The sequence below is a fragment of the Ambystoma mexicanum genome, chromosome 5p (assembly GCF_040938575.1).
Source record: "Ambystoma mexicanum isolate Mex_15411 chromosome 5p, UKY_AmexF1_1, whole genome shotgun sequence".
Classification (NCBI taxonomy): domain Eukaryota; kingdom Metazoa; phylum Chordata; class Amphibia; order Caudata; family Ambystomatidae; genus Ambystoma; species Ambystoma mexicanum.
Genome location: NC_090930.1, coordinates 592,494,738 through 592,566,826, shown reverse-complemented (window position 1 = coordinate 592,566,826; position 72,089 = coordinate 592,494,738).

The window sequence follows — 72,089 nt, the reverse complement described above, 5'->3', positions numbered from 1 at the left end:
CCGCCATTGCAAGCCCCTGTGGGGGCTCACCCGGCCCTTCTGCTACAGCTGTTGTGGCAGACGCGGCACCAGTCCCCTCAAAACCGGATGATGGCAATTCTTGGGAGGGTGACTGGGCCCTGCATTGCCGCCCGGTGGAGGCATCCCCGCCACTTAGCTCCACAGCGCCGTCTCCACCCTCTTCTTCACTCGACACAGCGTAGAAGGAGACATAGAACACAAGCATCAGGGTACTGTACAATAGTCCCCTAGACAGGAAGCAATAACACATGAGTGGCACTGTCAAACGTCACTTCCATCCTGTCCCTCCACAACACATGGGTCAATATAGGCAACACACAGGCAGAAACAGGCACGGCGCATGCAAACAACATCAGCGTCCATGTACACGGGCCTCTAGTGACATAAATGTTGCCTTAAAACTCACATGCATCATGGCTCATACTGATCCCATGCACACACATGACCAGAGGGTCATGCATCATGGCTCGTACACCACAAACACAGTGGATTCAAGGGTTACTAGACTGCATAAGTGAATCTACACATTGTCACAGACATGTGTCATGCATCCATGTCATTTCAAAGTCACAGACACACAGACATGTACACCATACATGTACATGAGAGCAGCACCCATCTCTCACCCCCCATCCATGTCCAAGAACAGGGACAGGCATGCATTCATGTGTGAATTCTGCATGCTGCTCCCCATGTTGCATTGGAACACATGCACCATCCATGTGGTTCACGCATTACTGGTCTCACATGCATTACCATGATGTCCCTGCACACACACATCCATACATGGCCTATGTTACACATACAGGCAAGTAGCTGACTACCAGCACACTGCAACATGCCCTGTTTCACACAGCAATGCATGGCCACTTACCGCTCGACTCCAGACGGGTCTCCCTCCGAAGGATCTGGGCGTGGAGCGCTGGATTTATGCGTTCCAGGACCCTCATCTGGATTTTGGTCAGGCTGACCCGGCACCCCTCTCCATCCTCTGCCTTCATGAGGCACCGGGCCTTCTTGAGGGTCCTGGACCTGAAGTCCTCCCAGCACTTCCAGACGTGCTTAATGTCGCGGGTTGCCACCCCCTCTACGTTGATGGCAACCACTACATCCTCCCAGATCCTCTCCCGTCCTTCCTTGTCGGCGCGCGATGGTGTCAAGAGGGCATCATAATGCCCCAAAACTTGCTCCACCAGGACACCAACTTACTTCTCACTGAAGCTGGTGGCCCTCTGCCTCTCTGGCTGGGGGGTCGCCAGTGGTCCCGGATGGTGTTTGCCCCGACAGGGTACCCCCGAGGCAGGTGTGGGTGGGCAACTGGGTCCTGGGGCTGGACTGTGGAGTGATGGTATCCCAGTCGGGAGTCTTCTGTTCCAGCAGGGGTGGACACAGCAACTGGACCCCTGCAGATGGCTGATGTGCAGGCACCAAATAGCAGGGCACGTGGGCAGAAGGCAGGCAGGCAGCAGCAGATGGCAGGTCGGAGCATGCTCGGGGCACTTGGGGGCAGGAAAATGGCCTTTTGGGCAGGAGCGTGGTCTTCCGTGTGTTGTTGTGTGCCCAGCTTGATACAGAGTGATTTGGCACGTAAAAAAAGTGCATGTCAGCGTGTAATTCGAGGAAAGGCCCTTAGCGCGTAAGTGCATCTGTGACGTAACGTGCACGGGTGTTTCCCTCAACACGGTGCATAGTGGATCAGCACATGAAAAAACCACACGTCCGTGTGTGAATGCGTGTAATTCGAGGAAAGGGCCTAAGCGCGTAAGTGACGTGATGCGCGCAGGTCTTTCCATCAGTACGGGTTAAAGGTGAGTGGGCCAGCAGTTTGCTGTACGTGCCTTTCATGGAGACTGACGTGTGTGTTGCTACTTCGTGTTGTTTTGCGCGCCATCACTACTTCACGGCCGATCAAGGACGTATCTCTTCTTTTGGTGGGGGTATTGGCTATGTGTGTTTTTCATCATCATGCTGGTCAGACGTGCATGCTATTTTTCCCACTGCGGGTGCCCCTGTGTATCGCGTACCCATTTTCGAGGTCATAGTAGCCTGCGCGTCCCACGCGTACGCATTTTTCGAGTTCCTGGGTGCCACTGCGTACTGCGGGAGGTTAATTCCACGCACATAGGCTGCAGGGGTTGCGTGCACGGTTTTACTGCAGGTATGGGGTGCCTGAGCGTTGTGTGACCCGTCACTTAATCACCGGGGTCACATACAGCCTTGCAGGTGCAGGGGTGCTGTTAACATCTTGCATCCCACACCCTTCACCCCAATTACCCAGGACAATTGTCGTGTACACCTCCCATTGGCACTTCTCCCTCTGTGCCGGCACTACTCCATCTGTGCCATGGTTGGGAGGCCACCGAAGGTGAGGGGCGCCTCAGCTGGACATACTCCTCATGGTGGGCGTGGTCAGGGACGTGGCCGGGGTGACCAGGGAGTAGGGGGACTCCAGGGTGTCCAGGGTGGCCGCAGAGGGGGAAGAGGCAGGGGTGCGCCACTTCGGCACAATGTTGTGCCATGTGTTGGTGCAGTCATGCCACTGAAGAGGGAAAATCGAGACCAAACCCATGCCCCCTCACCCCAAGCGCATATATAGAAGAACAGCAGGAAGAACAAGGAGCGCACTTATCATTTGAACCAGGCCCCAGCGCACCCATGGGTGACAAATATGCTGAAACACACCCACTTCACCAACAGTGCAACTTCCATGCTACATTAGAATCAATGCTGCAATATCAGAATCTACAAACACAAAAATCCCTGTTTAAAGGCTTGCAAATGCCTATATGAATTAACATGGTCTAAATGCACAGTGTAAAGCCATGTTTCAGGAAAATTACAGCCAAGTTCATTTCACTCACTGAACACTGGCTGCGGGAGCCTCATCAATGTTCCTCGCAAAACATCCGACCTGCCAAGGCCGCAAATTCAAGATAAAATTGCTTTCTGCAGACAAACATTCCTCGCAAAACCCCCAACTGCCAAAGCCGCACATTCAAGATAAGACTGCCACAAATGCGAATAAATCACGGCAACCCAGTGTGCTTTTTTTTCTTTCCGGGAAAGAAAGACATTTTCTCAAGGACTCGCACAACATGTGAAACATAAATTGTAACAAGAATGGCGCAGCCCAGCCAATCTGCGCCCAGAGCCCAGGTGCGAACTGCTTGTTCAGCTAAAAAGTTATGGGAACAAAGTCATAATGTAACAGGATAGAATTAGGTAATGGGGGCTGGCACAGCTAAATCAACCCACTGACGCAGAAAGGCTAACACCCAATTGTCAGGCTCTCTATAAGGGCTACATAGGTAACCTACCACTTAGCAGCCAATAGCAGGAGGAGATAGGTTTCAGGGAGCTGATCCAATTCTGTGAGGTCAGCCTGCAGTGTGATTATAAAGCTGGCTTGCAAGCCAGCCCCCGGGAAAAGACGGCGCCTGAACTCGCAATGTGCACAATGCTCTGTGTTTTTTTTTTTTTTCTCTTTTCTTTTTTCTTTGCCTAGAAATAAATGCAGTTTGAAACATGCTGCTGCCTGCTTGGGGCTCTGTTGCATTTCTGGGGGCCATATGGGAGGTGTTGGGGCCTCCCATAGCTGGTGAGGGTATGGCTGCTGGCCCCCCACTGCCCTGGGGGGGGATCCAGCTTCTCCCCAACACCACCACCCTCTGTGGTTCCGGGAGATGCAGCTTCTGCATCTGACACTGGCACCCATGTGACCCGGCAGTCCGTTTCATCGACTGCCATGGGCCCAAGGGTAGTGATAGCTGCAGGTGCAGCTGTGGACACCAGAACCCAGGCTCAGGGTCTGCCAGCGCAGGCTGCGTTGGCACTTGAAGAGTCCATGGAAGATTTCCAACAGGCAAGGAGGAACACCGTAGGTGCATGCAGGGCTGACCTGACTGGGACACGTGTCCCTGGGGCAGTAATGTCATCTGCTGCCCCGACCAGCCCGGTGTTGGCAAGTGCAGGGGCAGATTCAGCCAACAACTCCCCAACAAGTTGGTGCCCTCTGTGAGGCTCATTGCTCATTGTAACATGGGTAAATGAGCACTGCCTGCGCAAGCCCTGCGTTGACCTGAGCTCCCTGCCGCCGACTCAAGGAAGCTGTGGGACCCTCGCCTGCACCTGAAGACCACCGGAAAACGCGTAACCGGCTAAAGGCTTTGGGGGCCACTTGGAAATACCCCGCTTGAGGGCAGGTGAGAGCCCTGCAGGAGAAGGGGTCCGGTGAAGCGCATTGAGGGGGTGTCCAGCAGCGGAGCAACTGCCAGTGCAGCATAGGAAAATGTAAGTCAACCAGCAACATGGGCTTTGAGGGGGGGAAATGTTTAAAGTATTATGATGCATTGTTGATCGGTATGTTGCAGAAATGTTAAGTTATTTTGTTTGGGTAGAAACTGAGGGAGGGATTGTAAATTGGGTGGTGGGTGATTGTACATTGTCGCAAAATTCAGCGCATTGGTGGTGATCGGCACGTGAATCGTAGTTGGGACTGGGGCGGTGGCAGTGGTCCCTTCTTGTGTTTTTGAGCCTATTGGGTGGGGTAGTGACTCCCTACATATAGAACAGGAGTGCCGCGCTGATTGGTCTGGATGGTGATTTCATGTACGGGGTCTGGATTTCCTATGAATTGACGTTATAGATCAATGAGTAGATGAGGTTCCCTGCTAATTGAGCGTTTAGTTCAGTGAGTGGATTATAGTTGGCTGGTTAAGGTCCCCTGGTGAGGAGCGTATCACACGCTAGGCGACGCAGCGTGTGCAGTCCAATTATAAGAGTTTTATTGTAGTTTACCTTGTTCCAGTTGAGACAGGAAGACAGCTGTGGGGATTGTGGGGTTTTATTTTGGGATTTTTGTGGGGTTGGGAGAAATGGGTTATTGTTTTGTGTATGCACATTTATCTGTTCATTTGCACTGTGTTTTTAGTTTGGTGACGTCACCTTCAGATTGATGCATAGGACACAAAGTTTTGATGGTGAGGAGATAGTGGTGTGGTTTTGGATTTGGAGAATAGGTGACCCAGAGGCGGTGTGTGGAAGACACATGCGCAAGATTGTGGGGTTGTGCCGAAGAAGGCAATGGTTTGGTGAAGATGGGCTGCACTTGGAGTGCGCTGGCTAAGGTGCGGCGCCAAGAAGGCTCACAGAAGTTGAAAAATGTTCAATTATCTTCTAACTTTTGCTCCCTGAACAGCGGACTATCGAAATTTTCGAATTGAATAGAGGTAAAATGTATCACACAATACAGAAACGATTCCCCTTCACCTGTTGTGTAGCACACAGCTTCCATGCCGAAGTAAGTCAGTAAAACATAGTGTGCAAAGATTCAAAAGTACTGAAGGTAAATTAAAAAAGACCATGGCTGCTCATAGGCGGCTTCTCCAGAAGCGTGCAGCAATCGCTAAGGACACACATACACAGCACTTACACGGGAATAGCTTTAAAAGCACATGGCTACAGTTGAACTGTGTGCACGGAGGAAAGGGAAGATGCGAGGGGTCAGCTGATGCTGAACCAGCGCGAGCAGAGGGAAGAGGGGACTCACCCTTTTGAACCTCCGGGAGTGTAATATTTGATGACACAGGGGCAGAGAAAGGCAGATGAGGATAAGTAGGCACAAAATAAATTATTAAAGTATGCAATGGGAGGGGCAGTTAAAAACAGCCTCAGCACACACGCACAAGAATAACAATAGTAGTGTCAACAATCACCACAATATGCACCGCCCATGTGGGGAGGATACATGGGGCAGGATGGGATCATTTCAGCAGACACCACAAGCACCAACGCAGGTACTGTTACCACTACATGTACAGACACAACAAATGACAGCACCACTACCCCAGGACTGACTAGAATCACAACACAGGGGCACTGCACAGCAGCCAGCATCCATACAGAACACTGACACAATAGCAATGGTACCGGTTACATGACTGGGAGGGGTCTTCCTGATGGGGAACAAACTTTTCAAAGGACATAGATTGACATTATACCGCTAATAGGACAGCCCAAGACAAACTTGATTTGACTCACTCTGCCACACACACTCATGCTCCACCTCCCCGACAGAGCGGGAGAGACACGCGCCGACTCACGCACACTCAATAATGCAGAGGACAATTGCATAGGGGTGGTGATAGGTATCAAAACATTTTCTTTTCTAGGTGACAGTGGGGCGACTAGGCCATGCATTAGGGAAGAGAGATTTGTGACATCATGAGCAATGTGGATATGACCACCTTATTAACAGAGAAATCCATAACTTGTTAAACACCAGACATACACATGTTGAAAGTAAGGAAGATTGTTTAAGCATAATGGGGGTGCACGGTCCAGAGGGGGGTGCATAATGATAGCGCATCACAAGAGAGTACATTTAGCTACATTTTGAGCACACATCTTTCAGTGAGGAGACTGGGCTCATGAATACACGATTAACACGGAACAATTAAATGAGACACACAAGGTGGAAGAAGGTGCACTTGAGGGGGGAGGCCTACATTTCATTGACAGTTCACCACAGGAGGAGAGAAATAGGGGTAAAGGGTGGATGATCCATGTTCCCAACAGAATTAATTTGGCGACAAAATAACAGTGCAAGTGGTAATGCCACTAGCGCTTTTGAAAATAGCACTGGCACAAATGCATTAGCCAACACACATAGGGAAAGAGGTCATTGCTGCACGAACTGGAGAATGATGGTTGTATTAAAATTTGAGAGCAGATATTGGGGGGAGAAATATATTGTTTAAATGTAACAGTAATTACAGTAGTGGAGTAATAAAATACTAGACCAAATGAGTAATTAACAGAGTAGGTAGGGTTTAAAAAGTGGACATGGGGTGGGATAGAGAGAATGGGAGTAAATTGTGAGGGTTGGGTTTGGAAGAAAAGAGGAAATAAATAAATAAATACAAAGAGGGGGGAGAGACAGGTAGCGAATAATTGGTAGCGGATTTCATTAGTACCAGCTTAAAGTGCCTGCAGTTCACTGCGAGGCACGCCCTGAGAAGTGAGAGAGGAGCCATAGAAAAAAAAAAAAGGATTTAAAAACCCTGCGATTATCTTAACTAAGTAACATGGTGCACTTAATTTAGAAACACAGCCACCCTATATGACAAATTTACCACCCTGATGTTTCCCTATTTAGCTTGTCAGTGCCTGATGCCCCACGGGACAAAGGCACGCACTATGAATAGCTTACAACAAAAGCACAGTAAATATAAAGATCCAAAGGCCCATTTGTACACTAGCACCCAAATTGCATATATATGATTAAAGTGTGTATGAGTATCTTCACATAAATTAAGTGCCTACCCGTTTTCTGAGTACATTTCGAATTGTGTAACAATTTACAGTCAGACCGCCATTGAACGCCACCAGGTGGTGACAGGATGGTGCATAGGTGTACCATTGGCTCCTCCCACTAGGACACTGAATAGTGTGAGAGTAGTGCAGAGAGGTTAGGTCAAGAAATTGAAGAATATGTAAATTCTCAGGTCTCAAGCGCTTCCATTTCATTTCTCGCCAGATACAAAGGACCCAGGGCAGGCCTGAAGACAACGGACAACCAACACCCAATGGCTATGGACTACAGTGGGACATTTTCCCCTCCTGACAGACCTTGTTAGAAGTGTAAGGCGTCAAGCCCTACAAAGCGGTGGCCACCCTGGCAACGAGGGAGCAACGATCAACAGGGCCAACGCAAGAGATTTTCATGAACTGCAAAATAGCACGAACACTCCCGAGTTAGGGAAACATGGCCATCCTATGGTCCAACGCACACTAGCAACTAGAATAGGGACTGACACACGCATTTCCAAAGTTTAATTGAGTTTCATATTACATTTTGTGCACCTACAGCTGTAACACTGTTTTGTTTCTTCTCTTTTCCCCGCACATGCAGGTTGTTGCGTATGTATGCTGTTAGAAATGTGTAGGAAATTTCCTTAATGTAATCTTCCATTAAAAACTGTGAGGCCTACTGATTAAAACATTGTGTAGCATTCCCCACTCAATTGCCCACCCTATCAAGAACCTCAGACCCCTTAGAGCATGTTTCCCTGAAGTATATTTCCTTGCTTCCATTGAATAAACAGCCCAAGATTTTCCCTACCCATATTGAGAAATTTTGAAAAGGCGAAATGTCCAGGGGGAGGTTTGATTTTTGCCCTTAGTGATTGTTTAGTTCGCGGAGCTTGAGGTTACTAACAAGTACTAACGTATTAATGCCTTTCTTGCGATTTTCAGGCGGGCAACTTTATCATCTCATCAGCTGCAAGGACCCAGCAGCGTAAGTGGTTATGGGCAAGCAAATAAGGACTTTTACCTTCACGATGGGACTATTAATGATGAACGAAATAATGGGGGTGGTAATTTGAAAATTACTTGTAATAGTGAGCATTACCGCTGTATCCCCTGCTAACATTCCCTAACCTAAGCAGGAAGAGTTACGGCGTCAGTGGGTGAGGAAAAGCTGCTGCTAAAGTAAGGAGAGTTAAAGGCAGACACAAAGGGAGTAAAACATACACATAACATACATATCAGAAGTGACCAACAACATGCACACATGTACAAAATTGGTAGGGACACCACTGGAGAGAGCTGTCCTGACTGTTCTTTAACATATGCCGGAAGAGAATTGATTACAACAGAAATTACTACAGCAGAGCACGACGCCCATGTATGACAAGGTGCGAAGAAGATTGCAAGGGAAGACAGCAACATTGAGATTGAAAAATAAATAAATAAATAAATAAATAAATAAATAAATAAATAAATAAATAATAGAAGAAGAAAGAAAAACAAAAAGAGAGAAGAAAAAATAAAATAAAAGAGACAAAAATATGATAAGTGCCTAACGGAGTGAGAGAAAGGAGCAAAGATGGTCACTGAAGAAGGACGTATAATGTTAAGGTACCAACGTTATGTTACCAGCACAACAGTGACAAGAAGTGGACAATCATTCTGGATGCGAGAAGGTTGAGAGAAGTTGCGAGATGAGAGCAGGAACATCACTGCTTATGGACTACTATTGAGCACATGCATCCAAATATCAAGAGAAACTACCACTGAATTGGGGAGGAGAGTGTTCATTGGTGCGCATCAGCATGCCCTTGTTGGTGATGACCAAGGAAGATGTGAAGAGTGACACATTAACAAAGATGGAAAACAACGGAAGAAGAGAAACAGACAGAGGAGTAAAAAGAGGGGGGAATTACTTCTCGAGCGAGACAGAAGAATGATTGGGTGAAGTACCAGCATACCAAAGAATGATCAGCAAAAAATGCATCTGAAAAGAGAAAGCAAAGAACTAGCTAGTGCTTGCATGGTAATGGATGACATCATGTCTGCCTGGTTGATTGAAGGTGATAACGGAAGGACGAGTACCGAGCACAGCACCATTGTGCAAGTTAGAGATACATTGCAAGAGAACAACAGAAGAAGTTATCGGAATGCAAATAAGAGACATGGTGAAAGGAAGAGCCGGACTAAGGGAGAAGATAGCGGTGTGCAACATGTTTCCAGCAGTAATAAAGGTGGCCACTCCCTGTGATCAGAGGAAGTACGAAGGGAAGTGAGTGTGGTGGAACACAGAAGGAGAACACTCCTATATGTACTGTTCATCAACAACAATGCAGAAAATTATGGATACTTCAAGGAATTGACAAAGATATGCAGACCGGAAGGAGGTGAATTTTGCTTGGTGGTGTGGTCGACAAAGTCGACCAGAGGGGGGACTGAAGAGGGAAAATCGAGACCAAACCCATGCCCCCTCACCCCAAGCGCATATATAGAAGAACAGCAGGAAGAACAAAGAGCGCACTTATCATTTGAACCAGGCCCCAGCGCACCCATGGGTGACAAATATGCTGAGACACACCCACTTTACCAACAGTGCAACTTCCATGCTACATTAGAATCAATGCTGCAATATCAGAATCTACAAACACAAAAATCCCTGTTTAAAGGCTTGCAAATGCCTATATGAATTAACATGGTCTAAATGCACAGTGTAAAGCCATGTTTCAGGAAAATTACAGCCAAGTTCATTTCACTCACTGAACACTGGCTGCGGGAGCCTCATCAATGTTCCTCGCAAAACATCCGACCTGCCAAGGCCGCAAATTCAAGATAAAATTGCTTTCTGCAGACAAACATTCCTCGCAAAACCCCCAACTGCCAAAGCCGCACATTCAAGATAAGACTGCCACAAATGCGAATAAATCACGGCAACCCAGTGTGCTTTTTTTTCTTTCCGGGAAAGAAAGACATTTTCTCAAGGACTCGCACAACATGTGAAACATAAATTGTAACAAGAATGGCGCAGCCCAGCCAATCTGCGCCCAGAGCCCAGGTGCGAACTGCTTGTTCAGCTAAAAAGTTATGGGAACAAAGTCATAATGTAACAGGATAGAATTAGGTAATGGGGGCTGGCACAGCTAAATCAACCCACTGACGCAGAAAGGCTAACACCCAATTGTCAGGCTCTCTATAAGGGCTACATAGGTAACCTACCACTTAGCAGCCAATAGCAGGAGGAGATAGGTTTCAGGGAGCTGATCCAATTCTGTGAGGTCAGCCTGCAGTGTGATTATAAAGCTGGCTTGCAAGCCAGCCCCCGGGAAAAGACGGCGCCTGAACTCGCAATGTGCACGATGCTCTGTGTTTTTTTTTTTTTTTTCTCTTTTCTTTTTTCTTTGCCTAGAAATAAATGCAGTTTGAAACATGCTGCTGCCTGCTTGGGGCTCTGTTGCATTTCTGGGGGCCATATGGGAGGTGTTGGGGCCTCCCATAGCTGGTGAGGGTATGGCTGCTGGCCCCCCACTGCCCTGGGGGGGGATCCAGCTTCTCCCCAACACCACCACCCTCTGTGGTTCCGGGAGATGCAGCTTCTGCATCTGACACTGGCACCCATGTGACCCGGCAGTCCGTTTCATCGACTGCCATGGGCCCAAGGGTAGTGATAGCTGCAGGTGCAGCTGTGGACACCAGAACCCAGGCTCAGGGTCTGCCAGCGCAGGCTGCGTTGGCACTTGAAGAGTCCATGGAAGATTTCCAACAGGCAAGGAGGAACACCGTAGGTGCATGCAGGGCTGACCTGACTGGGACACGTGTCCCTGGGGCAGTAATGTCATCTGCTGCCCCGACCAGCCCGGTGTTGGCAAGTGCAGGGGCAGATTCAGCCAACAACTCCCCAACAAGTTGGTGCCCTCTGTGAGGCTCATTGCTCATTGTAACATAGGTAAATGAGCACTGCCTGCGCAAGCCCTGCGTTGACCTGAGCTCCCTGCCGCCGACTCAAGGAAGCTGTGGGACCCTCGCCTGCACCTGAAGACCACCGGAAAACGCGTAACCGGCTAAAGGCTTTGGGGGCCACTTGGAAATACCCCGCTTGAGGGCAGGTGAGAGCCCTGCAGGAGAAGGGGTCCGGTGAAGCGCATTGAGGGGGTGTCCAGCAGCGGAGCAACTGGCAGTGCAGCATAGGAAAATGTAAGTCAACCAGCAACATGGGCTTTGAGGGGGGGAAATGTTTAAAGTATTATGATGCATTGTTGATCGGTATGTTGCAGAAATGTTAAGTTATTTTGTTTGGGTAGAAACTGAGGGAGGGATTGTAAATTGGGTGGTGGGTGATTGTACATTGTCGCAAAATTCAGCGCATTGGTGGTGATCGGCACGTGAATCGTAGTTGGGACTGGGGCGGTGGCAGTGGTCCCTTCTTGTGTTTTTGAGCCTATTGGGTGGGGTAGTGACTCCCTACATATAGAACAGGAGTGCCGCGCTGATTGGTCTGGATGGTGATTTCATGTACGGGGTCTGGATTTCCTATGAATTGACGTTATAGATCAATGAGTAGATGAGGTTCCCTGCTAATTGAGCGTTTAGTTCAGTGAGTGGATTATAGTTGGCTGGTTAAGGTCCCCTGGTGAGGAGCGTATCACACGCTAGGCGACGCAGCGTGTGCAGTCCAATTATAAGAGTTTTATTGTAGTTTACCTTGTTCCAGTTGAGACAGGAAGACAGCTGTGGGGATTGTGGGGTTTTATTTTGGGATTTTTGTGGGGTTGGGAGAAATGGGTTATTGTTTTGTGTATGCACATTTATCTGTTCATTTGCACTGTGTTTTTAGTTTGGTGACGTCACCTTCAGATTGATGCATAGGACACAAAGTTTTGATGGTGAGGAGATAGTGGTGTGGTTTTGGATTTGGAGAATAGGTGACCCAGAGGCGGTGTGTGGAAGACACATGCGCAAGATTGTGGGGTTGTGCCGAAGAAGGCAATGGTTTGGTGAAGATGGGCTGCACTTGGAGTGCGCTGGCTAAGGTGCGGCGCCAAGAAGGCTCACAGAAGTTGAAAAATGTTCAATTATCTTCTAACTTTTGCTCCCTGAACAGCGGACTATCGAAATTTTCGAATTGAATAGAGGTAAAATGTATCACACAATACAGAAACGATTCCCCTTCACTTGTTGTGTAGCACACAGCTTCCATGCCGAAGTAAGTCAGTAAAACATAGTGTGCAAAGATTCAAAAGTACTGAAGGTAAATTAAAAAAGACCATGGCTGCTCATAGGCGGCTTCTCCAGAAGCGTGCAGCAATCGCTAAGGACACACATACACAGCACTTACACGGGAATAGCTTTAAAAGCACATGGCTACAGTTGAACTGTGTGCACGGAGGAAAGGGAAGATGCGAGGGGTCAGCTGATGCTGAACCAGCGCGAGCAGAGGGAAGAGGGGACTCACCCTTTTGAACCTCCGGGAGTGTAATATTTGATGACACAGGGGCAGAGAAAGGCAGATGAGGATAAGTAGGCACAAAATAAATTATTAAAGTATGCAATGGGAGGGGCAGTTAAAAACAGCCTCAGCACACACGCACAAGAATAACAATAGTAGTGTCAACAATCACCACAATATGCACCGCCCATGTGGGGAGGATACATGGGGCAGGATGGGATCATTTCAGCAGACACCACAAGCACCAACGCAGGTACTGTTACCACTACATGTACAGACACAACAAATGACAGCACCACTACCCCAGGACTGACTAGAATCACAACACAGGGGCACTGCACAGCAGCCAGCATCCATACAGAACACTGACACAATAGCAATGGTACCGGTTACATGACTGGGAGGGGTCTTCCTGATGGGGAACAAACTTTTCAAAGGACATAGATTGACATTATACCGCTAATAGGACAGCCCAAGACAAACTTGATTTGACTCACTCTGCCACACACACTCATGCTCCACCTCCCCGACAGAGCGGGAGAGACACGCGCCGACTCACGCACACTCAATAATGCAGAGGACAATTGCATAGGGGTGGTGATAGGTATCAAAACATTTTCTTTTCTAGGTGACAGTGGGGCGACTAGGCCATGCATTAGGGAAGAGAGATTTGTGACATCATGAGCAATGTGGATATGACCACCTTATTAACAGAGAAATCCATAACTTGTTAAACACCAGACATACACATGTTGAAAGTAAGGAAGATTGTTTAAGCATAATGGGGGTGCACGGTCCAGAGGGGGGTGCATAATGATAGCGCATCACAAGAGAGTACATTTAGCTACATTTTGAGCACACATCTTTCAGTGAGGAGACTGGGCTCATGAATACACGATTAACACGGAACAATTAAATGAGACACACAAGGTGGAAGAAGGTGCACTTGAGGGGGGAGGCCTACATTTCATTGACAGTTCACCACAGGAGGAGAGAAATAGGGGTAAAGGGTGGATGATCCATGTTCCCAACAGAATTAATTTGGCGACAAAATAACAGTGCAAGTGGTAATGCCACTAGCGCTTTTGAAAATAGCACTGGCACAAATGCATTAGCCAACACACATAGGGAAAGAGGTCATTGCTGCACGAACTGGAGAATGATGGTTGTATTAAAATTTGAGAGCAGATATTGGGGGGAGAAATATATTGTTTAAATGTAACAGTAATTACAGTAGTGGAGTAATAAAATACTAGACCAAATGAGTAATTAACAGAGTAGGTAGGGTTTAAAAAGTGGACATGGGGTGGGATAGAGAGAATGGGAGTAAATTGTGAGGGTTGGGTTTGGAAGAAAAGAGGAAATAAATAAATAAATACAAAGAGGGGGGAGAGACAGGTAGCGAATAATTGGTAGCGGATTTCATTAGTACCAGCTTAAAGTGCCTGCAGTTCACTGCGAGGCACGCCCTGAGAAGTGAGAGAGGAGCCATAGAAAAAAAAAAAGGATTTAAAAACCCTGCGATTATCTTAACTAAGTAACATGGTGCACTTAATTTAGAAACACAGCCACCCTATATGACAAATTTACCACCCTGATGTTTCCCTATTTAGCTTGTCAGTGCCTGATGCCCCACGGGACAAAGGCACGCACTATGAATAGCTTACAACAAAAGCACAGTAAATATAAAGATCCAAAGGCCCATTTGTACACTAGCACCCAAATTGCATATATATGATTAAAGTGTGTATGAGTATCTTCACATAAATTAAGTGCCTACCCGTTTTCTGAGTACATTTCGAATTGTGTAACAATTTACAGTCAGACCGCCATTGAACGCCACCAGGTGGTGACAGGATGGTGCATAGGTGTACCATTGGCTCCTCCCACTAGGACACTGAATAGTGTGAGAGTAGTGCAGAGAGGTTAGGTCAAGAAATTGAAGAATATGTAAATTCTCAGGTCTCAAGCGCTTCCATTTCATTTCTCGCCAGATACAAAGGACCCAGGGCAGGCCTGAAGACAACGGACAACCAACACCCAATGGCTATGGACTACAGTGGGACATTTTCCCCTCCTGACAGACCTTGTTAGAAGTGTAAGGCGTCAAGCCCTACAAAGCGGTGGCCACCCTGGCAACGAGGGAGCAACGATCAACAGGGCCAACGCAAGAGATTTTCATGAACTGCAAAATAGCACGAACACTCCCGAGTTAGGGAAACATGGCCATCCTATGGTCCAACGCACACTAGCAACTAGAATAGGGACTGACACACGCATTTCCAAAGTTTAATTGAGTTTCATATTACATTTTGTGCACCTACAGCTGTAACACTGTTTTGTTTCTTCTCTTTTCCCCGCACATGCAGGTTGTTGCGTATGTATGCTGTTAGAAATGTGTAGGAAATTTCCTTAATGTAATCTTCCATTAAAAACTGTGAGGCCTACTGATTAAAACATTGTGTAGCATTCCCCACTCAATTGCCCACCCTATCAAGAACCTCAGACCCCTTAGAGCATGTTTCCCTGAAGTATATTTCCTTGCTTCCATTGAATAAACAGCCCAAGATTTTCCCTACCCATATTGAGAAATTTTGAAAAGGCGAAATGTCCAGGGGGAGGTTTGATTTTTGCCCTTAGTGATTGTTTAGTTCGCGGAGCTTGAGGTTACTAACAAGTACTAACGTATTAATGCCTTTCTTGCGATTTTCAGGCGGGCAACTTTATCATCTCATCAGCTGCAAGGACCCAGCAGCGTAAGTGGTTATGGGCAAGCAAATAAGGACTTTTACCTTCACGATGGGACTATTAATGATGAACGAAATAATGGGGGTGGTAATTTGAAAATTACTTGTAATAGTGAGCATTACCGCTGTATCCCCTGCTAACATTCCCTAACCTAAGCAGGAAGAGTTACGGCGTCAGTGGGTGAGGAAAAGCTGCTGCTAAAGTAAGGAGAGTTAAAGGCAGACACAAAGGGAGTAAAACATACACATAACATACATATCAGAAGTGACCAACAACATGCACACATGTACAAAATTGGTAGGGACACCACTGGAGAGAGCTGTCCTGACTGTTCTTTAACATATGCCGGAAGAGAATTGATTACAACAGAAATTACTACAGCAGAGCACGACGCCCATGTATGACAAGGTGCGAAGAAGATTGCAAGGGAAGACAGCAACATTGAGATTGAAAAATAAATAAATAAATAAATAAATAAATAAATAAATAATAGAAGAAGAAAGAAAAACAAAAAGAGAGAAGAAAAAATAAAATAAAAGAGACAAAAATATGATAAGTGCCTAACGGAGTGAGAGAAAGGAGCAAAGATGGTCACTGAAGAAGGACGTATAATGTTAAGGTACCAACGTTATGTTACCAGCACAACAGTGACAAGAAGTGGACAATCATTCTGGATGCGAGAAGGTTGAGAGAAGTTGCGAGATGAGAGCAGGAACATCACTGCTTATGGACTACTATTGAGCACATGCATCCAAATATCAAGAGAAACTACCACTGAATTGGGGAGGAGAGTGTTCATTGGTGCGCATCAGCATGCCCTTGTTGGTGATGACCAAGGAAGATGTGAAGAGTGACACATTAACAAAGATGGAAAACAACGGAAGAAGAGAAACAGACAGAGGAGTAAAAATAGGGGGGAATTACTTCTCGAGCGAGACAGAAGAATGATTGGGTGAAGTACCAGCATACCAAAGAATGATCAGCAAAAAATGCATCTGAAAAGAGAAAGCAAAGAACTAGCTAGTGCTTGCATGGTAATGGATGACATCATGTCTGCCTGGTTGATTGAAGGTGATAACGGAAGGACGAGTACCGAGCACAGCACCATTGTGCAAGTTAGAGATACATTGCAAGAGAACAACAGAAGAAGTTATCGGAATGCAAATAAGAGACATGGTGAAAGGAAGAGCCGGACTAAGGGAGAAGATAGCGGTGTGCAACATGTTTCCAGCAGTAATAAAGGTGGCCACTCCCTGTGATCAGAGGAAGTACGAAGGGAAGTGAGTGTGGTGGAACACAGAAGGAGAACACTCCTATATGTACTGTTCATCAACAACAATGCAGAAAATTATGGATACTTCAAGGAATTGACAAAGATATGCAGACCGGAAGGAGGTGAATTTTGCTTGGTGGTGTGGTCGACAAAGTCGACCAGAGGGGGGACTGAAGAGGGAAAATCGAGACCAAACCCATGCCCCCTCACCCCAAGCGCATATATAGAAGAACAGCAGGAAGAACAAAGAGCGCACTTATCATTTGAACCAGGCCCCAGCGCACCCATGGGTGACAAATATGCTGAGACACACCCACTTTACCAACAGTGCAACTTCCATGCTACATTAGAATCAATGCTGCAATATCAGAATCTACAAACACAAAAATCCCTGTTTAAAGGCTTGCAAATGCCTATATGAATTAACATGGTCTAAATGCACAGTGTAAAGCCATGTTTCAGGAAAATTACAGCCAAGTTCATTTCACTCACTGAACACTGGCTGCGGGAGCCTCATCAATGTTCCTCGCAAAACATCCGACCTGCCAAGGCCGCAAATTCAAGATAAAATTGCTTTCTGCAGACAAACATTCCTCGCAAAACCCCCAACTGCCAAAGCCGCACATTCAAGATAAGACTGCCACAAATGCGAATAAATCACGGCAACCCAGTGTGCTTTTTTTTCTTTCCGGGAAAGAAAGACATTTTCTCAAGGACTCGCACAACATGTGAAACATAAATTGTAACAAGAATGGCGCAGCCCAGCCAATCTGCGCCCAGAGCCCAGGTGCGAACTGCTTGTTCAGCTAAAAAGTTATGGGAACAAAGTCATAATGTAACAGGATAGAATTAGGTAATGGGGGCTGGCACAGCTAAAACAACCCACTGACGCAGAAAGGCTAACACCCAATTGTCAGGCTCTCTATAAGGGCTACATAGGTAACCTACCACTTAGCAGCCAATAGCAGGAGGAGATAGGTTTCTGGGAGCTGATCCAATTCTGTGAGGTCAGCCTGCAGTGTGATTAGAAAGCTGGCTTGCAAGCCAGCCCCCGGGAAAAGACGGCGCCTGAACTCTCAATGTGCACGATGCTCTGTGTTTTTTTTTTTTTCTCTTTTCTTTTTTCTTTGCCTAGAAATAAATGCAGTTTGAAACATGCTGCTGCCTGCTTGGGACTCTGTTGCATTTCTGGGGGCCATATGGGAGGTGTTGGGGCCTCCCATAGCTGGTGAGGGTATGGCTGCTGGCCCCCCACTGCCCTGGGGGGGGATCCAGCTTCTCCCCAACACCACCACCCTCTGTGGTTCCGGGAGATGCAGCTTCTGCATCTGACACTGGCACCCATGTGACCCGGCAGTCCGTTTCATCGACTGCCATGGGCCCAAGGGTAGTGATAGCTGCAGGTGCAGCTGTGGACACCAGAACCCAGGCTCAGGGTCTGCCAGCGCAGGCTGCGTTGGCACTTGAAGAGTCCATGGAAGATTTCCAACAGGCAAGGAGGAACACCGTAGGTGCATGCAGGGCTGACCTGACTGGGACACGTGTCCCTGGGGCAGTAATGTCATCTGCTGCCCCGACCAGCCCGGTGTTGGCAAGTGCAGGGGCAGATTCAGCCAACAACACCCCAGTTGTGAGTCTACCAACCAGGACAGTCGCGGTCAATGACCCTGCCAGAGCGGATGTTGCTAAGCAGGGTTCATTCGAGGGCACCCAGCAGCCTCTGACGCAAGTCAGGCCTTTGGTCGTCCTTCCACCTGCCACTCCCTTGGCTCAATCCTCTGCTGCCACTGGCCATACTGATCAGTCTGCGCCACTATCCAAGAGGAGGAAGGTTGCACCTGCAGCACAGGCTGGGACCCACACACAGCCACAATCTCCTGCACGTCGATGAAGAAGCCTTTCTGTGTGCAGGAACTGGATTCCCCGTGGACTACATGCGGGACCTCAACCGTGACATGCTAGTGGGGCCTAATTGTTAAACTACGACTGCCCACCGTGATACCCACTGGAAGCAAGTTGCGGAACATGTGAGTGCATTCGGCCATGAGGTGCGCACAGCGCAAGAGTGCAAAAAGCGTTGGAATTACCTCAAACGCAGCGCTAAGGCTAAGCGTTCCTCAAATTACAACATGACTCTGGTGACTGGCAGTGGGCCGGCACCTGAGGAGGAAGACCTCACTCCGCACGAGTCACTCGTTGCAGAGTTCATACCATCTGAATCGGTCGAAGGAGTGGGAGAGATGCCGGACTTTGAGGCCCAGTCCAGTGAGTGTTGCTGCGTGTTTGTCAAGGACATGTGTGTTTTACTTGTGTGATGTGTTGTGCATGACTGCCACTAAATGTCATGTGTACATGGTTCAGATGTGCAAGTAATGCAATGCTTCACTGATGCATGGCTGCTCTGCAGGATGGTGGACATGTGGAGCAGACGGGGACTGTCCGCATCACCACACTTGCACCCTACTCACATGCTGGTCACCTGGATACCCCTCCAGTACATGTTCCAGCTCACTGGCCCTTCTGCATGTAGCCTGGGGTGTCCTTCCTCTCAGCACTAGGACTATGTCATTGCATGACTGACGTGCATGTGTCCTCTACTTGAATGTGAGTACTCCACGTAGGCATGCTCCCTTGCCCCTCCACCCCCCCTGCACCCCAATATCACATTTGCACTGGTCTGCATCATTTTGCTGTAATGCAATGGCATGTCCATGCATTCTGTGTAAATGCTAATTTCCACCAGCCAACCTGCCAGACACATGCAGTGGGGTACATCCTTTGTACTTGATGCAGGGTGTCTCACTTGGACTGTGCAGATGTTAGATGCTCCACAGGGACATGAGTGCCCATTCATGCTCCATATGCATTCCATGGCTGCCCATATGTGTCCTTGACTGGATGATCATTGTAGTACGTGTCCAGGGAGACCTACATTTCATGGCATTTCATCAGCCTTCCCATGGCCACTGTGACTCAGTCCGGCATCCCACACATTTAGGGTGTGGCAGTCTGTGTGGGTCACAGGCCTCAGCCTGTTTCAGGCCCACTGACTCTGTCCAACTGGTGTAGTGTTTTCTGCACATGTGGGTGTACTACTGAGGGCTCATCATGTGGCCTGCTTACTGTCCCATCATCATCTGCAGTGTTGTCAGTTGACACGGATGATGCAATTGATGCTAGTCAACACTGTCTGCCGATACACAGGTCTCTGGTCATCCTTTTTATACCATGCAAGGCATCCCTGCATTTCCACTTAGGGGGAGGGCTGCTTTGCTTGTAGCCGTGCAATCCACTGCATGCACATTGCACGTGATGCCTGAACTTGACCTTGCACTGCCTTCACGTTTTCTGATACACATCATGAAGTACTTGTACATGTAGATAGTGAGTAACGTACAAATGATCTGCACTGCATCGAGACACTTCTGAGTGGCATAACACCCTTCTACATGCCTAAGCACAGTAGAAATGTGAAGTTGAGCCGGCATGAATGGCAAGTTCTCTTATTTGTGTAAAATGTCTGCTTCATGTGTTTTCTGTCTGTGTGATGTCTATGTGTGTTGTGTTCTTCTAACATATGTATTGATCTTATTTTTTCTCTACTTTTCAGATGATGATGCAATGGAGCCGGAGGATGGTGTTGTCATGCCAGGAACAGGGTTGTTATCACTACAGCAACCCGGCACTAGTGGGGGTCGTGGGGTGGTAGACCATGAAAACCCACATGTGCTACAGTCCATCTTGTCTTTGGCTGGCAATGAGTCCAGCCCGGATGAACACTCCGATGTCCATGTCGAGTTGGCTGTGCATCAGGTCCATACGTCAGGGGTGAGTGATTCTGATATGGACACTCCTCTGTCTGCGATACCTGCACTGAGGGGTCAGACAGTGGTGGGTCCTCCGCCTGTGGTGGATCGGGATGCAGGGTCACCCTCCACATCAGTCGCTGATGGGCCTGGGCCATCACGTCGATGGGGGCATGTCGTTGTGCAGCTACGGGCGGTGCCAACCCAACGAGGACGGCTGGTCCTTGGGTCCCACAGGTGTCAAGTCCAACAGCGCGGTGGCCGCGCGCCACCCAGGTTTACTGAGTGGGAGCAAGACATGACTGCCAATGCAGAACGCCAGGGGGCAGCAATGGCAAACATCGCTGTGAGCATGGAGTGTGTGGCCCAATCCGTGCTCCCCCTGCCAGGCAGGTGCTTCTCCAGCAGCGGCCGGCACAGTCCACGGCCCACTCTCACAGGCTGGGCATGGCAGGCTCAGACAGAGCACGCCGGGCTGAAATGTTGTCTTTGCGTCAAGCAATTGCTGCTCACACGGAGGCACACATAGAGGCCCTGAGGGCTGAGTATGAAACCCTCAGATCCACTCTGGGTGTCCTCTTGATGTCCCAGAGGGTGCGGTCAGAGGAGAGGTTTGCGCAGCTTGAGCGTACCATCTCGGCTGAGCTACATGCTTGCCGGGAGGTGCATCAGTTGTCCAGCCAGGCCTTGCAGGAAGAACTCTGTGTTACACGTGTTACCTTGCAAGAGGAAGCATGCGTATCACGGGAGGTTCTGAAAGCAGACCTACGTGTCATTGCCGCACAGAACCAGGCTCACCCGTCCGGCAGACTTGCTGCCGACGAGGGGCAAGCTGCGGCTAGGCATGGTCAGGCTCCTGTGCCACGTCCTCCTTTTCAGGAATAGCCAGACTCGGACGACGAGGTATCTCCCACAGAGGTCAGGCTGTGCAGGCGTTGAGCCCATGGAGGTTTTTTTTTTACTCAACATCATCGCATGTGGGTGTTGAGCTGCACCCTGTACCTCACCCCTCCTGGGTGCCTACCCCCAGGGTCGTATGTGGACATTTTTGATTTTTCAATTTAGTTTAGTTAGTTAACATTCCATTTGATAGTTAGTTTAATTAGGTAATGTAGGTTTTTTTCATAGTTAGTGTAATTAGTTAATATAGTTTAAAATTGCTTGTCTATTGTGCTTTCATGTGACGGTGTGGTTCTTTGTGGCTTTTGAAAGCATCCACTGTCTGTTCCAGCTGGGCCCTTTAAGCTTGTCTCGTGTAAGTGTTTGCAGCTTGGGGTCCTGACTCACATAGGCCACTCCTGCTTCCCTTATCCAAGGGCTTGCAAGGATGGTTCGGTGTTACAGTCTATTTCACAAGGGCTTTGGACTGTCATATCTGTGGCCTGTCTGCTGCTGTACTACTTGTGTTAACACCCCTAGTGGGGATTGTAGGGGTCTTATCGACAGCATTTCAGAATTAGAAATGGGTGGTTTCAGGAATCAGGTGACCATTAATTGCTATGCATTGGGCTGTATGTTTATTTTCTTCAATGTACATGTGCTTGATGCACTTTAAGCTGTAGGGAGTGTCCGCCACCCTTTGCCTGTCAAAGTCACACTGATGGTGGGATGGAATCTGATGTACGTCTCTGACATGGTCCAGTCACAGCCAGCATGAAGAGACACACACAAGTGACTTTCCTGCATTAATTTTGTGTTTTGTGCCCTTTCTGCAGGAGAATGAGCCTCCAGACCACCTTTGACGGCAGACATGGGCCAGTGTACATCTGGCAGCTGGCCACGTTCGGTGGTGCAGACATGCACATGTGTGCGCTAGCAGTGCCACAGAGCTTGCGCTCATACATCCAACAGAAGCAAACGTGTTTTCAGGAACTCCATGCAAGGTGAGCAGCACAAGGGGCACACACCACAGCCAACTTTCTACTAGGCCTGTTGCACATGCATGCTAAGTAGCGCCACTGACAGTGAGCTTGGACAGTTATTGGTGTTGAAGCACACAGTACAGATGAGTTGGTGGACACATGGCAAGTTGCTTTCCAAGTTGTCAAGGGCACATGCAGGGGCTGTCGGACACATCCCCCAGTCCAGCATGTTCCATTGAAGCAGATGTATAAGGCCATTTGCGTTCAAAGCATAGAAAAATTGAGCTGCGCACAGGGACACCCAGCGAGCGACAGACTGGTATGCAGTGCATATCATTTGCATGTTCAAATTGACACATGCACTACCTCTTTTATTTGGGGGATGCCAGAACACTACTTGTACTGAAGTCGAACTTCGCTATATGCGTGTAGCTGCTTACCCAGGGACCATTGCATAATGTGTGAATCTTGACACATTGCTCTTCCATTTGCCATGCGCCCACGTGTGCCTGACTTACTGCATTGACAGTGTATGAACCATCATGGGGGGAATCTTACGTATGGGTACGAAGCAGACAAGAGTGTTTGTTTGTGGAGGAGTTACTTGCTTTGGGGCTTGTATGGTGGTGTGTGTGTGTGTGTGTGTTATAGACACACACAGATTGGTAACTCTTACTATCTTTGCAGCATTGAACTGCTCCTGTTACCAGACCTGAGAGTGCGCAGGCAGGAGGCCAGCACTCACCCCAGAGATAAGTCTCTCTTTGACTTCCATTTGAGTCATTTGTTACAATGTGCATGATGTACATGTTTTTTCTGATTGAGTATGTGTTATTGTGAATAGTAGATATTTGTCTTTTCCCTACTTTCCCTTGACAATCCAACTCCCCTCTCCTGCCCCTCTTTCCGGTTATCCAGAATACCAATGCCTGTCCAGTCAACATATCCCTGACCCTCCTTCCCCACCGTGGTCTCAGAGGCCTGTGTAAGTTTGACCTTGCAGGCACCCAGACCACAGAGGGGGTGGTTGGTTTGTGCCACTTCTGCGCGTGGACACCGGAGCAGTGACACTACCCATCAGTTGTTGCGGCATCATTGTATATTATGTAGCAAACATGGTACACATCCTGTTGTAGCATTGTTTAAGTGTGCTAACTTGGTTTTTCCATCATTGTGCTTGTACATGTGCTTTGAAATGTACTGCTACTTCAAGTCATCTTCTGGAGACTCTTCAAGTGTTTTTTGTTGCCTACAGTCTTTTTGGCTGGCTTGTGTGTTTGGCTCCTTTGAGTTTTCTTCGATTTGGTATGTTTTCCAGTCAGGGTGGCCTCTGAGGGTGCTGGGCACTATTTATACGCAAGGTAGTAGATAGAGACAAAGGGGTAGGGTGATCCTGTGGCCAGGTAGACTTCAAGGAAGAAGGCTACATACCCCAGACATGGTTGTTCAGTAGGTCATGGTGATATGTGAATGAGGGAGGGTGTTTAGTTGTTGGGCAGTTGTTGTGGCCTGCAGTGTGATGGGCACCCTGACATTGATATTGTGGTGTCCTATGCACATGATGTGTTCTGCTGGTGAATGCCTGTTCCTGTGTTGTGTTTACCTTTCAGGTGTGAGGGGATTGGTGTGTTTTGCCATGCTGGGTTGTGCACATGGGCAATGTTCACATGTGATGTGTAGAGGACACTGATGGTCACTTGATTGGACATGCATGTATTGAGTGCATGTCCCTACTGACACACAAAGTCGCACTATGCTCCACCACATGTACATCCACCCTTCCATGTCCAAATGTGCACACAGTTTGCCTTCTGGGGACCACTGTGTCCCAGCAGCACATGATCTATGACCATTTGTGGATCCTGTACATGTGTCAATTGTTTATTTATTTGGTTATTTTGTCCTTTTCATGTGATGCTCAAGGTGTGTCTCTGTCACAATGGCTGGTCACTATGCGGTGTGCTGAGCAGTGTGTTGGAGGAGATGCACACATCACATGTATTCAGGAGTAGGGATTTTGCCTTGGCCAATTTGCATGTTAACAGGCTTTGGTTGATATGTTCATGCTACTACTGTTGAAATGCATTTGGGTATGACTTGTTTTGTGTGGGAGGTTGTTGGTCAGTCATTTCATCAGATTCCATGACAGGCGTCATTGTGTGAAGGCAATTTCCATTTATCACATGTCACTTTGTGTATTATTGACAATGTGTTGGCCTTTTCCTATTGCTTGCCATGTGATGGTGTGTCAAACAAGGGTGATGTGGTTTAGGAGGGTTTGGATGACATACCAGGGATTGTGATGGCCTGTTTGCAGAGGTGTGTGATGCACACCTTGCATGTGTTCCTTTTGGTCACACACGATTGTTTGTGTTTTAGTAGCTAGGGATGCACACAATGTAGCACATCCATGGCAACATTCTCTGGGTGGTAAGGTTGTGACAGTTGACTGTCTCTTTGTCATCATCGATTGTCACCGGGTATGTGCCAGGCCTGTGTGCACTCCGCAGGGGTGGGAGTTTAGGTGAAAAATGTGGCCACAAGCTGGGTCCGGGCTGCCTCGCCACGTGCCCTATCCCCTCCCATGGGCAGCACTTGTGCCTGTGGTTGGGGATGTGGGGGCACCACCATGTCCACTGGTACGCCCTGCCGTGTTGCAACATTGTGCAGGACACATGCTGCCACAATGATCCTGCACACTACTGGGGGTGCATAGAGTAGCTGCCCGCCAGAGTGGTCAAGGGAGCGGAAGCGTGACTTTAGCACTCCGAATGTGCGCTCCACTATGCCCCTGGTTGCAATATGGGCAGCGTTGTTACCTGGGGTGGTGTGGTGGGGTTCCGGATTGGCATCATCATGTGGTTGCTCAGAGGGTAGGCACTGTCCCCTGGAGAGGTCATAATGGTTGTGATTATTGGGTTTTGTGTATTTGTCTGTATGTGACATGCATGCATGTGCATGGGCATTTGTACTCACCTAGGAGTCTTGTGTCGCCATGCTGCCCAGCTTCCAGGGCCCGGCTCAGGGCGGACATTCTGTATATGAAAGTGTCATGGGTGGAGCCTGGGTAGTTTGCATAGACAGAGGTGATGATTCCCTTTGCATCACATACCACCTGCACGTTGATGGAATGCCAGTGCTTGTTGTTTCGATAGATGTGCGCAGTGGCCCTAGGTGGAAGTGGGCCACATGGGTGCAATCTATGCCACCGAGCACTTTGGGGATGTGTGCCACCCTGTAAAAGTCTTGGACTACGGCCTGCCTTTCTGCGGGTGTTCTGGGCATGTATATGTGCCTGCGAACTGAGGGGCGTGCAGTCATGATTGCCAACACCTGGTGTAGGCAGCGTGACTGCGTGGCCTGTGAGACCCCCCCTACTATGGCAGTAGTCTCCTGAAATGACCCAGTGGCCAACAAATGCAGGACATTGAGCACCTTCACCCAGGGGCTCAATGCTTGGGAGTAGAGGGTGAGGGATGTAAGGTCATCTTCCCACTCCCTGACCAGGTCTAGGATGATACGAGGTGGAAACCTATACCTGCCATAGACCTGGTCGTCAGGTATCCCAAAAAGGCTAGTCCGGGGGGAAAAAATGCAGGTCATGGCTATTCTCCTCCTCCTGCGGTGTGTCCCACGATCAATGCTGCGACAAATGGGGCATTCATCATAGCTGTATATGCGTCTTTGTTGTTTGCACGCACTTTTATACTGTGCACGGGGAAGCTTACGCCTGCCTTCCTGTGGCAGACGTGTTGACGCCTGTGCGTGTCTTTTAGCGTGTGCTTGTTTCCCGTATTCGAATCCATGAATACGAGTTGTTTGCGTGCGTGTGGGCGTTCTGTGTATTTCCCTGCAGTACTTCCCCAGTTATGCCTTCTTTTTCACACGTTGTTCCCCATTCCGCGTGTTACGCCCCGTGAACCGCCCCCTTTTTGTTGTGTGCGCTGACGTTATGCGCTTTCCCTGTGCGCGTCGCGCACAGCGTTCGGGTTGTTGCAATGACGTGTGCGCCCGTGTGCGCCACGCACAGATTTGACACACAACCAGTGGAAAACACGCGCAGGCCCTTCCTTGAATCGCACGCATGGGCATGCGCTTGCTTGTTCACTCTTGCGCCACTTTGCGACAGCTTGCGCTGAGATTTTCGGCGCACGTTTGTTCCATGAATCAGCCCCCAAAGGCGGTAAAAACCTCTAATTTCAAATATTACTTCCATGTATAAGAATCACTTGTAAGCAGTGGCCATGATGATCCTATGCTTTCAAAGGATCACATTTTTCATGAGTATTGCAAGGAAGGACAATTTTTGAGTCTTGCCAAATAAAAAACCAGCATATGTTTGTGTGTCCTGTCGACTCTCAATCTACAGAAAACAAGTCCAACAATTGTACATAGAGGACAACATTTGAGACAGTTTAGATTATGTTTGGAAAGACCTTTATCTGTACTTTTTTGCCGAAGAGTGATTCAATACAAGTGATGCACATTTGTGTGCAAATACTGTTTCAGTGTTTTAAAAACAGGAACATTTCTTTCAAGAAGCATATTAAACAAAATGGATGTGCTAAAAATTCCTGCTGCAACATTTGAACATGTTTGAGGTGACAGCATTGCAAACTAGTCATCTGTAGAGATCTGGCTTGGCTTAGCTTGGCTTAGCAGAGAGTGTGTGTGTAGCTGGGGTTTTATGTCACCACTTGGAATGTCATTTGGAATGTTTACTGTCAATCTACATTCTATGTACTGAGTGTGACAGTTGGGGCCAGCTCGCCACTGGGGCTGGTGGATGCTTTACCTTTTATACTTAAATGGAATTATTCTTAATTAATAAAATACCTGAGATTACATTGCTGGCTCTTGAACTTAATATGCAGTATTGAACTTTACATTGGCGAAATGGATTCTTGCTGAACCATCACAGCACACTCGATTTGAAGATAAGCTGTTCGTTTTATAAGCATGCACGGGGAGGAAGCAACGTGTTACAGCGGTGAGGAAGAAGCCAGCTGTAACTGAGGGGTCTGGAGATGCAGCCTGTTGGAGTGTGTGTGTGGGTATTATGGCACACGCATTGCATCACACGTGCTCACACACACACATTGGCAAAGAGACACGCCGGAGACGTGTTGCTATCCCGGTCTCCGGCGCGAACTGCCGGGGCACCGCCTTTATTCCACTAATGCGCATGCGCGGCCCTCGGTGAGGTTTGTGCATGCGTACAACGGTGTACGCAGTACACAACATCCCTCCTTTTCCCCCCAAAATAATAGATAACAATAAACAGTCGAACCAACGGGTTCTGTTCTGGACTTGAGTTACCAGGATCTTGTCGTTTACGACGCAGGGTCCATAATGAAGTCTTTGAACCTCTGTGGGGGTCCTCGCTCCGCCCGGCTCGGGTACCTGCGTGTTCTGTCCTCAGATGTTTCGGGTGTCCCTGAACTGTCTGGTGGTTCATCCACCTCCGGCGGAGTCTCGGCTGCAGGCTCAGTCGCTTGAGCTGCCATTGCATCCTTGCTCACTGGCTTGATGCACTTAAAGAACAAGACATTTCTCGTGATGGTTCCCCCGGCGTTGGCAGCTGTGATCATTGATCCTTTTACGTGTGTTACTCCGAGCGGTTGTGTCTCATAGGTCATAGATAGCTTTCCTTCCGACCTCCGGTTACGCACCAGTACCGTGTCTCCCACTGCTATCTCTCTTTCTGGTAGTCTTCGTCTGGTTGTTTCCTTCTCATTCTGGGTGGTTCTTTCTGCCTCTACCTGTTCATCGTTGATCACCCCTGGTCGTCTTATTTCGGATTCAGGTATTAGTCCTCTTGGAATCCTCTTAAAGAGTGCCTCGGCGGGGGCAATTCCCATGGATCGGTGCGGTGTTGCGCGATACTCCCGGAGAAAGTCAAATAGATTTCACCGTAGATCTTCTCCTCCATCTGCTGATATGCGAAATATTTTATTGAGCGTGCGCATGAACCGCTCTACTTCCCCGTTGGCTCTCGGCCAGAGCGGGGTGACTTTCCTATGATGTATTCCTCTCTCTTCGCAATAGCGAGCAAATTGTTGCCCTCGGAAAGGTGCCCCATTGTCCGAACATATCTCGAGAGGAAACCCAGGGTGGTAAAAATGTTGTCCATAGCCAGGGTAGTGTGATCTCCTGCCGTGGACTCGACCAGTTCCACCTCCAGGTATCGAGACCACTGGTCAGTCACCACTAGAAAGTATAGTCCTCGACCTGTAGAGACAAAATCTGCATGAACCATCCCCCATGGTGTACAGCTCCGATCCATGGACTGAATGGGCGGCCCCTTTTCCATTGGGCTGGTGGCTTGGCATGGGATACAAGCCCTTACGTATTCCTCTTCTCTTTGTTCCAATTCGGGGAACCATACTTTTAGCCTGAGGCGTGCTTTCATTCTTGTCATCCCCTGATGTCCGTTGTGGGCGAGTTGAAGGACTTTTGTCACTAGGGACCTGGGGATCACCATCTGGAGTCGCTGATAGCTCGTGTCGTACTTTCCAGAGCACTTGTAAGTCTCTTTGTGCTTCCGCATTTCTCCTGGTATTGTTCATGAGAATCTCCCTCCATGCTCCCGTGGCTACTGCATCTTTCACTCTGAGAAATGCTTCATCGGAGTTGGATTCTTCGGCAATTTCCTGTCTTGACAGAGCGATGGGTAGCGCTGACTCGACAGCCATGTGAACTACTTCTACGCAGTCTGCAACCTCAGTGTTATCGCTGTGACCTCCTTTGCCTGGGTGACGTGACAGGTAGTCCGCGGGATTGTGCGTACCGGGGCGATAGAGTAGCCTGACCCCGTATTCCATTAAGGACAACATCCACCTCTCGATACGAGGGGGTGGTTTAGATGAGGTGCCGGACATGATGGTTATCAGGGGTTTGTGGTCAGTTACAACTACAACTGGTTTCCCCAGAATGTATATTCTGAAATGTTTGCAACCCCACAATATTGCCAGGGCTTCTCGCTCAATTTGGGAGTAACGCCTCTCGGTGTCGGTGAGGGCTTTGCTGGCGTTTGCTATGGGTCACATCAACCCTTGTTGATCCGCTTGCATAAGGACTGCCCCTAGTCCCACCGGGCTGGCGTCAACTATTATTTCGGATTCCCGATCGGGGTTGAAATATGCCATGGTTTCTTGTTCGGAAAGAGCCTCTTTGATAGCTGTGAATGCCCTTTGTTCGTTCCCTGTCCATGTCCACGGTACTTCCTTTCTGGTGAAGTCCCTCAGGGGTTCTGACAGGGAGGCTAAATCTCAAATGAAGCGTCCGCAATAGTTGACCATCCCTAAGAAGCTGCGAACTTCAGCTGGGGATGTTGGTGGGGACGCCTCACGAATGTCTTTCACCTTCTCAGGATCCGGGGAGATGCCTCCGGCATGGAGTATGAATCCAAAAAATTCTATCCTGTCTTTTAAGAATTCGCACTTTTCTTTGTGCAATGTGAGTCCTAGGCTTTGTAATCTCTTGAAGGTATTCTCCAGACGCTTTAGATGTTCAGTTTCCGACTTTGCGAAAACCAGGATGTCATCGGACATGTTTATGACCCCTTTTAAACCGGCAAGAGCTCCCCTGATCGAGTTCTGGAAGACCTCTGCCACAGATGATATTCCGAAACTAAGTCTTTTATACTGGTATAGCCCCTCATGAGTTGTAAAGGTCGTAATATATCTCGATTCGGGGTGGAGTTCCAGCTGGTGGTACCCTGCTCTTAGATCTAGTTTAGAGAACACTCTGGCTCCTTGAAGTTCACCAACAATGTCGTCCAAAGTGGGAGTGAGATGACGTTCTCTTTTTATTGCGACATTTGGTAGTCTCATATCTACACAGATGCGTACTGCCCCCGGTTGTTTGGGTTTTGGGGCCACTACGATCGGGGAGACCCAGGGGGTGGGCCCTTCCACTCTTTCAATGATGTCTCGCTCTATCAGTGCTTGCAACACCTCTTCTACCTGAGCTCTCAAATGGAAAGGTATGCGCCAGTGTTTTAGAGCTGTCGGTTTTACCAACCCGTCGATGTGTAGACGTATGGGTTCGGCCTTGAGTTTTCCTATTCCTTTGAATAGATCCCCAAACTGTTCCAACAGGCAGTCTATATCTGTGTGATATACGGCAAGAGTGAAGTGGACAATGTTCAGAGCTTCCGATGCTGCACAGCTTAGCAGGGAATGTGGGCTTATGTTGGTAACAAAAAATCTTGCTTTGATGCTGTTTTGTCCATGAGTTACAGGGGCTACAAACACTCCTTGGATTGGTAATGGGGCATCTCCCCCGAAAGCATAGACTTGTGCTTTGGACGGTGACAGGACTGGGGGACCTGGGAGTACATCATAATGTTTGTTGGCAAGTACGCAAACTGATGCTCCAGTGTCGATGAGAACTGGAGTGGGTGTTTCGCCAATGTTAACGGTGCATGTGGGCTTTCTTTTCATTCCAGGACTCTGCACGATGTTAGAGATGAAAAAGATTTCATCATCCTCCTCTTCTTCCTCGGCGATGTTGAGGTCCTGAAATTCCTGGTCAATGGACGCTGTGCCCCTTGCATTGCGATTACCGCCCCTGCCGAACCTCTCAGGACCCCTGGTTGCCGCCACAGGTGCTGTGGCCCTGCACATTCTCGCATATAGTGACCGGCAGTTCCTCACCGGCCACAGATTCTCGATTTTGCTGGGCAATCACCTCTGTGTGGGAGGGTCTTATCCGCAATATGAGCATTACGAAGAGGTACCTGTAGTTAAGGGGGCGTCTTTTGATTTCTGCGTCCATCTTGCTTTACCAGGGGTGGATCTTCCCATAGCAAATGCCTCCTCCTCCTTCCTGGAATGTGTGGCCACATCCATTTTTGTTCCTCTGGCCTCTGCTAACTCATACGCCCTACCCATGTCCAGAATCTGCTAGAGGGTTAATCCCGGTTCCCTTACGACTTGTCTCCTCAGTTTGCTTGAGCCGCATCCCTGCAGCAGTTGGTTGCGGATCATTTCTTCCTCGTTGGCCCATCTGCATGAGCTCGCTAAGTGTCTGAGGCAAGCACAGAATTTATCCAATGATTCTTCCTCTCTTTGTCTTTCAGCCCCCATGACGAACCTGTCATAGTCAACGTTCGCCAACGGGAGAAAGTAGTCCTTTAGCGCTTGCTTTACTGCAACATAGGTCACCACCGGGATGTGGAGGGAATCATAGATTTTATGGACTTCAGTCCCTGCGGAGTACATCATGATGGCAATCTTCGCTTCATCTTCCGTTTCCCCCGAAGCTTTAAAATGCATGTCTAACTTTTTAATCCACAGGAGCCACTTTGGTCCTAGTTTCGATGCATGACCAGTGGTATCGAATTCTGGCATGGGGGCAAGAGTGGTGCGTGGCAAGGGGGCAAGAGTGGTGCCGCTCTGCGCGGTATCGGGGCAGCGGCACCCTCTTCATCCGTTTCCTCCCCCATCACAACTGGTACTCACTGGTTGTCGGTGTCCGGTGAAACTGTGATCCGGTTCCCGAGCGTAGCAGGGCCTGAGAGTTCCTTTTTTTGTGGCCTTTTTCTTCAGTGCCACAGCCCTGTGTAAACTGGGCTGTGGATTGTCCAAAAATTCACTTGCAACAGTGCAAAACAGGCAGATGGCGCACAGGCACCCTTCCGGGCCGCAACCACTGCTGTTAGCGAGTATAATTACCGACGTGAGGACGTCTGCCAGCCGTGCGAGCAGGTTCGTGAGCACGGAGTGAAGCTCCGTATTTCCGATACTGTCGGAACGGAGAAAACACTGTGTCCGCCTCGTCGCCAGTGCATTGCATCACACGGGCTCACACACACACATTGGCAAAGAGACACGCCAGAGACGTGTTGCTATCCCGGTCTCCGGCGCAAACTGCCGGGTCACCGCCTTTATTCCACTAATGCGCATGCGCGGCCCTCGGTGAGGTTCGCGCATGCGTACAACGGTGTACGCAGTACACAACACAGCCTAAAGGAGAGTGGCCCTTCGACAGCCCAGCAGCACGAAGAATGGTGCATCTCAGACCCAGGAACATCCACCAGCCCCGCAGCCCCAGGACACAAGGTGAGCCTCGGAAATTCGGCCTTTGAAAGGGGGAGTAAGAGTGCATATTTGTAGCACAACAGGCACTTGGGGCTGCAACCAGTGACTGTCGCGGCCGCAATAGGCGTATGGGGTTGCATCAGTGAATGTCACAGGCGTCTACGACAGAGGCCTTTTCCGAAGTGTTGCGGCAGCTGCGCTATTTCGGGCGGGTGTGTAAAAGTTGTGCATTGTATAATCACGAGAGAAGGTGTCACATACAGCAATTACGGTGTTAACTGGAAGGCAGGTCATACTGAGACACATACAGCAATTACGGTGTTAACTGGAAGGCGGGTAGTATGGAGAGTTACCTGTATAGTGTCTGGACCTTGCCATATAAGACTGCTCTGGGCTGGAGTGGGGGGCTGTGAAGTATGAGGAACTGCTTATACTACGGGACTCTTCACACTAGGAGAACTGAAAAAGAATGATGACGTTGGGCCATCTAGTAACGTCTGCTGGGCCAGTGACCAGTGAATCACGTGAGGCAGAGGATCCACACAGCGAGCAGCCAATGCCCGCTGAGCCAGTGACAATAGGGTCACGTGGGGCTGTTCTTCAGCTTAGAGTACGGCCAAGGCAGTCTGGAATGGAGGAGGGGGAGGAGGTGATGCTGAATCGGTTGAGGATAGGGCATGTGGGGCTGAATGACTGTCTGTTTTGAGTGGGGAATCGTGAGTCGAGGGACTGTGCGGTGTGTGGGGTGCCTGAGACTGTGGGACATTTTTTGCTTAGGTGTGAGAGACATGTTGAAGAGAATTGATGAGGGTTCGGTTGACTGCGCTAGGTGTGGCTAAGCTGAGTGGGAGGACTTTGCTGGGAGGTGACGGGGTGAGAGGCAGGAGGAGGAGCAGTGTGATGTTGGATTTTGTGAGGCAGACGGGGCGGTGGGAGGAGTTGTGAGTTTATGTAAGCTAAGTAATGATTGGTGGGTCTGGTGCACATTATCCTTTAGGATGGGGAAGCGCCTGCGTGGGTCCGCCCACACCTCCGATAATTGAAAGAAAGAAAGAAAAAAGGAAGAGGCAGAATGTTCGCAACAGAGGAGGCCAAGAGGTACAGGCGAGAGGAAGCGCAGTATATATGAGTGTTATGCTCAGTCTACGACAACACGGCAAGGAAGAAGTAAAAACAAAATTCTCAAGTTGGCAGATGATTCTGAATGTACTGCAGGGCCAGAGACTGTACATGACAAGTATTGTGATACTGAAGGATGTTTTTCTCACGATATTGATTATACTCTGTATGAGGGGAAGGTGCAGGATTCAGCTCTGGGTGACAACAAAGTGGAAAGGAGCATCAGAGTCCTGAAAGAACTTGATCCAGATTTCCTGTTGTTTTTTCGTGACCTACAATGTTATGACAGGGAATACCAGAGATAGTTCATGTGAGGCCGGTTGAGTGTGGAGTGGAGAATTGCCTGCCGTGGCCTTTGTTAATTTAGTGATTAGCGTAGTTTTGATGAGTGTGCTGTAATGTGTGTGCTGTAATGGTGGCTGACATGGAAAGATCTTTTAAATGAAAATGCAATTAGGCTAGTTTTATGCTCGCGTTAATATGTGTTTTAAAGTGATATTATTCTCATTGCAGTGAAAAGCTTCCCGATCCGAAGAGTTATGCGGTGGGTTTGGGGGTGCGGGAGGAGAATGCAATACACATTTATGTGAGAGGAGATGAACGTGAGTTATCTGTTTTCTTGGAGGAGGGCTGACCCGTTTTGCCTTCTGGGTGTGGACATAAGTGTCCGGGGGTAGAGCGTGTTTAGGTGTTAATCATAAAATTGGGTGTTTCCTATTCCTGAGAGTTAAGCGAAGGTATAGGGGCTCACCCCAGATAGTTAAGCGATGGGATGTTTGCTTTGTGGTTACCTTTGTAAGTGATAGTTTCTCCCGGGGCTGGCTGTTTAGTTCATTTTGGGAGTTAACACTGGAGATCAGCAAGGCGCTGATTATACCCATAGAGTTAAGGAAGTGTGGGTTGCTCATTTGAGTTTTGGGTTATCCTATTGTGTACCCGATAGTGTTAGATGAAGCTCAGGATGTTGTTTGGATATATTTCTGAGAGTTTGGGATGAGTTTCCTGGGTCACAGGGTGAGTATTTCAGATGTTTTTCACTGTCTGGTATCATTTTTAGTTGTCTTTAAGGATCTCATTTAGCCTCGGGTGTCCAGTTGTTTTGCTGCAGTTGTTTTGCTGGGTATAGAGTACACTCTAGTTATGGCAGTAAGTTGGAACATGGGGGGTCATTCCGAGGTTGGAGGTAAGGTAAAAACGATGCCGGTAAAGGATTACCGGCATCGCTTACCGCTCCGGGCTATTCTGACCTGCCAACCCGCTATTAGCAGCACCGTAAATAACGGTGCCTCTAATAGCGGCATGGGCGCGGGCACGCGACTCTTCATGCCGGCAATACCGGCATGCCGTAAACTGGAGGACATCACAAGTCAGGCGGACATGCAAATACCGGCATCATGAAGGTGCTAAAAGTGGATACCGGCATGCCTTAAATACTGGCATAGCGGACCAACCGTAAAATGCTATGTGCAGTGTTCCCAACTGCCACACGTGCACACCATCAGCACAGGTGGAGGCAATGGAGTCTGGGCCTGTACAAAAGGAGCACACCCACACACCACACCCCTTTCCACACCAAGATTAATACAATAGTAGCATCAATACTTGAGCTGGAGGACATACTTGCATTGCAACACCAGCAACAACACCAACAGAAACAGCAGGCATCACAGAGGAGACACAGCAGAAGAAGGAGGGTGAGACAGGCCCAGCATGCCCCACCAGTGCAGCCAGCGTAACCATGCAGGCAGCCCCCAATCCCAAACATCAGAGCCAGTCCTTTCAACCCAACCCCGGAGCAGAACCACACACTGTACTGTCTGGACCGGGACACCATCGACACCATCGTGGGCATGCTACACGACGACATTGTCAGCCTCATTGAAATACGCACCGCCATCCCCCCTCTAGTGAAGGTAGTGTCAGTGCTCCACTTCCTTTCCACAGGCACCTACCAGCACACAGTGGGGCACATGCATGGCATATCATCACCCTTATTTACTTGCTTCCTGAAGCAAGTGCTGGATGCCCTCATCAAGCACAAAACAGAATACAAATCCCTACCATGGACTCCGCAGGAGATTCTTGAAACAAAAGGTGGCCTCCATGCACTGGCAGGCATGCCAAATTGTACAGGTGCCCTTGACTGCACCCACATGGAGTTGGTGGTCCCGCATGCCATGGAGGTGGTGTACCGCAATCGCAAGCAATACCACTCCAACAAGGTGCAGATGGTATGAGATGCCAGCACGATCATCACACATTGTTGTGCCCGATATCCCGGATCAACCACAGGAATGCTGCATGTCACCATGGGAAAAATCAGTGCAGAATGCCTAACATTGCAGAGCCTACTGCCAACGCTCCCCATCAGAAAATCTTACAGAACGCTACACATCACTAAATGGACAGCTGTATACGTACACAATGCATGAGCAACAAGACGGCAGAGCACACCATGCATCATCTTTAAGATGCAACCCACACTATTATTCCATGGCACAGGACACATTGAGGGTCATAAAAATGGCGTGCATACAACCAGGTGCATGTGGCCAACGATAATCTGCCGGCATGTGTGACTAGTACAGCTGTCCATCATGAATCGACTGACATATACCTTTTTTTTGTCTCCCATGGAGGTGACAGTGGCAATTCCTTTATCACGTGGCTCCTCACCCCTGCCCGATAACCCACAGAACAGGCACGAGGAGGACTACTATCGATCCCACGCCCGTACCCATGTGGTCATTGAGCAGATCTTCGGCCTGTTGAGTGCATGGTTTCGCTGCCTTAGCCTCTCGGGTGGGGCACTCCTCTAGAGGCATGAGAAGGTGGCAAAAATGATCATGGCATGTGTCATGCTGCATGACTTGTGTATCGATGCAACATGCCCCCGCCCCCTGACATTGGACTGGAACCACCTGGTAATGATGAAGGGGATGAAGAAGAAGTGGCTGCACATCATTGCGGTGCCGATGCACAGGAGGGATGTTATGTGGGTCAGTCAGTGATTGCACAATATTACTGACACACAAGTCTGCAGAGGGTGACATGATAGTTTGAGAGAAGGCACTGGTGTGGGGGTACATGCACACTATGCACTGTATATGATTAAATGACACATGCGCAATGATGAATATCCACTCAGGTCTTGCTTTTGACACAACAAGTGTATTGAAATTAACAATGAAAACAATGCAATAAGCCTCCACCACCCTCACACCCCTCCACCTCCCCCACCAACAACCCCACACACCCTCACCCCCTCCCCCCACAACTCCCCCACACCCCCTCCCCCCTCCCCCCCACAACTCCTCCACAAACCCTCAACCCATCCCCCTCGCCCCACAACTCCCCCACACATGTCCCAACAAGTCTCTAATGCCTTAGTCAGGCTGGCCAGACTATTTTTATGCTCTCCCTGGACCTGGTGGCAGCATGTCCGGCCGGCGCAGGGTGTCTAACGACCTACAGAGTGGGCTGGTCTGGGTAGAGCTTGATGAGGATGGTGTGGCCACCTGCTCAAACTTGGTTGCCGGACGTTCTGACTCCATGGCATTGGCGATGCAGCTGGGTACCTGTCGCAGGGCGGATACCTCCTTGCACAGGCGGCTAGTGTTCTCCGCAAATATCTTGCCCATGGAGGCAGTGTTATCACTGATTCTCTTGCCTAGAGAGACGATGTTCTCCCGCCACTCCTGCCTTGCCTGTGCATTGTCCTCCATGAACTGCCGCACAAGGGCAGTCAGCTGCTCATAACACTGCAGCCCTGAGGGTGCACCTGTGGAGGTGGACGGTGCCTGGGTCTCATGTTCGGCCTCACTGCTCTCCACTATGGGACTAATGGCCCCTTGAATTAACTCCCCCCCAGAGTGCTCTGGGGTGGTGCCGTGGTCTGACTCAAGAGATGTGATTTGGGGGGATGGCAGTGGACTGGGTGTGCCGGGCAGTTCGGTGGAATCGTCCTCCACGGGCACCCATACCCTTTCCTGTGCCTCCTCCTCAGCCTGGGGTACTGTTGCTGCCACCTCCCCAGCCAAACTGGACTCTGCGGAGTGTGGAGCCTCAGCTGTTTCCTGTGGCTGTGCGACAGGTTTTGGCGCTTCCGCCTCAACGGCCCTTGGCAGCATCGGTGGCCTGGCAACTTGAGGTGTTTTCAATGGTGGTGCCGGCGGGTCTTGGGTTGGCCCTTCGAGCTGGAAGACCGGTTGGCCTCATCCCAGGCCCTCTTTCGGGGTGTGGTTTGCTGCGGCAGTGAGCCCTGGGCATCGCTGTTATGGTCTGAGCCTGTGAGGGTCGAAGAGAGGGACGGCATGAGTGATGGTTTGATAGGCATCATACATACATTTGTACAATTGATCATCCACACAATCGAGGGTAATAGGCATTTGATTTTGGATGATCACGTTGTTTGATACATGGGTGGGTGATGCAGGCATATGTCGGGGTCACTCATGTTGGGGAAGACGTATGGTATGGGATATCCATATTTTTTGGGTCCTGCATGCAGTGTGACTTATGCCATTTACATCTGTGTGTAGTATGTGTCAGGTACGGCATAGCCTTGCTGCAGGAAACTGCATGTGTCTGTGATGCATCCAACAACTTTGCTGGTAGCGTGCGTGTGTTGGGCCATGGCTTGCCTCTTTGGACAGACATAGTGGTGGACTTTCATCAGACTCTGCATTAAAGTGTTTTCTTAGGACACTCACCTCCGTCTGCCGATGCTGTGGCACCACACTCCATGTCTCCCACACCTTCTTTGCCGTCAATGCCAATCAGGCTAGCACAGATGTCCTCCCATCGGGACAGCTTGATGGGGAAGCTGGCTCCTCCGCCTGTTGCCATTGCCTGGCTCCTGTTGGCAGAGAGTATGTTCCGTACTCACAGCCGCAAGTCATCCCACCTCTTCCTGCAGTCTTTTATAGGGCATTGTGTTCCCAACTGTGCTTACTTTCTGCGCCACAAGTGCTCAGATCTCTTTCTTGTGAATTATGCCCTCCCTCTTCATGCTCTGGGCGAACAAGATGTCAGCATGTTCCTGCAGGGTCTCAGCTAGCATGGCCAGCTCATCTTCATTGATGCGCTCCTCGTGATGGTGGGAGGCGCCCTTCTTAACAGCCTTTGGCATTGTGGTGTGTTAGAGGATGAGTTTGCATGAACAGCAATGTCCCACAGGTCCTGTGTGCTGAGGACGGCAATGGATTGTATTTTTAAAGATGGCCACTGCGCTCCTTCCCGTTCCTGTGCGATGATGCTACTTCTGGTTACGGTTATTTACGGTGACCGTTATTAGCGGTAGCCGCTAATGCCGTATTGGTTCATGCCGGTACTGCAATCTGCGCTATGCATGATGCCGCTAAGGGCCTTTTTCTGGCCTTTTATGGCATGGCGGTAATGCCCTTACCAGCATGGCGCAAAACTTGTGCCCGCTAAGTCGTAATAGCCCTCTATTAGTGGGCTCTTGACTACACGGACACGCTATTTGTGCCATGCCGGTAAGGATAGTTACTTACCTCCAACGTCAGAATGATCCCCATGGTGTCATAGTGAGGTTAGTTTTATGGCTAGTGTCTGTGTACTTTGCCATATGTATTTTGGCTGACGTATTGGGCTGAGAGTAATACGTGGAGGTCCAATGCAATGCGGGTTTAAGTGGTGGTCCAATTCAGTCTGGTTTATGGAATAAGTTTTGGGATTGAGTTAGGGGTCCATGTTTTGACATGGTTTCCAATTTTAGTGAGTTGTCTGGTTCTAGGCAGCATTTGTGGATTATGTGTATTGATGGTTTGGCTAGTGGTGATTGTTTTTTTAGATAGTTAGTAGGAAGTGGCTGGTTCCCTTTGGAATGGCAGCTGTTTGGCCAACAGTATTTATTTTGGACCTGGTTATGTGAGTGCTTTGTGGGGGCACTGTGAGGTGGCTTGGAAGTGGGTATACTTTTACGTAAGGTTGTAGTGATTGGTGGTTTCTCGTTCTCCTATGTTTAGTGTTCCTGGGAGTGTTGAACCTTATGTTCCACATTGTGAAAGGGGGAAGATATGTAGAGATCTGGCTTGGCTTAGCTTGGCTTAGCAGAAAGTGTGTGTGTAGCTGGGGTGTGATGTCACCACTTGGAATTTAATTTGGAATGTTTACTGTCAATCTACATTCTATGTACCTAGTGTAACAGTTGGGGCCAGCTCACCACCGGGGCTGGTGGATGCTTTAACTTTTTGTACTTAAATGGAATTAATACCTATTCTTAATTAATACAATACCTGAGAATATACTGCTGTCTCTTGAACTTAATATTCAGTATTGAACTTTACATCATCCTTTTCAAGATATTGTAAGACTACAAACAAAGACATCCAAACTTCCTAAAAAGTAATTACTCCACAGTGTCGAAGGTACCTTTACATTTGCAAGAAAACTTGAACACTAGGGGAGTGAAAGGTGGCATTTATGATTTGTTGTTTCTTTTTCTTATTTTTGTGTTCATGGTAAACATAATACCTTACACAACCTTAATAATACATTATACAATATTCATAACAACCCTTACAATTATGACAAGATGACTAAAACAATGCAATGTTGATGATACAAGATTACAATTTAGAAATTCACCACACATACTTTTAGAATTATGAATCAGAGTGAATCATAAATCAATGCTTAAAAGTGTTTCTCCCTTCTTGGTTACAGTGGACAATTCATCACAAACTTTAATGAAAAACATCACCAAAGCTAAAACCAGACACATTTTAGAACCAGCCATTAATCTCTTCCAAAGGGAGATAACAATACCTTCTGAGATAGAATTAACATGTGGTTAAAAAAAAACATTATCCTGGTCTCCATCATCGAAGAACATTTATACAAGATGAAAAAGTACTCCATACTCTGCTCCTTACAGACTCTACAAGTTCTTTATTTCTTAGGAATATTATATATCTACATTTTAAGTACCATGGGCGAGCACTAGCAGATGGACATTCTTTTAAATATAGTCTGAAGTGCGTACACAGTGCATATAACACACCTTCGGTTTTATATCGATTCAGCCTCTGTAGGTCATCAATGTCCCAAATCTTGTCCCATTTTTTAATCACATTTTTCAAGACCCACCGAGAGATAGAATCATTAAAATCCATCATCATCATCATAAAATTAACACATCTTTTTCTAAATCGTACCTATTTTAAAAAAGAGCGAAACAATAGATGTATTGGGACCACCAGGATTGCAGGCCAAATTCCAGCCGAATCACGTTTATTGGCACTGATTTAGGTAGGCCCAACACTTCCTTCAAAATACACCGCTCTAATCGATCCAAGAATGTTTGTTAGCAAGAGAAGTTCAATTCCTTACAGAACTGTTGGTCTCACCTTCATTCTATAAAACTCAAACAGAGAAATGTGTGAATATGCACATAACTGATTTGTCACAAGCTTCATCATTGAGGTGCACGATCTTAATGTTGTTTCTTTGATGAATGTTATTGCTACAAAGGATAAAAATGTATGGGAACAGCTTATTGATATCACAAAAATAAAGCGAGCTTTAGATGTTCTAGGCAATCACATTGAACTATATAAAGACAGTATGAATGTACTAGACTAGTCTATTCTTGATGTTGGATTAAAAGAGATGAACAGTGAAAGGCAATTTCTGCATTTTACTGTTGCTGAAGGTAACAGTTTGTATGAGCATTACACTATTCATCCTCTACACTGACAAGAAGTGGTGGGTGATTGAATTAAAACGGTGCACCACTCAGTCTCTCTGAATTAACTCTAGAAGCTTGTTGTTTCCCTGTGCCTTTTCCCACCAGAAAACAAGGCAGATTGGATGATCAGGAAGTTTCAACTTCTTCCTCAGAATACCCTTGTGCACCTATGTATTCTGAGGATTCCAGATTCCATACTAATATTGAAAAATGTTTCACTTGCTCTATGAAAGGGAATTTTCAGCACTGTGCTATTCTGTTGCCCATACCCATACACTTCAAACAGGAAGTAGATTTTGAAATGTTTCTGCAAATTACATTGTACAACAGGTAACACAAAAGAATGACTTTCTTAAAGGGCAAATTACCACTATCCTTGACACTATGAGAGCAACCAATACATTTTGTTATACAAGACATTCTGTGCTTCGATGCAACGAAACTTAGATCCTTCAACTTGGTTTGTAATTTTAAGTTGTGCTGAGTATGGCTGCAATGATCTTGCAGACTGGATTTGAGAAAAGCAATCCAACCAAAGAAGGTATAGCACACATGACACAAGCAGAATTGTGTCCAATGGACCCTGTTAGTGTATCTAGATTCTTTCCTCACCGATTTGTAGCAATGTTACATTTTAAATGTAATACAAAAAATTGTCCACTAGGCATTGAGGAACATTACTGTTGATGGCGAGTGTACCAAGCACGTGGAGCTCCACATATCCATATGCTTTTGTGGGTTAAGATGCTCCACAGTTTGGTGAGGATAGTGATACCTGCACAATGCAATTTCTTGAAAAATATGGTACTATCTGTTGTCAATGCTGATCTATGGAACAAAGTGGAAAGGTTTCAAATGCACAAATGTTGGAGGGACTGTCAAAGAAAATGTAAAAGTAAAGAATACTACTATATACTAGGTGCAGATTTGGATGTCCTTGGCCTGTTTCCCCAGCTGGTCAAGCAAATACAGTGTTTGCATGTGTTCAACGCATTGTAACTGGCAAATTTCCTAGAAATACATACCACCTGAAAAGAGATATAAGAATACCAATTTATAAATGAATACAATCCTGCCATTTCTCAGCTTTAGAATGCTAATGTTGATTGGCAGTATATTGTTGATAACATAACAGCTGTTTCACGCTACGTTACAGCATACTTGGCAAAAGCTGAAAAGAGCGATGCAGCTGAGGTGTGGGCTAACATATCAGCAGACAATAATTTTAGATAGACATGATTAAGCTTTGGATTAAAAAATTAACTGTCACAAAGAGTGTGGAAGCTGTGAAACTGCAGCTTGGCTGACTCCTTTGCCTCTGTATTGATGTAGCATCAACATACTTTGGCTAAATCTTGGCTCTGCAATTAGCAGAAAATGGGTACTAAAGCTTTTTGACTGAAACTGAACAGCTACTTGAATGAGTACTATTCTCCAAACAGGCCTTTACATCCGGAAAACCTTTGCTTGTATGAAGTAGCAGAATGCTATTCATACCGTAATGTGGAAGCCAACAATGACAGATGATGGTACAAATTATGAAGGTGTACTGGTTATCTATTGAGACATGCACAGCTAGGTCTCATCATCCACATGAACATGTCATGCCAAACTACAGAGAAAAAGAACATATTTTATTTTTGCCTTTTGCAGTGGTTCTTTCCAAGGCTTGCAAAGAGTGTTCTACTTCAAAGTTTTGAAACTTTTGAAGAGTCATTTCTTGCTAATAAAATAAATATTATGTACACAAACTTTGCATAGTACTTGGAGCTACTGCAACATGAAATACACCAAGAAGAACTTTGGCAGCTGAATTCGAAATCGATAGATCTAAGGGCAGTCTACAATCTGTTGAATGGCATGAACATGTTTTAGGAGAGCCAATTATTCAAACAGATGTTGAGCTCATCACGGGGGAAGTGGAGAGTTCAATGCAACAAATAAAATGTTCACATCAAAATGTGGAGACGTTAATAAGTAGGCTAAATGGAGAGCAACAGGAAATTGATGAAACAATATAGGTTTGTTCATGATCTTAAACATCATAAACATGAATGTTCCTATGCCCACTACAGTCTGTTATTAATTTATGGTACTGTAGAGGGAGGTATAGGAAAATTGTTGCTAATTCATGCATTGAGAGTAATGATACAGCATGTGACTGATTGATCTGTGTCATGTTTTGTGACTAATCCCTCAGGCTTAGCAGCATTCAATATAGGCGGTGTTACCCTACGTCACTTGCTGATGCTACCAGTGGAGCCTGATCATAAACTTGAATATCTGAAAGTTGTATCAAATGCAGCACAAGAATTATAACAAATGTAATGTATTGGTGGTGAACGAAGAGAGCATGGTGTCTAACTTAATGCTAGCTTGCATTCACCTGCGAATGCAATAGGTCTGGAGGACTGACTATGATGTTTTGTTAGGAGGGAAACATGTCCTTGTTTTTTTGGAGATTTGTTACAGTTAACTCATGTGAAAGGTCAACCAGTCTTCAAGGTTCTCAAATCAAAGGATAGTCAAAAAACTATCTCATGTATTGGTAATCTCAATCTTTGGAATTATTTTGCATATTAAGAGTTTACTATTAATATGAGGCAGTCTGCAGATTAAGAGTATGCAGACATGTTAATATACATAATATTTGTATAGTTTTGCTTGAGGATGGTATGAAAACAGTCTTAAAAGGTAGAATGATTTCTAACATATTTTATGCAGGTTGAAGTGGACCTGATGTCATGTTGAATCTACAACAAAAGAACATTTCTTGTGTTACAAGTTGAACTCTGTAATGAGGAGGCCTTAGAAGGAACAAATTATAGAGAAGAAATGTTTCAACGTTCCAGATTGGTACCTTTTGCCACTGTATTTGGATAACACATCTAAAGTGTGATTAATTCAATTAGAAACATCTATTTACAAAACAGGTCTAGATCCTGTTTTAAAGCTGTGCATAAATGCTTCCATTATATTAAAGCAGAACCTGAATATTGAAATTGGTCTGCTGAATGGAGCAATGTGGAGAGCGGCTGCATTTCTCACTTTTCCAAACCGTACAAGTATAATACTAGCTACTCCTGGCGTAACATACGCCATTCTAGCATATCTTAAAGGTCCAAATAGTTTGGTAATGTATAGGGTCACTTCTGCCCCCCTTCTTAAATATTGGAAGTACCACTGATCGCTTCCAGGAAGAGGGTGTGGGTCCCTGTGACTTATTAATGGTCATTGAAAAGTATCAACGTATCAGATGAAATGAGAGGTTTGCATGGTTTGAAAACAGTATCTAAGTTCCATCGATAACAAAGGCCTCTATGATGTGTCTTTGTAGACGTGTAATTGTCATCCTTGTTCCATTGCAGAGTCCCTGTGATGGCATAAGATTGCCTAGTAGCATAATTACAACACCTACTTTGAATCTTAGCTTGTGAGGACGCATTCATTGTACAGTGTTTCTATCTTTAGAGACTGAAACATTGAGCCGGTAATTAACTGTTCATTGACACTGGAACCGCTGTGACCTATGTGTAGAGATGTGGGGGTGGAAAGAAGTAACTTAGGTGATCACATAGAATGGTACTGTTGTTGAAGTGGGTGCACTTTGCCATTTGGACAGCAGAGGGCAGCCTAACACTGATAAATTGCATCTGTATGTTGAAATGATCGTTGTTTTAAAGTGGGGACACTTTGCCATTTGGACAGCAGAGTGCTACCTAACACTGATGAATTGCACGAGCTGAGTACCGAAACATACTTAAACGCTTTATATATAAAGAGAGATATGTTGGTTAAGTTTGACTGTTTAGAGGAACCTCAATTTGTTTATCGTACTTCTGCATGATTCATAGTTTTTAAAGACATGTTTGTAAAAAGACTCTACATATGCGATAACTGTGCATACAACGTAAGGATTCACTTTAGAAGTTGCATTGATAAAGAAGGACAGTCATAGGTAGCACTGTCATAAGTAAAAAAAGAAAGGACTGTAAACTGTAATGAGTCTAATGTGGCAGCTGTCATTTCATGCATTTACGAGTTTGATAGATTACATGCACTGTATGCTCCTCATCTTGGCTTATTATCAACTCATATAAGACTTATTTTGACCATACATAAGTCACAGATAAAAGTAAATTCAAAGAAAATTGTTCCTGTACCTTCTGTAAAGGAAGGCAATCTAACAGCGTTGGAAAGTAAAGTAGATTTGAAGTGCTCCCTCTGTAGATTTACTAATGAAACATGATTTGAATGTTACCCAAATGCAGCTTTGGGTATGTTGTTTTGAACGACATCACTCATGCAAATAATAACATGAACAGTAAGAAAACAATATGGGCCTAATTCACATAAGCGTTTTATAATGGCAAATCCCCATTGGAAAACCTGTCTGTGAATAAGGGCCTATGGGCCTCATTACACGGAAGGCGGTGAGCCATGGCGCTATTAGCGCCATGGCTCATGCCGGTAAGATACCGGCACCGCCTTGGCGGAAAGGGGATTTACCGCCCCATTCCAAGGTTGGAGGGGCGGTAAATCCCCCTTCTGCCATTGCCCTTCCCCATTCCCATTTCTGCCCCATAGGGCTCTATGGGAATGGGGAAGGCGCTAATTACGGCACCGCAATTTTGCGGTGCCGTAATTAGCTCCGGGGTCCCTTAGCGGGTTGGTTTTTAACGCCTGCAGGCGTTAAAGCACCAACCCGCTAAGGGACCTCGTAGTAAGGCGGTAATGGTTAACGGCCACCGTTACCATTAACGGTGGCCGTTAACCATTACCGCCTTCCGTGTAATGAGGCCCGTGTGGAACTTTCAAGTCTTAAAATGTCGGTAGATGAAAGACCACAGCACATACATTCTGCAATGCCAATTTGACTTGTACTAGTAGAAATAGAAAGAGAGGTTTTTTCAGGACATATGCAACAAAATACCCAAGAATTTTAGTGAGTATTGTGAGGAGTCAGCAATGAAAGCCGGACAAAAGTTTGTCATATTTTGGCCCAAGACTTTTATTAAATGAAAAATGGGTTGGGAAAATGCCTCTCTAACCCTATTCTAAAGAGGAGTTTCTCTACCTAATAGGCTAAAATAAGGATCTGTCTGTGTCAGGATGGGAATAACTGAAAAGCTGTCCTTGTGTCCAAACCTTCCTATCCTGACTCTCACACTATAAACAAAATAACACAATATGAAAGGAAATGCCTTCAACCCGATATTGACAAAAAGCTATTCACAAATAATAATGAGAATAGCTCCAACAGAAATGTTCTCCAAAGTGGAAGCCCTTGGATCCAGGGGATGTTCCCCTTCCCTTGGGTTCTTATGTAGGATGGCAATTGTCTCTTTTAATAACAGTTCCTTTGTGTTTCTCCTTGATTCACAAAGTTCCTGTTTAGGCAACAAGTGTCAAGTCTGCACAAGGAAAGAGTATCAACACTCTCCCTCGAACCACAGATGCCAAATGGATTTGACCCTACCACCCTGGTTGGCACGGGCACCTGATTGTCAAGAACACAAGTAGCCACATGGCAGCCAACCAATGGGGGCAAGAGGGATTAGGGAGAGGTTGTGGATAGGGTGGGGAAGTTAGGAAAACCAGAAAGAGGTATAGAGAAACATTGTTTGGATAGGTAAGGGAAAGCACACGGATAAATACATACACATACTTCAATAACCTATAACTATCCCACTCATCAGAATGCACTGGTTGGCAAAATGACCTGTCCTTCCTTCAGAACATAATGTTCCTCTTTCAGAGCGCAGTGGTTACCGAAATAAACTTGTCCCTCATTCGAGTGCAATTATAAACAATGAACATGACCCTTATTCAGAGAGTAGGGTTTAAACAAAACATGTTCTTTGTTCGAGGTATAAGGTGCACTCTCACTGACAGTCAGAATTCCGACCAAACGCTCTCACGCAGTCTGCAATAATCACTGGGCACTTAGATTTTTGTCCGGGAGCCCCACGGGACTGTCCGGACCAGAAGTGTGTCAGTGTTGAAAGTAGTCAAGCCTTCTATCACTGCTGCATGGCCCAGAACGTTCCCTCACTGCCGAAACCTGCAGTGCTCTGCTGCTGCTCTCTTATGGATCTTCTCCTCACATGCCGTAACAGCCCGTGCTGACAGAATAATCTGCACCTGGTATGGGTGGACGACGGCTGAATAGAAGCATGCTGCAATTACTCAAAGCTGCCACAGCGTGCAAATGCGTGGAACTACATGATTTCCCCAGTGCTGATGGGAATGGAAGTCCACAATGCCTAAATCAGTCTCCACAGCCTTGTCACTGCGGCAAATGTCCTCCATCATTTCCCAGGCTGCAAACCTCCTTGTCTGTCCCAGCCCTTAATCCTGGCAACAAGTTCTGTGGTAGTATCTCTTTAAGACAAGTTTATTCGGTGACAGTCTTAATTAAGTACAAGTATCACTTCTGTTTAAAATACTCTGTTCTTCTTCATTATTTCAGGCAGCTTTGCAAATCATCTGGTATACTACCGTGACAGGACTATTTATGCAATTTCAAATTCCTGGTATGTTCTCCTGCCAGGATCCTTTATTCAATTCCAATTGCCTGGATTACTCTCCTGCAGGACATCGCTTTAGATTTCCCTGCCTGGTATACTCCCCTGCCAGGATTTCATATGTGTTTCAATTGCCTGTAATCCTTCTCTTGCCAGAACCTCTTATGCATTTCAATTGACTGCTATCTTTCGCTTTCCAGGACTTCGTATATGTGTTTCAATTGCCTCACATCCTTCTCTTGATAGGACTTCTTATGCATGTCAGTTGCCTGGTATCCTTCTCTTGCCAGGAATTCATATGCATTTCATAGTTCCTCTGTATCACCAAAACTGCATATACCGTGGTGCACTCTGTATATCTGCCTGCAGTTATATTTGTTCACACCTTGTCCCTCACTTGCATCCCATGCATTTGTATCTCATTGGTCCTTGACTTTGTACTTGCCTTTTCTGCATTCAAACACACTTCTCATTGGGCCTTGACTTTGTCATTTGCCTTTTCTGCATTCAAATAAACCTCTTGTACTTTCTGTATCAGTACTTTCAAAATCTTCAAATTATCGTTGACGTGGTTGCTGGAATGCCCCGGGGTCCCCACTTGCCCCGGGCTGACTCACCGGTTCTCTCCAGTGTCTCTAGTCCTGCTCACGCTTCTGTGGTGTGGCTCTGCTGCTTGGCTTCGATTCTCAGTGCTGCAGATATCCTTTCAGCTTCCCTCACAACTCTGCGGTCTCACGCCTGCTTCTCCTCAGGTCCCGGTCTGGAGAACACTGCTTCTTTGAGCTGTCGTGCACCAAGTTACTCTTGCGGCTCATGACATCTAGACAGCACTTCCTGCTCTCACTCTGAGTTTCACATTATGTGAATGCCTCTGCTCTGCCACACTAGTAAGTGTCTGCCGCACTCAAAAGCCTTCTCATTGGAGCCAACGTCTTCTCCTGCACTGCCACAGTCAATAATGCAGCTGTGGAAAAACAATTACACTGCATGATGTACTTTGAGCTCTTGATACCTTTACAAACTCGTTCATCTTCCTCATCTCAATAACTGGGTAGATTTGGGAGTGGAGTCCATTGGTCTTACTGGACACGTGGTGTTTAAACAGTTCTCGTTAGTGATTTTACTTAAAGGTACCTCATGAGCAAAAAGTGTTGTGTTGGAGCTTTATGTGTATAGGCCATGGCTGGGGGTTTGACTATAAAAGGATGAAGAAATAGTGTCTTTACTTCATCTAAAAGGGGGGGGTTCAATACTCGGCAATATGCAATATGCCATTAAGGCTTTGAGCATTAGAGGGTCTTCCTCGTAAGAGCCATGTGGAAAGCACATTGGCAGCTCACACCACAAAGAACACCCAAAGGCAATGAAGGAGGTGTCCACTTCCCTTCTTATTTACGTGCATTCTTTACATTTTCTAAATGCAGAAAGCAGGGCAGGGCAGGGAGGGTTGGGGAAGCGTTGATGCCCCTCCCCCATCCCCCCAGACACACAAACATCTTCAGGGTAGAATATGTACTTATATCGTAAAGTGTGTTGAATGAGTTACGTATCCGAGGCAGTGATTGATGTTTTATGGTTTTCAGATTGACTGGTTAGACCATGAGCAGTGCTCAAAGACATTATTGTGCAGCCATGTATACATGTGCATTCAATGCACTGGCTGCAGAGGCAGCCACTCCATGCCACTCAGCCTCTGGAGGAGAGAGGGAAAGGCTCAATGCACTAGCTGTACAGACCGCCGTTCCACACCACTCAGCCTCTGGAGGAGAGAGGGTCAATACCCTGGCTGCTCAGACAGCCACCCCACACTGCTTTGCCTCCAGTGGTGAGATGGTCACTGGCTGCAAGTGCAACAGTCAGGTAGCTAAGGCAGCCACTCAGCGCCGCCCAGCCTCTGGGGGGAGGGGAAGGGGATACATGCACTGGCTGCACAGGCAGCCGCTCCCCACCACTCAGCCTCTGGAGAAGAGAGGGAGAGGGTCAATGCACTGGCAGCAGAGGCACCACTCCATGCCACTCAGCCTCTGGAGGAGAGAGGGATAGGGTCAATGGACTAGCTGCACAGGCAGCCGCTCCCCACCACTCAGCCTCTGGAGAAGAGAGGAAGAGGGTCAACGCACTGGCAGCAGAGGCAGCCCCTCCATGCCACTCAGCCTCTGGAGGAGAGAGGGATAGGTTCAATGCACTAGCTGCACAGACCGCCGTTCCACACCACTCAGCCTCTGGAGGTGAGAGGGTCAATGCACTGGCTGCTCAGACAGCCACCCCACACTGCTTTGCCTCCAGTGATGAGATGGTCACGGGCTGCAAGTGCAAGAGTCAGTTAGCTAAGGCAGCCACTCAGCGCCGCCCAGCCTCTGGGGGGAGGGGAGGGGGATACGTGCACTGGCTGCACAGGCAGCCGCTCCCCACCACTCAGCCTCTGGAGAAGAGAGGGAGAGGGTCAATGCACTGGCAGCAGAGGAAGCCCCTCCAGGCCATTCAGCCTCTGGAGCAAGAGGCACGTTCCCCTGCCCAGCACATTGTCACCGCTGCAGCCTCAGCCTGACAGGAATCAGCTGCAAATCCAATAAGAACTTTGACTGGGGCACAACGCATGCATTTATGCAACCGGCCTTGTGGAAGAGCGGACTGTAGTCCTTCTTGCCAATTTGCAGGGCAGAAGCCCACTCCAGGTGGCCTTCGATTCAGGGCTGCAGGGGAAATGTGCAGCATTCACATGTGTTCATCTTAAGGGTCATGTTCTGATTTTAGAGTCGAAATTGACCTGGCCATAGTTCAACTTTCAACATGTTTGTGCAACCGTTTGGTCAGAGGGTAGTTGGGAGTGGATGGGGTAGGCTAAGTACATTGGATTTTACTTAGGTTCAGTCAATGAACTAGTTGTCAGGACCAACAACGTGGCAGGCTCGTTCTTGACAGCCTAGAATCAAAAAATAGGGCTCCTGGTGTGGAACCTATTCTACCCAGGGGGGTTAACTAGGAAAACAAAAGATACAAATGAATAGGTCCAAGGATGCTAGGCTCAGAACAACACCTCCACATGTATTATCAAACTCTGCATTGCTAAGGAAGGAATCACTCTTCAATAGTATGTTGTAGAGATAAATCTCATTTTTTTATATTAAAGTTGTTTGCAAAAAGACATAAATCCAACGTTTAGAGAAATTAAGACATCAAAATGGTTTGCTAAAACAGAACAATCAGACAAAAAAATATATTTACAACACACAGTGCCAAAAAAACATTTTTTGGGACAATCTCCAAATTGTGTGTGTGTAACAAACCCGACTCCTATTAGGATTTGCCAAGAAATTCACATATTGCAGTGTACATATTCAAGTCAACATTTGTGGAAAACACATAGAACAATGGTAGGTACACAAAATTATTTTTTAGGGTGTCATATATGTAATACAATGCCCTTGCAAACTCCTCTACATAGGAAAAACCACACGTGCCATCAAAATGCGCATCTCTGAACATCGTTCCTGTATCAGGAACAAGGTAGCAGACAAGCCCCTAGTAGAGCATTTTATCAGTAAGAACCATAGTGATACTGATCTAAGATGGTTTGTCCTCCAAAAAGTGAAACCAGCAAAGCATGGGGGGGATCTGAACAAAACGCTGACCCAATTAGAACAACGGTGGGTCCACAGACTTAACTCTGTTCAGGCTGGTCTAAATGTGTCAGTTGAATGGAAGTCTTTCCTGTAATGACATGTGCCCAATGATTGAGTATGAGCTATGAACTTCTTAACACTATGATCATTTTTCATTTCATGAAATGCAGAAGTCAGTAGACATTATGACACTGTGTTTTTTTTTTTTTGTTTTTTTTTTGGGTTTTTTTGGTCAATGTATGAAATCACCTACATGAAAAACTATACTTTCTTTGTTAATTCCAAATGTTTTCTGTCATTATGAAACTATGTATTAAGTTTCCAGGCAACACACATTAATTCTCACTTCTTCAGGCTGTTAGTAATACAATACAAACTGTCCACCTACTTAATTATGGTTTTTCTCTGCTGAGATTCCTGAGACACATAAACATTTTGTGATCCATGCCACAACATATTGAAATGAAGTATTTTCGGTAATCACAACCTCATGGGGCCATTAGCTATGTTGTCTCAGAGTATAAAAAACCAATGCCACCCCGCAATGCTTACGGTTGCCATGACAACCGTTTGTCAACAATATTGTCTAAATTAACTTTTTAGACACGCGTTGACACTAATCACACCCATAATTGATTGAGCTTTTTTTGTGCCCCCCGGATGGAGCAGAATCCATCATTTTGTTTCTCACTCGATCCTAGGGCCATTCCAAGATGGCTGACATATAAATACCTACAGGGACCTAGCAACAGCGTTACCAACGCTTTGCAGTCAGGCCCCTGCAGTCTCAACTGTGACACAGCAGCCTGAGGAGCTCCAGCTCGTACTTTTTTGGCAGACAGGCTGCCCATGCTGCAACCCTCACAGGTACTTTAAAATAAACCCTGCACTTACTGCTATATATATGAGACAGTTGTTACTAGGTAACCACACTCACCTTGAGCCATATATATTTTTTAGCTGTGCAAGCCGTGTCTGTTTCCCACTGATACCACCCTGGATCAGCATTTTTCGACCTCCAGCGAGAGGTAAGATTTTTTTCCCTGCATATAATAAAAAACTTTTTTTCATGCCTTTTTAAACGGGGACATGTTTAGCTTCAACCTCCCTTTGCTTCTCTCGTTCTCTGTTATTTGCAACAGGACCATACAGAGACCAGCCCATGCGGCTAGCAGATCTCAAATTTAGCGCCTGTGAAATCTATTAACCCATAGGTAAGCTATGTGCTTTTTGATTTTACATCAACCACACGTGATTCACTCAAACTAAATAATTTTGGCTCAGACACCCCCCTGACTGTAGTCTCCTTCCCCTGCAGCACAGACGTCAATCTACACAGAACTCCGTCCTGATGAAGGCCGTGTTAAAGATGAGGCACACCTAGCCCACCTAGAAACGGCTGAAACACCTGGTGTAGACACACTGCTCCCCCCAAAACTACAGCACATTAATGCTGTTTACGCAAGAAAAATAATTTTGTGTACCTACCATTGTTCTATGTGTTTTCCACAAATGTTGACTTGAATATGTACACTGCAATATGTGAATTTCTTGGCAAATCATAATAGGAGTCGGGGGTTGTTACACACACACAATTTTGAGATTGTCCCAAAAAATGTTTTTTTGGCACTGTATGTTGTAAATATATTTTTTTGTCTGATTGTTCTGTTTTAGCAAACCATTTTGATGTCTTAATTTCTCTAAACGTTGGATTTATGTCTTTTTGCACACAACTTTAATATAAAAAAATGAGATTTATCTCTACAACATACTATTGAAGAGTGATTCCTTCCTTAGCAATGCAGAGTTTGATAATACATGTGGAGGTGTTGTTCTGAGCCTAGCATCCTTGGACCTATTCATTTGTATCTTTTGTTTTCCTCGTTCATGACAGCTCCTAGCTCCACTTCCTGCACATTTATATTAAAAGGATTCCGTTCCTTTATATGAATTGTAAAGCATTTTTATTATTACAAAGTAAAGGCGTCCTGCAGCTGCTCCCAGTCTCAAGCGCTCTTTGCACACCTTTTTGCAATCTGGTCAGTGAACAGAGGCCCGGTGGCCTTCAACAAGCACAAGGTCTGTCCACTCCAGTGCTCAAAATGCTTATAATGTAAATGCTTATAATGTATGCATTGGCAGTGCGGGCCTGAAAGCAGGCAGGGGGCCTGGGTCCCGAGTCATTACAGCCACACTGAAGTCAAGAGCTCCAAGCAAGGTGCCGTGTCGGCGGGAGTAGTCCTGTTTCGTTGGCTCTAGCAACGCGCCAAGTTCAGCCAGGTGCTGCAACCAATCATATTAAAAACATGGTCTTGTGACTCCTCTGTGACTTGTCCTGATTGGATGAACACATAATGCATCATACTGATGATGAAAGGAGGGCGGGGCAGGGAAATGAATGTGTGGATTACTCAGTAAATAAAAGAATATGTGCAGCTTCAGAATCAATTATATGGAACAGTGAGTGGTGTGGATTGGTAGTTAGTGAGAATGGTGAAGACAGCCCAGCCTCAGGGAAAGTGACATTTTGATAAACCACTCAGATTAATGGCCACAATGATATGATCATGATTTGCTGGGATGTACTGAGCATTGCAAAGAAGGTGCTTATAAGTTGTTTGAGCAAACTAGTCTGCAGATGTTCTTAATACTATCATTGAGTGACTTCAGAACGTGCTTGCAATAAGAGAATTAGGTATTGGTGTTTGCAGAGTTTGCAGTTTTCCATGGCTTATAGTTATATAGCATTGCAATAAAAAGCACACACAGATGTCTCATGTATGTTCAACAGTATTATTGAGTTATTGTGTGCAACAAATATTATTACTTTTCCGCTATTGGAATTCATGTTGATAGATGAAGGTTTTCTATTGTGTTCATCTCCAGCAATGAGAACCTGCTTGGTAATTCGGGATGAATGCAATGATGAACACACCAGCCCTGGCATATGTGTGACAAACACAATTCACTAAATTGCAAGCTCGGTGTATTCCATTTTAGTTTCTTGCATTTAAAACTGCTTGTGTCAATGGTTTACTGGGCAATTCTATATTCATTCTATATTATTGTTTAGTCTTTGAGCAATGTTAAATCATTCTATTAATATACATACTGTATGACAAAATATTCACTGCTGTTGGGTTTACATTACAAAATTAGCACTTAAAACATGATAAGATATGATAAGTCATTTATAATGCGCCTGTACACAAGTGTATTCTAGGCGCGACAAGACAGGGGAGGGAAGACAGAAGGAGGACAAAACAAACGATCTTACTAGCCCTTGTGTCATTAAAATCATGCATGTGCGGTATGCAAAGTACAAGGAGTGGGAAGAAGAGGAGTGCTAGAGAAGAGGGAATTGCAGCCAGGCAGCACAGCTCTTTGTAGGTGCAAGGAGACATGGGACAATAGGGTTCACATTACAGCCCCTAAGTGCGCTGTAGTCCCGGAGGCAGTACAGGGGCTACTGGTCGTGGAGGAGTCTGGTACCCTGTGAGACTCTGATGGTAGCCAGGAAACCAGTCAGCGTAACAGACAAGTAGGTCAGCAGGGGAGAGGGAGAGAGAGAAAGCAGAGGCAAAAAGGAAGGTCTTGAGCAGCTTCTGGAACTTCAGGTGGTCTGGCTCAAGCTTGAGAGGGGCAGGGTGGCCATTCCAGAGGGAGGTACCTGGAGAGGAGAGAGATCTACCCCCATCTCTGACTGAAGAAGCATCTGACCTTCAGAGAGTTGGAGGTGGCTGAGCAAAGTGCTTGAGAAAGAATGTGTTTAGGAAGAGATTTGGATGTAGTGCAGTCCCCGGCCGCAGAAAGCCTTGTGGACGATACAGAGAGTCTTGAGCTTGGTCCTTGTAGCCACCAGGAGCCAGTGCAGATATTTTAGGGCTGGAGAGATACAGTTCCTTGGCTTGAGGCCAAGGACAAGTCTCGCAGTCCTGTTCTGGATTAGATGCAGAGGGCGGAGAGTAGAGGAAGGCAGATTAAGAAAGAGGTTGTTGGAGTAATCCAGTGACTACAAAAATAATGGGTGGAAGGTTTTGAACGAATTGGTACCACTGGCAATGCTCTGGGAAACCTGCCACACCACCGTTTTTTAGCCAGTCTGCGCCATTGCAAAAGGGGTCCAGTCATATGCAAATCAGGCAGGTACTGCCACCAATGGTAGCAGCCCAGCCCGAACTTCTAGGCCAGGTCCCCTCTGCACGGAAACACAAGAAACCCCAACATGTTTCGGCCTTGTTGGGCCTCCTCAGTGAGGTGCAGCGTGGTTCCCTATGGCGCAGCAAGCAAGGGACCCGCGTCTGGGCATACCCTCTCTCACATGGTGAGACAAACTGTGACCACAAATGTGATGGGTGGAAGATTTTGAACGAATCTGTACCACTGTCAATGCTCTGTGCAACCTTCCACACCACCGTTTTGTAGCCCGTCTGCGCCATTGCAAAAGGGGTCCAGCCATATGCAAATCAGTCAGGTACTGCTGTTGGAGTAATCCAGCCTAGATAAAACCAGGGTTCTGTAGGCAGTGAGCTTCAGGGGGAAAGTGAGAAAAGAATGCATACTTCTGAGGAGGTGCAGCTGGTTTTGGCCTTCTTGGCAAGGTCTGTGATGTGGGGAGAGAAGGAGAGAATGGAGTCAAAGATGACACCACGGTTTTTTGCCTCACAGGAAGGCGAAGGAAGAGGGCCCAAGGATTTGAGCCATAGTGAGAGAGTGAAAGCGGCAGCAGGGGTCTCAATGAGAAGAATCTCCATCTTACTGGCATTAAGGCAGAGATTGTTGGAAGCACACCACTTCTGAAGCGCGGATAGACATTCAGGAATGAGCGATAAAGGAGAGGAGGCTGAGGGCAGTCTGGAAGAGAGCTGAGAGTCATCCGGATGGCACTGAAAGGTAGAAGAGAGGGTAGAGATAAAACGGGCCAAACGGGCCAAGTAGATATTAAGAAGAGACAGTGTGAGAGGTTAGAGTACTGGGGGATACCACATGCGGAGAGAGAGGTTGTGGAGAAAAAGGACCAAGTTGGTCCTGGGAGTGTCAGTCCATGAGGAAGGAGGTCAACCACACCAGGGCATGATTTGTGATGCCCAGGTTCTCATGGAGACGATTGATCAGGATTTTGTGATTGACCGTATCAAAAGCAGAGAAAGGGTCAAGGAGGATGAGAACAGAAGGAAGGCTAGAATCTATATTAGTGAGCAGATCTTCATGGGTGTTCAGGAGAGCAGTTTTCGCGCCTCTTGAGGCTCTGAATTCAGACTGATTTGTCATAGAGAAAACCAACAGATTCAGTGTGGAGAGTAAGCATTTCCAGGAGTTTGATCAGGACAGGTTGGATTGGCAGAAGGCTTTTTCGGAAAGGGGTGCACAAGAGAGTGCTTGAGGGGAGAGAGGGGAAAGTTCCATTGGCAAAAGGAGTGATTGCAGAAATTGGCCAAGGCTGGAGCGAAGGTGTCAATGTGGTCCTTGATGGTTCTGGAGGACACTTTCATAGATCAGACTAGTCTAGAAACACTGTCAGGTGTGATCGGAGAGAAAGAGGAGAAAGGAGAAGGAGAAGGAGAGGTGGTCAGAGGAGGGCGAAGAGAGGTAGAGGGAGAGGAAGAGGAGAGAGAGGACAGGATGTCCGAGTTTTAGTGGTGAAGTGGGAAGCCAGAGCCATTCAGAGTGCCAGGGAGGGAACAGGAGAGGCTGAGACTGCAGAAGGATTGGCCAGCTCCTTGCAGATTTTAAAGAGTTTGGCCGTGTTGTTAGAGGCAGCAGAGATGGTGTTTGGATGAGGGCTTTCTTCTTGGACAGGACAGAGAGTATGTATTGCCTTTAGGCCAGATAGTCAGAGGACGCGCCCGATACCCTCCACTTGGAGGCTTCTGATGGATTCTCATGCCAGGGGCAAGGACATTCAGAGTATTGGTGATAGGGAGATAGGGAGATGCAGGTTAAAGATGGCTGTATCAGAGTGTGAGTCAGCCACAGGTGTATGAGGAGCAGAGGCAGTAGGCAATTAAATATAGCTATATTGTTCACACATCATTTGCTTCCCTTGCACCATACTCCCAGAAAGGAATATTGCTGCATCTTTTTGTGCACCCTTTTCATTGAATTTGCATCACAATTCTCGTTCCAAATGCAAGAGAAAAGAAAGGATGAGATGAGAGGGAAAATTGCCCTTAAAAGCATCCACCGCTGCAAAGGTGAACAATGTGCACAACAAGCCAAATCTATCCTTTAAATAACCAATGGATTTTGTGTCGTCCTTTGATATACTGAAGCACCTAACAAACCAACTCTGAAAAAAATGTTGTTTTAAATGTTTTGGAAGCATGGACAAAAAACAAGGTTATTTAAATGTGGTGGCCCTCAATGTATGCATCTAATCGGTTATAAAACTGCTAGGTTCGTTGGTAATTAGTTACAGGGGCCGTATCATTTAGAAGCCGGGAACAGAAGGTCAAAAAGTGTGTATTCATTTTTTAAGAAGTATACCAATTAAGGAAAAATGTGTCTTTTTGGCTGGCATCCTAATCTTATTTTAGCTCATTGAGTTCCTAGTTTTACATCTTAACACTCTACCTCTCGAGATGCCCTTAGGAAAAAGGGTAAAGATACACGTTAATGTGCTGTGTATGGCAGTGAAGTGAGCTGATTTCTACAATAATCAATTTTGTTTTTAAGATGCCAAGTTTCGAAACAGGAAGCCAGTTAAGGAACAGCAGTCCAGAGGCCGAAGCCACTGCTGCGGTGACAATTAAAGAAGACAGTGCTGTTCATCTTGCCTACTCCCCTATCCCCCTAGCCTGCACAGCCTGATTCATAGCCTTGCACTGCAGTTCAGAATGTTCTCTGCCCAACAATTATTTCAAATAATCATGAAAGAAAATGGCTTCTTTCGCATTTGGAAGTGCATAATACAAGCTGGTGATCGGTACAATGAAAAAATATGTGCAAGCACTAATGGAACGTAATTTCTTCTCCCTGAGAGAAAACATGGTTTTACAAGGTTGAGTTAAGGAACATTTCATAAATTGTAGTAACAAATTTGCAGATAACGTTTTTACTTTCTTCTATGGTTCACTTCATATTATCTTATGGGACAAGTCAAGGAAGGTGCAAGCCTTGCATATGGTTTAACAGATTAATTGACTTGTTATATATATTTTTGTTAAAAGGAATGTTTCAAATAATTCCTACGGTTCTCATGATAACCTTTACATGAATGAGGGAAAGCATTTCTCTTTACTATACATTGAAACCATTATGATATCTTTGAAGAACCTCAAATACATGTTTTAATTCTTGCAGCATGCAACAACTCAAACTATTAAACCCTGTGCAGTTTTTGCACCCAGTGGTGGCTGATGAACAGTGTTAAGTTGGATATTAACGCCTTCACACGAATTGCAGTTGGAAAAACTCTGCTGTGCAAATTGTGTAATAGTTGCCTGCCATGTACGCATGGTAGGTATGGTTTATTTATTTATGTGTTTGTTTATTTATATAGTGCTGGTAACCCGGGAGCATCAGGGCTCACACAGACACAAACAGACATACGTGAAAAACAGGACTATGAAAATTGAACAAGGTCGAGAGAAGGCTAACCACAGCAAGACATTTAGGACACTAATTGAAAAGTAAAGTTTTTAATGATGAACGAAACGTTTTTAAGTTGTTGTCCAAACGTAGATTGCTTGGCAATGAGTTCCGCAGCTGCTCTGCTAGCATGGGAAAAGCCCTATCCAATCCCTTAGCCTATTGGACCTTGTAGATACTAACCAGTCCATGAGATGTTGAACGTAGAGTTTGTTTAGGCTCGTATAGGCGATGCAAGCCTTCAGGTAGGCAGGTGCCCTGAACTGTATTGGAATGAGGATAGGGAGCCAGTGTAGAGATTGGGGGTCATTACGAGATTGGAGGTAATGGAAAAACAATGACGGTAGGGGATTACTGGCACTGCATACCGCTCCGGGCTATTCCGACTCAACAAGCCGGTGTTAGCGCCACCATTGATAGCGTGTTTCCCAGTACCGGCATGCACGCGGGCACGCGGGCACGCGGGCACGCAGACCCTGGGCCCGCAAATTGCATCACAAGTCAGGTGGACATGCAAATACCTGCATCATGAAGGCAGTAATGAGGCGTACCGGGATGCCGGCAATACCGGCATCGCGAACCACCCGCAAACAGCTACAGCAAACAGCTATGTGCAGTGTTCCCAACTGCCACAGGTGCACACAATCAGCACAGGTGGTCGCAATGAAGTCTGGCCCAGCACAAAAGGAGCACACCCACACACCACGCCCCTCACAAGACCAAAATGATTCCACTTGTAGTAGCAATACTGGGGCTGGAGGACATGCTTGCATTGCTACACCAGCAACAACAGGCACCACAGAGGAGACGCAGGAGGAGAAGGAGGGTGAGACAGGCCCAGCAAGCCCCACCAGTGCAGCCAGTGTTATCACGCAGGCAGCCCCAATTCCTCGCATCAGAGCCAGTCCATTCAAATTAACCCCTGAGCAGATCCACATCCTGTACCGTCTGGACCGCGACACCATCACTACCATTGTGGACATGATACACGACAACATTGTCAACCTGATTGAAATATGCACCGCCACCCCCCCCCCTACTGAAGGTAGTGTCTGTGCTCCACTTCCTGGCCACAGGCACCGAAAAGTACACAGTGGGGCACATGCATGGCATATCACAACCCTTATTTTCTTGCATGCTGAACCAAGTGCTGGATGCCCTCCTGAAGCACACAAGGGACTAAATATCTCTACCACGGACTGCCCAGGAGATATTTGACACTAAAGATGGCGTCCATGCACTGGAAGGCATGCCATATTGTATTGGTGCACTTGACTGCACCCATGTGGAATTGGTGGTCCTGCATGCAACGGAGGTGGTGTACCGCAACCGTAAGCTATATCACTCAATCAATGTACAGATGGTATGTGACTCCAGCAAGATCATCAAACATTGTTGTGCCTGATTTCCTGGATCAACTCATGACTCAATGGTCCTGCAGAACTCCACGCTACCACGCTACATGGATCGACACGCAGGATGATGCGTCTGGCTGCTTGGTAAGTTGCATGACAGGCACATGACAGTGAAATGGCGGGAGAGATGCACACACCACCATGCTGTCATTGTTGTGGTGACAGCACAATGTCCACATCCCAAAACAATGTGCCCAAAAGCATCCCTAACTGAACATGACAACCAATCCCCATAGCAATGAAGTAAGCTGCGCACCTATGACAAAATGGCAAACGTTAAACCACCCCACATCCCACAACACATGCACCACCCATCATTGGACCTCACCCTCCATAACACAATCCAGCAACATGCTGTGAGTATTCACAATGTAAATGTCTGCAGCAAATTACCGCACTGGACAAGCATCCATGAGAGTGCACAAAACAAAACCACTAAGGGAATCCACTTCTTGTCACAGGATCACCACCACAGTAGTGCAGCATGTCACAATGGTGATAATCTGCACTGAATGCAAAATTATGCAGAGACTACTGCCAACGCTGCCAGTAAGAAAATCATACAGAACACTACACATCACATATATATCACAAACCCAGCGGTATGCGTCCACAATGCATGAGCAACATCAAGGCAGTGTACCCCATGTATCATCTTGGAGATGCAATCCACACCATAAAACCATGGGACAGCACACATTGAGGCAAGGAAAAATACATACAGCCAGGGACATGTGCATGTGACCAACAAATATCTGAAGGCATGTGTGATTAGTACAGCTGTCCATCATGAATCAACTAACACCTACCTTATTCTGCTCCCATGCAGGTGATAGTTGCTATACCCTGAAGCCGTGGCTCCTCACCCCTGTCCGAAACCCGCAGAACAGGCACGAGGAGGGCTACAATCGTTCCCATACCCATGCACGTTCATCGAGCAGGCCTTTGGCCTGTTGAACACAGGTTTCCGCTGCCTTAGCCGGTCGGGTTGGGCACTCCTCTACAGCCATGAGAAGGTGGCCAAGATCATCATGGCATGCGTCTTGCTGTACAACATGTGTATCCGACGGAACGTGCCCCTACCCCCAGACAATGAACAGCAACCACCAGGAGATGAAGAAGGGGATGAAGAAGATGTGGGCGCACATCATTGAGCTGCCGATGCACAGGAGGGACGTGTTGTGCATCACTCTGTGATTGCACAATTTTTCTGATGCACATGGGTGCAGAGGGTGCCATGAAAGTGGGGCAGAGGGCACTGGGTGTGTGAGTACACTATGCACTGTAGACCAATACATGACACATATACAATGAGGAATGTCCACTCAAGTATTTTATCTGCTACACAACGGGTGTATTAAACTGTAAAATAGTACAAAGTGCTCATACCCTCCACCTCAAACACACCCGCTACCCCCTCCCACTCCCACATACACCCTCTGCCCCTCCCCCCACAACTCCCCCACACACCCTCTTCCCCCTCCCCCCACAACTCCCCCACACATGGTGTCCAAGCTAATGCTGCAGGTTACTGCGTCAATTGCCTTTATCAGGCTGTCCCATCTACTTCTGTCCACTTCCCGCACCTGGTTGTGGCATGTCCGATCACTGCAAGGTGCATGCAGACCTGCGAAGGGGGCTGGTCTGAGTTGAGCTATATGATGAATCTTTGCCCGGTTGCTCCTGTCTCGGTGTAGGACGCTCTGCCTCCATGGCATCCGCTATGCGGCATAGGACCTGCCTCAGAGCAGACACCTCCTTGCAAATACGCATGGTAATGACCTCAATTGCCTGTCTCAGGGATGCAATGTTGTCCTGCCCCTCCTGCCTTGCCTGGCACCTTCTGACACAAACTGCCTGACTAGGGCTGTCAGCTCCTCCTGGCGCTGCACTGTATGTTCCATTTGCTGCACCCCATCCCAGACACCAGTGGAGGTGGATGCTGCATGTGTCAAATTTGCTAAATCGTGTGTGTGCTCTGTGGGGCTCATGCTCCCTTGACCTGGCTCCCCTCCAGACTGGTCCTGTGTGCTGTCATAGGTGGAGTACAATGGTGTGACCTGGGGTGATGCTGGGGGACTGGGTGTGACAGGTATGTCTGATGTTTCATCCTCCACAGGGACACACACCTGGCCTTGGCGCTGTGCATCCTCGTCCGTCTGGGGTGCCGTGGCTGCCACCTCCCCAACAGAGCTGTTTGCAGCTGAGAGGGCCCCATAGGCCACTGTCTCCAGTGCTGGCAACACAGATGGTGTGGTGACTGTAGCTGTGGTAGTGGCCCTTAGCCACACCAGTGACGTGGCCTCCTCTGGTGCCTTCCCCTTCTGTGTCAGTCATGGCTTGCCTGGCCCTTTAGATGTTGAAGGCCTGTTGCCTTCCTCCTCCTCTTCAGTGCAGTTATTGCCAGTGCGGCCGAGTCCTGGGCCTCGCTGTAAGGATCTGAGCCTGTGGGGGACCGAGAGAGGGACAGCATCAGTGATGGGTCTACAAGCATCATTCATACATTGGTATTATTGCTGTTCTACACATTAGAGGGGAATAGGTATTGGAGTTTTCGCAATCAGGTTGCTTGCTATATGGGTGGAGCATGCAGGCATCCGTCAGGGTCACACATGTTTGAGGTGGTGTATGCTGTGTGACATGCATTTCTGTTGTGGACTGCATGCAGTGGTACTAATGCTGTTTCCATGTTTATGAGGTGTGTGTCACGTATGGCATTGGCATGCTGCATGCATGTGGATGTGTCAGTACTGAGGACGACATCTAGGCAGGGATGTGTCTGTATTGGCTCATGCATTGCCTCATGGCACGGTCAAATTGGTGTACTATCATCATACAATGCATTACAGTGTTTTCTTAGGGCACTCACCTCCATCTGCCGATGATGTTGCGCCACGTTCCATCTCCCCAACACCTTTGATTGCCTCGATGCCAATGGTGCTGGCGCAGATTTCCTCCCACCGGCTTAGTTTGATAGGGGAGCTAGGGCCACCACCAGTGGCCAAGCCCTGGCTCCAGTTTGCTGACATTATGTTTCTGACTCTGAGGCGCAGGCCGTCCCATCTCTTGCGCACGTCCTTAACTGTGCGGGGGGTGTTGCCGACTGCACTCACTTTTTGGGCAACAAGTTGTCAGATCATTTTTTTTTGTATCTGAGCTTCTCGCTTGAGGTTGTTGGCAAAGACAACCTCAGCATTTTCTGCCAGTGTCTCAGTGAGCATTGTTAGCTCGTCCTCCGTAAAGCGCTCTTACGCTGCCTGGCTGCACCTTTTTTCACTTGTTTTGGCATGATGCTGGAGGTGATGTTATATTTCTGCTCTCGCAATGAGGCTCCAAGACCTGTTTAGTGAGGATGGCAATGGATTGTGTTTTTCAAGATGGCCGCCGTGCCCTTTCCCGTTCCGGCACGATGACGCTACTTCCGGTTCCGCTTATTAGCGTCCACCGCTAATAGCAGTTGCCGCTAATGCCGTTTCCATTGATGCCGGTCACGTTATTTAGGGGTGGACGGCGGAGGTAGTTCTGTCAGAGCTTTTCATGATACTGCTAAGGGGCATTTTTGGGACTTTTGCGTCATGCCAGTATTGTACTCGCATACTCGTACAGGCCACTGTTAGCGTCCCCTTTACTACACAGACACAGTATTTGCTCCATGCCAGTAAAAACTGTCTTTTACCTCCAAACTCGTAATGACCCCCATTGTCTGGCAGATGATATTTAATCTCATCAGGGGATTCCCTCGATAATGCAGACACCATCATTTCGGAGGGTCTGAAGTAGATGCAAACATTTTCTGTTTGCCTTAATCAGAAAGGCCTTACAGTAGTTAAGGCGAGAAAGAATGATAGCCCATGTGACTGATGAGCAGTTTGACTCTGAGATAAGTGGCTTAATGTTCTTTAAGAATCTCAAATAGTAGTGACAGGTGTTAGAGATGTAATTTGTCTAGATCTCAACACTAAGTGATGAAACGAGAAAGACAACTAGGGCCTCAACATGAGTTGGGCCTTAGCCCATAAATGTGGCATTAACACTATTGCCACTGAATTTATGGGTTGGCCCAATCATAAGTCAGGCAGTAAGTGGAAGTTTTACCTCCACCTTTTTGCTAGAGGTGAAAATGTGCCCTTACTGCCTGTTTGCCTGTTACCCACATCTAGATAGATTTGTGAATATTAGCCTGCGTCGCATCTACATAGGACTTTGAATGTTAGCATGCCCGCACTTATGCGAAACCTGATGACTAGCACAGGCCGCACCTAGAATTGTGGACATTGGCCTGCGTCACATCTAGATGGGATTGATTGAAGGATAGCGAGCCCGCGCCTAGATGAAACCGGAATGTTGGCGTGTGCCACACTTGGAATTGTGAACACCAGCTTGCGTAGCATCCAGATAGGGTTGCGAATGATAGCATGCCCACACCTGGACAGATTTTTAGACGCTAGCTTGCGCCGCATCTGGATGGGACTGTGAATGTTGGCTTGCCCACACCCAGATAGAATTCTAAACATTGGCCAGTGCCTCATCCAGATAGAGTTGTGGGGGTCAACTGGTGCCACACTGGGACAGAACTGCAAATTCTAGCATGCCAAAGGTCAGGTAACCCACTAACCAATACATAACTCTGCATACTTATATCACTGGAAAAACTCACACAACCATCACTTGCACAACAATCTGCACACACTTCACTACACCACAACAACACATAAGCCGGACCAACAGCACACGAGGCCTGTCACCGATCCAATACACACACCAAAGCTCAGCACCCGGTGTCCACCGAGTTGAAGCTGACAACAGAATACCACTCCTTTCACTATCCTACTCCCTCTTCACCTTACTAACCCTGCGCTATATAAATACCATTTACATAACATAACATAGCATTGAAGAAATTCTTTATGGCTGTGGTAATGTCACATTTGTAGGCTAGCTCTAATGACTTCCATTCTGCCTTGTTAGGGGCAGTTGGGAGTTTTAACCAAAGTTTGTCGGCCAGCCATTTCTGTTTTCTTTGAATGAGGAGGTCGGGGGTATACCATTTCTTACGGTTGGTGTTTTTTTCTAAATTGTGGTTATTTATCGAGCATTCCAGTCAGAACATTGTTATATGTCTCTACTAGGAATTCCTGGGGAGTCAAAGTTAGATGTGTTAGACATGATGTTGTGAAAACTGGAGATGAGGAAATGAGGCATTTTGATTTTTTGAAAGTTGCGTCTATGAACCACTTTGACAGGGTTAGGTGGATTTTTTGGGATGTCCTCTAATTGGATTGTGACATGAATTATGCAGTGGTCAGACCATATGCATGGGGAGGTGTTTTTGATTTTAACGTTCAGAGTTTTTGAGATCACCCAATCCCGAATGTTACCGGAATTGGCAGTAGGTTCATTGTTCTCAACCTTAAAATCAATCACTTTCGATTGCTTTTTCCAGTGCACCTGCCTCCTTATCCCTGGCGTTGTTAAGCCATCAGCTAAGGTCACCCAATAGTAAGGTGGAGCGGAGAGGGCCACTAGTTGTTTTTAGCAACTGTATGAAGTCCTCATTAACGTTAACCATCTCACAAGGGGGTTGGTAAAGTATGAAGACATTGAGGTAGCTGCACAGTATAGCAGTACGTTTCAGGTGGAGAATCTCACATTTGTCACATACACTAGGGTTTTCAAATAACAGATAGCGCAGTGTGTTCCGTGTGATCAGAGCTGAAGCTGAGTCAGTGGATTTCTGTACAGAGTCTCTCTTTTCTTTCTACTGTCAGAAGGCAGATCTTAAAAACCCTGTTTTACGTGAAGTTTGTGGTGTGTGCAGTGTGGTCCGTGTGATCAAAGTTGAAGCTGTGCCAGTGGATCGCTATACAGAGTCTCTCTTTAATTTCTATTGCCCTAATAGTTCTACTCTGGACTATGTATTCTGTTCTAGTGCTTTATTCTCTAGCTTTGATTTCCATGAGGTTGCAGATAATTTGTGTAATGCCGACTCAGAGTTGTTTTTTCATCTAAGAGGGGCCTGTATCTATGGCTCACGAATATAGCTGCGCTTTTCAAGGCCACGCTCTGCCAGAAGATATTAGAGGGTGCTTTTTCCTTATTGTCTCCCCAATCCTTTGGAATTCCTATGCAGGTTCTAATCTGAGGGCTAACCTCTTCGAAAAGCTTCAGTGTGTCCTCGAGAGGTTTGGCCCTTGGACTTAAATATGATACAACAGTGAGTGGGAAGAAGAAAAAACTAAAAAGAGACATTAAGAAAGCAAGGATACTGGGCAGCATCCCAAACACAAATGTAAGGAAACTAAAGCAGGTTTATAGAAACTGGTTGAGAGGATATAGACATGTATTGTTCCAGAAAGATGCAGAACACATGTTGTCTGCACTCGCTAGTAGATATTCTGCACATTTCTGTAAATTAATAAGAGGTGGTCATGTCCAAATTCTCTGCAGTTATAGTCCATACCGGGCTGCCTTTGGGAGACTTATTTTAGAAATCTGTATTCTGCTCAGCCCTTGGTGGTTGCCAGTTCTGTGGTGGGCAGATCTACGCCTAAGGCGACACAATCAAGATGTTGAAAATAGATATTGAGAGTACCTTGGTAACCATTAAAAAGGTGAAGTCTTCTAATGCCCCGGGGCCAGATGGCCTTTCAAATTTAACTTTAAAATGTGCTCCTCAACTGTGGTCCGCAGTTCTCTTATAGCTATTTCAGAAAATCTTGGTTACTCATCAGTTTCCCCAGACATGAAAGGAGGCGATAGTTGTTGTGATCTTCAAAAAGCGAGATAGTTTGGAACCTGCAAACTACCGCCAAATCTCCCTTCTTGATGTCTGCGACAAGACCTTCTCTTGCTTTATGTTGCAAGCCCTTGAACGTTGGGCTGAGGACTCTGGTACATTTGAGCAAAATCAGGCAGATTTCTGTAAGGGAACTGACACTTTCTTGAATTGCTTGTTGGTAAAGCGTTTGTCAAATCAGGGTCTGCAGAACAAACATAGCTTGTACCTGGTCTTCCTGGACATCTCAAAGGCTTTCGACTGTGTAGATCGCTCAAGGTTGTGGGAGATGTTGAGGGATTGGGGCTGTCCGGAACCTTTGGTTAATATTTTGGAACACCTACATTCAGATATTAGACTTAAAGTTAGGCTGGATCAAGGGGGGGTCGTTCTCGGGTTGGATCTATGTCGAGAAGGGCCTATGACAGGGGTGTGTGTTGGCCCCATTTCTGTTCAACATCTATATTCTCGGTATAGGGGCAGATCTGGCTGGTATTGTGGTCAACCCCCTCTAGACAGGGCTGCTTGAAGTTGCATTACCTTTTATATGCAGAGGTTCTCATCCTTATGGATTATACCATAATGGGTCTCCAGAGATCATAAAACACTGTGACTAATTACTTCGGGGACTTGTAAATGTGCCCAAGTCAAAGATCCTTGTCATGAATCTCCATAGGATTCTCTCAGGTAGGCCTAATTTTGCATGGTACATAAATAAACCCAGATGGAGGACGTCTCTGGATTTAGATATCTTGGTGTTCTGCTAAAAGCCAAAAGGTCTTTGGGACTGGCGAATCAGGCTCTTAAGCTTGAAGCAATTGCTGCAGTGACCCAATTCAGGGTACTGGAATGGAAACATGGGTGTTTTTCCCTTCCCCCGCTGTGAAAATGTACAACCAAATTTTGGTCCCGGAGTTCATCTATGGGGCGGAGGTATGAGAAGAGGGTCTGTCATGGTATAATCTTGAGTTGTTTATCTAGAGGTGAGTGTTGGCACTTTCCATGGGCACTCCAATTTCAGCAGTATGACACATTTTGGGACATGTAACGCTGGAGGTAATTGTTACTTTGAGCAGAGTTTTACTATTGAGAAGTATCTTGTTCCCTCCAGCTTTTTCCCTATTTAAGAAACCGAATGTTCTTTTTAAACAGGGTGATTGTTCTCCTTTGAATGCTTGGATGAAAAGAGTGTTATTTACCCTGGAGGAAAATGGTATATTGTTTGAAGATCTAGAGTATACCTCATGCAGGGTTAAGAAGAAATTATATGAAAACACTTGGATCGCAAACCGACGATGCCTTGAATCTTATAAAATCTTTGAGCACTTCTACTTGGATCTTAAACCATATAATAGCATGCAGAAATGAATGACAAGACACCCATCCAAACAAAAAAGGGAGTTCTGGTTGCGTGTAAAGTAAAATTAGTTGCTAACTAATGACATGCTAGGTGCATGGAACAGACTGCCCAAGGAACAACGGGCGTGTTGTCTCTGTATCAAATCCAAAGAACTTATAATACACATAATCATTGAATGCCCAGCACTTCGTATACAGGGAGTGAAATATTTGATCTATATTTTAAAACCCGTCCATTGTTTACATCGGAAATGTTGTGGAGGAATTTCCTCTTAGAACCCACTGATCAATTGGTTATAACTTTGATGAATTTTGTAAAAAGAAAATTGAAATAGGTTCACTGAGCTTATTTTAATGTCATGTAATTGCTTGGAGTCTTTTTCTGTGTTTTGTTTTAATGTGTTATACACGTTTTCATATATGTATAAATCGATTGTGTTTTGTTTTTCTGCTGTATGTGTGTAAAGTTTCACTTGTTGAAGCTAGGTGACACAATAAAGAATTGAATTGAATTTAATAACTGGAATCATTTTTTGACAATGGATGCTACTCGAGCCCCATGACCCTGAACATGGTTCTTACAAATGATAAACTATCCCTCAGTTTGCCATATCAGTCATGGGACCGCTTGCCAAGGTCGGCTGCAGAGTTTGCCTTTTTGGACCTGCTGCACCGTGGCACTGAGGCTTTTCGCTGCCTTCATGACGTCTCTCCAGTGCACAGGGGTTTATCTGGAAGCAGAAGGCCAGTTGTGGTAAGACATCATAACTACCTTTAATCTAAGAGGGGGCTTGCATGTGCTCTATTGCCGGTGCGCTCTGGTGAATATATCGGAAGTTAGCACATCTGTTACGTTTGCTGACGACGTACCCTTTTCTTTTGGCCATACGATTTGAGAAGTAAAAGCGGGAAAGGAAAATGGCGTTTGGGTCTGCTTTTAAGTATGGGAAGTACTGATAAGGAACCGTCGACATGGCGTGAAAATGACTCTCGACTAACTAAGTCAAATGTGATGCATAATCGCACCATTGAACTTCAATCTTGCAAGTGTCCGCCGCCCCAACTTGTTTTAATTTCAGATGGAGAGCCCCTTCATCTGTCTTCACTCGCCCAGAAGTTCGCACTGAAGCGTGCAGGCCAGTACCTTCCCCCTCCCTCCATGAGACCTCTGTTGCTGCAAAGGATCTCCTGCCTGCAGCAATTCCAATTAAGGTAAGCCCTCCTGGGCTAGCGCACCACAGCGTGCACACATAAATAAAAGCGGGGATAATGATACCATAATTACAAAAGAAAAGAAAGCCTTTATTTTGACTGCCTTGCTTGTTGGTGGATCGAGGTGATTTCAGAGGGAAAACTGGGTCCCAGTAGACTCTCCTAATGCACGCCTTTCCAAGATGTCAGCCCAAAACTAGAGCACCAGAGTGCCTGGTGTTCTCCTGCAGTGTGCATGCATTCATTGGCTGGCCCTCTTATGACCTGGGCCAATCACGAAGCCGGCAAGGCTTGCCGACACACTCCGCAAGGCCCCACTCCTGGCTCCTGTCTGTTCATGTCTGTTGCCTGGCCGGGTCTAGGATTCTCCACCCCCTCAACAAACATGGACCCTGGAGGCTGAGCAACACAACCATGCCTCCCAGGCCCATTGAATACCATGGGACAACACGCTTATGTGAATTACCAAACTACGGCCTCTAGAAACCTCCCAGACACTTGCCTTTATCATGCATGACATTCTCTTACTTCTATGATGGTCAGCCTCCACAACCCTATGTGCATATTCTATGGACTGCCTCCACTTACTTAACTGTTCCCCACCCCACTCCTTATTGTACCTCTGATTACAACATCTCTACTAAAAACCGAATTTAGCTGTGTGCACATCCTGCATTGTTTTTCTGCTTTAGCCCAAATCGAATTTAGCTGTGTGCATATCTGCATTATTTTCTGCTTAAACCAATAACCAAATATAGCTGTGTGCACATCCTGCATGTTTTCTGCTTTAGCCAAACATCGAATTTAGCTGTGTGTACATCCTGTATTGTTTTTCTGCTTTATCCCAAACAAAAAAAAAATTAGCTGTGTGCACATCCTGCATAGTTTTTCTGCTTTAGCCAAAAACGCATTTAGCTGATAATTCTAGTTTGCACATGTTTACGCAGACTGTACTCACCTACTCTCTGTTCTACTTGTCTTCCCCCCACCCTCTGCATCCCCACACCCTCTGCATCCCCGTTTGTCCTCTTCCACATCCCTCTGTGTCCTTGTTTACCTGTTCCACCCCTGTCACATCCCCCAGACTCCTACAGGGTTAAGTGTTCCACCTTGTGCTCCTATGGCACTTTCTATCTCCCCTATCTTCCCCAACTGCCTCTCCATCTCCTATCCTTCATCTCTTACTAAATCTGCAGGAAGACAATCTAAACAGACACCCTGGCCTCCGGCCCAGGCCTACCTGTCACTGACACCTACGTCAGCGCTTCCTCGAGAGGAACTTTCACCGACATCCTCATTGTTGTCTCTTCGCCGGGCCTATGGACCCTTCATATGGTCACTCTGCTCTCCCCTTACTTCTCTTCATACATCAATGGTGGCACCCGCTAGGAGGTGCTTCCTGCCCCTTTCTCCTCTTCCAGGATCATCATTAATGTCTACCTTAATAGTACTGTCCTGGTACAGGGTCCTCAACCCAACCTCCTCTTATTAGATAGGCTACTCCCATGCCTCATCAACTTTTCACCATCCTCCTCAAGGGCCCCCTTGCCTTCTTCTGCTCCCTCTTCCACATCCACTACAGCCCAAGTAACATCCCTATCTCCTGTCACTCAACCTACTCCCGTTTCCATCTCTCAGGCACTCTCGCCGCTTGTGGGGGGACTGCTGTCCCATATACCCTCCGTAAGTCTCTCAAAAGTGGAAATCTACTCCATGTTGCCACTTTTAACTCTCGCTCTGCTGCCAAGCATTCCTCTGAAATCTGCTTCCTCCTCGAACTCATGGACCTTGCTGTCGTTGCCCTCACTCCCTCACTGAGACCTGGTTTAAGGACAGCTGTCATGTGTTTTGACACACGTCTCCCTAAGTGCTACAATATCCTCTCTGAGACCAGGACTAACAGACAAGAAGGTAGAGTAGCCCTGATCTATCCAGAGTGGATCCATGTCTCCTACATTCCCACTCAGGCCTATTCTTCCTTTGAATGCCTGGTCTGCAGGCTCCCTCTCTCTCTCCAATCTCCTATATTACCTTGGCTACCTTCTATAGGCCGCTGGAACAGTCCACTCTCTACCTCTCTGAAAGGGCTGACCTGACCGCCTCTCTCCTGTCCGCCTCCTCACAACTCCCCCTGCTAGGGGATCAAAACATCCATCTGGACTCCCTGGACTCTGCGACTCTCTCTCTCTATATATTCTACCTTGTGGGCTGACTCACACCGCAAGCCACACCTTGGATATGCTTATCG